Raw genomic sequence first — 72,089 nt, 5'->3', positions numbered from 1 at the left:
CTGCATTTATTATTATTATTATTATCAGGAGTTCATTGTAGAGAGTAGGAAACTCTCATGGTCATGAAAGTGTGAATGTCAGTTACAGCACTTAATGGTGGCACTTGGCATAGCTGCTCACTGTAATTATGATACATCGTGTTTAGTCATCATATCCCATGGATGATTATTTTTTCTACATTTAGCAGAAATGACCTCTAACCTTTAGATATCGAGTAGCTTCCTAATTTTCTTGTCTTGCTGTGACTGTTGCCTTGTGAAATGTATTAAGCATCATTGGGGATGAATGGAAGTTTAAGTTCAGAAAGCTCTTTCTCATGCTTTAAGAATTGTTTGTAACCTTAAATAAAATGATATGCTGACTGTGTGAATATATATACAAGTTTAAGGGCAATTTCATTCAAGATCGGTGCAGTTAAACTACGAAATAAGTTGTTCTTACTCCTCCATCTTCTCATTTATTGGTTTGAATTTTCTAAGCTGCTCTTACTACCTCCCTTTCCAGAAAATTGTGTAAGACTTATAATAATTTTTTACAAGGCACATGGTTGGAGGATAGTATTGGTTAAAATGTAGACAGTTGGTTAAAAGTAATACATATTTCGTAACTAAGATGGCAAAAAGGGTGAGAATATGACTCTAGTGCTGGAGGGAGAGACCAGGGGAAGAAGGGATAAAGCAGGTGCATTAACAGGAATGGGCTAGGGAGTCTCAGACCCTGAATGTAAGGCCCCATAGCCCTAGATCTTTTATCCACTCTCCACCCCAACCTGCCTCCTGGGCTGAGATCATCAGATAATCTCAGCCAACCCATTGCTTTCCCATGGGCACATCACCAGCACACACCCAATACATTCCTTATATACACTACATTTACTCCAAAAACACTGCATCACCAGCACAAAAACGCTATATCCCATACACACACTGGGTCCCCTATACACAGATAATGTATCCCCTACTATATTAACTACACACCTCATACATCCCTCACACTTACACCATATCTCTGATAAACACAGATACTCACACATTCTCTCTGGAGCACGTAGACACACATACTACACCTCAAAGCAAATCGATTTTCACATATATGTCGAGCTCTGTGAGAAATTACTATGTGCATTACTGCAAGATGTTCTGCTTGTCTGTGTGTGCCTGCCAGTGTTTGTCTATGCCTTTGAGTGTCCTTTTCTGTGGCAGTGTGTTTTTGTCTATGCCTGTGTGTACCTGTATGTGCTTGTGAGTACTTGTCTATGTGTGAGTGACTATGTCTGTGTGTGCACTCACCTATCTGTTCCTGTGTGTACCGGAAAGTGCCTGTGTCTACTTTTCTGTGTCTATGTGTACCTGTCTGTGACTGTTTGTGTCTGCCTGTCTGTGCTTATGTATGCCTGTGTGTGTATTTGTTGGTGCCTGTCTGCACCTTTGCTTGTGCATGTCTGTATCTGTCAGTCTTTGTCTATATGTGTGTGTGTATATATATATATATATATATATATATATATATATGTGTGTATATATGTGATCCAAGAGGCAAGTTAAGTGCTGGAATTGGGGAGTGGCAGGGGTCAGGTTTGGGAGGGGTCTGGATGGAGCTTTAAGAAGGGGTCATTAAATTATTTGTAGGCTCAAGCTCCAAATGACCGTAGAATGCCCCTGAGAAAAGGCAAGACAGATGATGTTGTATATTTCCATAGTATTACCAATGGGCGAATAGTATTCTACTCACTTAACAATGAAAAACAACCCATTTTAACATAATTATCTTTTATCCTGTAATTTATAGAGTTTAGATTTGGTTATTATTTTGTTTTGTTTTAAACTTTGCTTATACACCAATGTGGTCTTCATACAATCGTCATATTATTTGTGATTGGATACCATATGAATGCATTTTCAGCATTTATAATTACTGTACATTGCCATATTGAGGAACAGTGAAATCAGCATCATCGGTGTCTATCGAGCTATTTCTATTGAGCGAGTACCTATTTTAACTCTTTATTATTTATTACCTATTGCATTATATATTTTTGGGGGGCTAGAGGCATGGATTTTGTATCTGAATATACACGAGTGTTACAGTTCTGGAAACACAGGAAGATGTAGTGGAAGATTCAATGAGGTAGACACAGAACTAGGAACCATGGGACAGAGATGGATAAAGCTATCAAGAAAAGAGGTGAGTGAAGTTGGAATTATACAAATTGTAATCACAGTCACATTCCTAAGTTTTGCAGAATAGGAGAGTTATTTCACCATAGTTGACGCTAAATCTAAATCTGGTTCTGTGAGACTTCGTGTTATGACCTTTATTTAATTTTATTGTTGTAGAGTTATTGGATAGGTAACCTCTGAAGCCTACTCCCAATTATATACTTGGAGTGCATGTTCTCAGTAATTATTGTATCTTTGAAGAGAATTCAAAAGTCAGACAGGATGGTGAGACCAATGAGAAAGCAAATAATAAAGGCAGATTCCTGTGCAAATTTTAGGCTATTAGAAAGAGGGAACTGAAAGATCACTGAAGATAAATACAAAATAAATGGAAAAGGCATAAAAGTTACTTCAAAAGAGGTCAAGAGGCAAAGTGTTTCTCCCCAACCTTCACTTGGCAAAGTAAGATAATACAAAAATATTTAGAAATAGGACTTGTTATCCATTTGGTATAGATATGCATGTATGGGCCAGGAGACTGAGGACCCTTTGACTCACTTTTTTCATGGAGCCCCTATTTTGTGACTTAAGACATAGAGTGGGAGTTCCAATTGCAACACTTACAGATGTTATTGGACTATATAATCTTTTTCCAGCATACGGGGGATAGAGCCGTAGTATTGTAGCTCTGATTCACATTAGTTAAAGGGTCACTCCAACCACTATGACAACTTCTTCAGCGCTTTTGCTTGGAGTAATGGATATACAGAGAATATCACATTTTTATGCTGAGGACTAGTTGCACCACTGGGATACATGTCTTAGGCTGCCTTATGTCAATTCTGTGCAAAAATTAGAGGACACCTTTATGTTCCCTTCCCCCTTCCCTCCCTCTGTGCACTACCTCCCTACCTCCCCGCCTTGACAGGATTCTTTTTTTTTGTTAATTCCCTCTTGACCTCCTTCTTCTACTTGGCTTAGAGCCAGACATCCCAATATGTAAAAACTCATTTCAGGGAGGTGGCTTCACCAGCAATTACCCCCCCCCCCCCACACACACACACACACACACACATACATTAAACATGTATAAACTTGGACATTACATTTTATTATGGCAGCTATTCAGCTACATATTACAACTATTTACACACCAATAACACATGGATGCATGCACACACCTTGACACACAGATATACACACTGATACACACACACTGGCACATACAAACACAGATACCCACACTGGCACATACACTCGTAAATACCCAGAGACAAATACACACAGAGATACTCACACTGGCAAATACCCACAGACACATACACACACAGAACTAACAAGAGACTTGGGATGTCTGTTAGAGTGCACATATTTGCTCTGAGTCTTGGTAGAATGGTCCAAAGAAATTCTTCTCTTGAACTCCGTTTGAATGACATTATATTAATGAAGAATTGCCCACTGTTGTAAAATGGGACAATATAAATTTAAAATAGTAAGTCTGCATAGGTGACAGATAAATCAGTCTTTCTGTAGAACAGACTCTCTGAATCCATTTCCAAAATAAATGTCCTCTGTTTTTTTCATTTTAATGTATTCTACAGTTGCCATGAGCTCATATTTCGTTCCTTTAACAGAATGTTTCTATAGGTAAGCCGCATACATCTCAACATATCTGTAAACATTATGTTAGAATTTTCTTTTTCATTTAAACAACGAATACCCTTTCATTTTTTTTTATCACCATCACTACTTACTCAGTTTAATTACCTGTGAAGTTTTTTTTTTAAGTGTTTTATTAGTAATTAGTAATGTGCATTTTCTTTCGTAGAAGGGTCAGTCCCTAGAGCAACTCTTATCAACTGCTAATGCTTAGATATGTTTGACTAGCAGTGGAATCAAATTACTTTTTTTTATACAAAGATCAAGGCAAATAGTTCAATTTCCCCAGAGCACCAAAAACCGTCCAACAGTCGAAATGCATTGGGATTAAAGCAATAATAATTTTTTTTTTTTTTTTATCATCAGAATATTAGACTTCACGATGCAACCACACTCCTAATGTAATGTTTTCAGAGAGTTATTAGCTTTAAAAAATAAAATCTTGCAGCATGAAAAACAATTAAACTCAAATTTCAATTCATTTTATTGTTCACATATATAACTTTTCCATCAGATGTTCTAGAACTATCTCTTCTCAGCAGTAAGTATGTGACAGACATTAGTTGCTCTGCAGTCAACATGTGAATGAAGGACCTATTCAATCAGCTTGGTAACAACAACCTTTTATGTGCTATTGGTTAATATGATTACTGCAATGGAACAGCAAGGCATTCATTTCAATTCTCTCCATTATGGAAATGCAGGGAATTGTGGGATATTCAAAATGGCATCTCATACTACCCAGTTCATGTAATATATTTGAGGTAAATGTGTTTCATATATTCCCACAGTACATTTTACCCCAGTGGAACATTGAAACAATAAGCCAGATTTAGAAAAGTTTACGTTTTATGGAATATCTTGGAAGATCTTGTATGTGGTACCAAATGTTGAATATGCACTTTTTTTTCATGTAAAATTATATTTAGAGTCAGTTTGTCCATGCACCATGTTTAAGCTAGGCTGACTCCACTAACTTTTTTCAGTAGCGAAAAAACACAAAATCCGAGTTGTAGGGAAATTTGATTACCATGTGCAGAGAAACCATTAATTGCACCATGCCTCCCCACCATCTTGATTTCTACAAGACAGTTCTTATTTTCAGATCCTATCCCATCATCACAACTTTGTTCTCTGCTGTCCCACACTTGTGAACATGGAGGAACTATCTCCAAAAAGTGTAGTGTGAGCATATTGTTAGACACACTCAACACACTGAAACAGTGCTTCCTGCAAGTCCTGCCTTTACTGGGCTGAACTGTAGGATTGACAGGCAGCCTGATGTGCATTCACACTAGACTGACTTGACAGTAATTTGTCCCATTTTTGGCAGGACCACCCCTTGTCACTGGTTCCGCCTCCTTTGTATCCTTCACAGGATGCCAATGTTGCGGGTATGCTTATAGCATTGAATCTATTGTACCCAGAACATGTGCCACAGCATAAAACTTCAGATACACTTGCTCAATCTCACTGTGCTACATTGTGCATGGCAGTCATGTTACACAAAGCACAGAAAATCTGCTACTTTGTCATTGTTAGAAAAATCCATGCATTGTTGGTGCAAAAGTCATGGACAAATCGTTCAGCAGATTTCTCAGAACCTGCATAAAAATGAACTGTAAAACCCTAACCACAGTCCAAAGTCCCAAATCTCAATATAAAACTGATATATAGCCATTGCTGCCAACCAAAACTAGTGAAGGTTTGGGGGCAGTGATAATTTCTGTATACTGCTTAATTTAACCCCTTAAGGACACATGACATGTGTGACATGTCATGATTCCTTTTTATTCCAGAAGTTTGGTCCTTAAGGGGTTAAATGCACTGAGAATAGTACCACAAAATCCCATGTAACGTCCTTGAGGACATAACTACTTAACAACTGTTAATAGCATTGAAATTGTGCACTGTATCAGTGCAGAGCTTTAACACTAAAAATTTGTTTTACCCAAAAAGGGTGACCCAAGATTAATTGCTGTATACATGTATATAATTGTTTTCTTAAATGATGTTACAAAATAAAAAAAAATTGTCGAAGAAAAAAAAATAGTTGGTCACTTGGGACACTTTAATAATTTTATAGCTAATCAATGTTTAAAATATTACATAGTCATTTGGAATGCCCTTGGATCTTTACAATTCATTATAAACAGGTTACTGAAGAAAAGATGCTTCAGTTCAATGGTTCCTTCTATTCATAATCATGGCCTACGTGCATCCTTAAAAATAGCTTTGCTGTTGAATGCTGAAGGAGAAGTGAAAGTTGATGAGCACCTACAGGTGTACAAATGTCTGCATCATCCAAACTAAAAGGTCACACAGCAACAGTTGCTAGTATCAGATTCCAGACCATCGCTGCCATGTGATGTCTGATATTGTTTTGGATTAATACACTGCTGATTTCATATTTCATCTACCAATATCAGGACAGCAACAAGAATCTGGATGGGTGATGATGCACATGTTTAACCCCTTTGACACAAGTGATCTAGTGGGACTGTTGGTTTATAAAGTGCCTTGGCTGACCCGTGACATGACACTGGTTAAAGAGTAACATTGTCCACATCGAGTGTCTTTTTTTATAGTTTCTATTAAATACTTAAAGTTACATCTTACAAGAAATCTTTTTTTAAATCGTTATTTGGGAAGTTACTAAAGAACAGCAGTTGATAATAGCAGTTTTAATAAAAGGAACAAAACCTATTGATAACAGCAATCCTAAAGGTTAAGATTCTAGGACAGGATCCCACAAGGTAATAAAATATATGATCTCTCTGAAAATCAGAAGGAATGTATACCTGAAGCCCACCATGCATTAGTTTCATTGGTAATTTTGCAAATGGTTTATTACACAGCACACAGAACGCGTGACTTACTTTTATTTAAATTCATGACCAACCAAGAATCAAATGCCTAGCAGGTTAAAATTACAATGATTTAAGATTATTTGAGAAGAAATAAACAAAAAAAAAATCTTCAAAGCTTACTATTTCATGAATATCTCTAAAAGGCATTAATACAACCCCACTGACTCACACACCAAATTCCCTTCACAATTGTAGCCTAACAAACACCTATACCATCCCGCACATGCAGCTAACTCCAATCTGTTTTTTCTCTCTCTCGTATAACTATCCCAGAGTTCCCAGCTTGACATGCAAATTAATACAGAAAGCATTTTCTTTTCAGACTTCACCAAACTTGAGGTATGCAGGTAATGAACAATAGTATTTTTTCTATCTGAATTGTGGGGAGTTTTATTGTGTATGGTCACAGTTAGTGATGTCCCGAACGGTTCGCTGGCGAATAGTTCCTGGCGAACATAGCGTGTTCGCATTCGCCACGGATGGCGAACATATGCGATGTTCGGTCCGCCCCCCCCCCTTTTTTTTTTCAGCCAAATTTACTAATACTAAGTATCATGGTTGGGGGCTGGAGTGGAGGAAAATAGGTCCCCCCCTATTCGTATTTAGGGCCCCCACCTGCCGCTCAGGAGTGGGGGCCGGGGGGAGGACAATAGGTCCCCCCCTATTGGTATTTAGGACCCCCACCTGCCGCTCAGGGGTGGGGGCCGGGGGGAGGACAATAGGTCCCCCCATTGGTATTTAGGGCCCCCACCCGCCACTCAGGGGTGGAGGCCGGAGGGGAGGACAATAGGTCCCCCCCATTGGTATTTAGGGCCCCCACCCGCCGCTCATTGGTGGGGGCAGGGGGGAGGACATTAAGTCCCTCCTATTTGTATTTAGGGACCCCACCTGCCGCTCAGGGGTGGGGCCCCGGGGGGAGGACATTAGGTCCCCCCGTATTGGTATTTAGGGCCCCCACCCGCCGCTCAGGGGTGGGGGCCAGGGGGGAGGACAATAGGTCCCCCCATTGGTATTTAGGGCCCCCACCCGCTGCTCAGGGGTAGAGGCCGGGGGGAGGACAATAGGTCCCCCCTATTGGTATTTAGGGCCCCCACCTGCCGCTCATGGGTGGGGGCTGGGAAGAGGACAAATTGAGATGGATTAGTTGGGCATTAAGGCATTGATCAGAAATCATACAAGTTATAAAAACATCTCTTTGACACCTTTAATTCTCTTCTCCGCCCTGCTGTGGCCACCCCCCAAACTAACCTTACAGCTGACAGCTTTGCATGCTGCTTTACCAACAAGATTGGACAGCTAAGGAAAGAATTCTCCCCTCCTTGCCGTTCTCTTTCTCAACCACACGTAAATCATGCCTTTCCTACCCTTCAGACTTTCTCACCGACTACTGAACGAGAGGTGGCTGTGCTTCTCCATTCCTCTCGCCCCACCACTTGCCCGCTCGATCCTGTCCTATCTCACCTCATCATATCTCTCTCCCCTTGTTTTGTGCCTTCCCTAACACACATCTTAAACTTCTCTCTCTCTTCTGGCACTGTTAAACATGCCACTCTAGTACCTATGCTGAAAAAAACATCTCTTGACCCATCCTCCCCCTCGTCCCATATCCCTGCTCCTTTTTTCATCAGAGACTTGTCTTTACCCATGTGTCTCGCTTCCTCAATTCCAATTCTCTCCTAGACCCTCTTCAGTCTGGCTTCCGCCCTCTCCACTCTACTGAGACTGCTCTTATCAAAGTTACTAATGACCTAATCGCAGCTAAATCCAAAGGTTACTACACCATACTAATTCTCATTGACCTCTCTGCTGCCTTAGACACTGTTGATCATGCTCTCCTTAAAACTCTTCAATCACTCGGTCTCTGTGACTCTGTCCTCTCATGGTTTTCCTCTTATCTCTCCCAACACTCATTCATTGTCTCCTTTTCCCAGGATATCTCCTACCCTCGTCCTGTCTCGGTTGGAGTTCCCCAAGGCTCTGTCCTTGGTCCCCTTCTATTTTCTCTTCATACTGCCTCTCTTGGCAAACTTATTGCCTCTTTTGGATTCCACTACCACCTGTATGCTGATGATACTAAGATATACCTCTCCTCTCCGGACCTCTCCCCTGACGTCTTGCAACGTGTCACTGCTTGCCATTCTTCCATCTCTGACTGGATGTCTTTGCGCTTTCTGAAACTCAATCTCTCTAAAACTGAACTCCTTGTCTTTCCTCCTCCTAATACTGATCCTCCTCTCTCGCTCTCCCTTCAAGTCACACTGTCTTGGCATCATACTTGACTTTGGCCTCACCTTTGAGCCTCACATCCAGTTTGTTGCCAAATCCTGTAGATACCAACTTAAAAACATAGCCCGCATCCGCCCCTTTCTTGCACAAGGTGCTACCAAGGAGTTTGTCCATGCTCTAGTAATTTTCTGCATGGATTATTGTAACCCTCTCCTGATTGGTCTCCCCAAAAGCCGTATTGCCCCGCTACAGTCTGTAATGAATGCTGCCTTCAGACTTATTTTCCTCTCTGGTCGGTCCTCTCACACCTCACCCCTCTGCCAGTCTTTACATTGGCTCCCTGTTTCCTATAGGAGTCAATTCAAAGTGCTAACCCATACATTTAAAGCACTGAACAATTCTAGTCCCTCTTATATCTCTTCACAGATCCAAAGCAAAGGTATGCCCCCCCTCATTCCCTCCACTCTGCCGGTGACCACCTCTTGACCGCTTCTCGCACCCATACGGCCAACTCATGCTTGCAGAACTTCTCGCGAGTGGCTCCTTCAATCCTTTAAGAAGTGCCTTAAAACCCATCTCTTTAGGAAAGCTTATGGCCTCCCAGAGTAACCTCTACCTTACCTACCTGTCTCTTGCTCTCTCCTATAGGGCAGTGCTTTACTCTCTCCTGCAGCTCTGCTTCACTCCCAACTTTTTTGATTGATATTTCCTGTCCTAACGTATCTTATACCCCACCTCCTATAGACTGTAAGCTCGTTTGAGCAGGGTCCTCTTCAACCTATTGTTCCTGTAAGTTTTCTTGTAATTGTCCTATTTATAGTTACATCCCCCCTCTCATAATATTGTAAAGCGCTACGGAATCTGTTGGCGCTATATAAATGGCGATATAATAATATAATAATAATAATAACATAATGTCCCTAGACAGCTGAGAGACAGGACAAAAAGTCTTTATTGGGGTAGTGTGCAGAATTCCCACTTCCTTACCTTCCTTACCTTCCTCCTCCAAATATTTATGCTGTGGGTAGTGGTGGTCATTAGACACTTGAAAATTTAGATTCTTCTGAACCACTTTGGCAGAAATATTTTTTGGAGTTGACAGAATTTTGTTCATGTTGCTGGTTGGCTTTGGTTGAATGTTGGTACTGGAAAAATTTGGGAAGTCCATTCGGACAGCCAGAACACCTGAATAACGTGGACCATGACAGTGGTGACATGCAATATCGGCTTCAATATTGCCTGATCTCATGGCTAAACAATATCAGTCATTTCTGCAGTGCCAATTCTGAGTTGCCAAAATTTGCTGCTTCTTCTCTCAGTAATACAGACTTTTGGTATCTTTGTAGATGTTGCTTCATACCAGCTCTAGTGAGATGACCTGCACTTTGCAAGTCGGCCTTCTGGGAGGCACTCAAAGTAATCCCAAACTTTACTTCATCATGATACATTATCCCCCACCCTTTGCATTGCATCTACTAAAGATTCAGGTGCAGTGGATTGGGGAACAGGATCCCATCCTTAACCCTCTCTTATTTTAGTCTTGGGGTTATTACGGACATTATTAATGGTATGTTTTTTTTTTCTTTTTACAATGAATTAGGTAAGGAATATGAATGATTGTGCATTGTGTAAAGTATAACTATAGCAAAATATGTGTTTGTGTGGCAAAATGGATTTACTGCTGTAACGTTGTGTTTGTTGTTAAGATACACTAAGTGAAGCCGTTTTTGTGCATAGATCATTTCTCTGAAGTCTCACTGCTCAATATTCTGCCATTTAGGAGTTAAATCACTTTTGTTTATGTCTATACAGCCCTAGCCACACCTCCCCTGGCTGTGACTAACACAGACTGCATGGTTTAATTTTCAATCACTTGTTAACTTACTTTAAAAGTTATTATCTCCCGCTCTGTAAATTGAACTTTAATCTCATTCAGGAGGCACCCGCACTGTCTAGTGAGCTATAAACAGTACAGGAGATAAGAAATTCTACATTCACACACACACCATACTACATGTCACCCGCACACAATCCCACAAGCAGCACCCATTCACAACCCACATTCACACAAACACACAACATGATACACACATACATACATGTACCACAAACTGTCATGCACATACACAATAAACATATGAAAATACACACACACACACACACACACACACACACACTAATTTAAGGAACTTCAAAGTCTTGTTTTGGCACAGTGCTGTTAAAAGGGTGCCAACCCCTGTACTAAATAAATGCTGCTATGATCAACTGGAGTGAAGAAGGTAAGATTATATTCAGCTGGACATTTGGGATGAATTGAAAGGGGCACAATTTAGAGCAAAATAGCCAAGTAGATATTAAAGGGCAACTATCATATAAAATGAACTTTTCATTTGTTAAAATCATATATATGTAGAATACTCAAAAAAACAAAGCAGCTCACACTGAATGAAGAACAGCTAACATATCACCTGTCACAAACACACACACACACACACACACACACAAAACAAGTATTGTGAAGTAGTAAATTATGATGCAATATATACAATCGGATGTTTAAAAGTAAATTGTAGAATTTTTCAACTATTTCTAAGCTATTTTGGCCTAAACGTTCTAAATTTGGATTCCAGTTCTCCACAATTTACTGTTTGTAGGTAGCCTCAACTTTTACTGAATGTTACTATGCTTAATATAAAATCACATACAACCATGTTTCTATGAAATGCCATTATAAATTATTAACAAAGTAATACATAAAATATCATATCGAAATAAAAGCTGTTGAATGCATCTGAGCTATGTTTATTTTGTTGTTTTTATTCAAATGTAATATAGATGACGTTTTCAACAACACTTTGGAAAAACACAGTAACAATTGTATTGCTGTCAAAACTGTAGTAAATTACCAGCTCTAGTTGCATTGACTAAAAAAAAAAAACACTTAACCACTTCAATGTCAATGGAATGAACCATGCATAGCTCACAAACATGGCACTGAATTGGTTAAGACCCACTAGATAAATCCGTAATCCTCTCAACGTTGTACCTATAGTTGCACTTCTATATCTTGTCATGCAGATACATGTAAATTGGACAATCAGCCATTTTTAGTGCAATTCCTCTTATAAATCATTGTGAGTCTTTGCAACAATATTTCCCAAGCTCAATCCATCAGTCTGTCAATTGTTCATTGAAGTAGCAATGCTATTTTGACAGCACTTACACAAAGAACATGACATTATCTTTATAAAGCTGTGTTACCTAAGTGACAATGCAAAAAGAGGAAAGAAAACTTGATACCACACAATCAAAATAAAATGGAAGGAACTGAGAACATAGATCAAACATGCTGTCCCAACGGAAAAAAGAAAAGAAAAAGAAAACATTAAGTAATGCCGATCTCTTTACAAAACACACATTATAACAAAAACAATTAAATATTTACTAAACAGAGAGGAGCAAGGAAATTACTTCAAAAATATGGAAGCCTTTGCTTACGAATTAAAGTCCAAATAACTTGCCATGAGCTTTTATCTATGGTCCTTTGTCATAGAATGATTTCACGAAGAGCCAAACTTAGCATCTTGTTTTTGTAAGAGGAACACTGTCAACAAGACTGTCTGCTTTCTTGTAGTAAAATATTATAGCTAATCCATTACTGATGTACGCCTACTCTTTTCTGACTGGCTTTGGACTCCTGTCTCCTTCCCAGTATAACCAGTATAATGAGAAAAGATAAAGAGCAAAGCAAACCAGGAAATCATAATGGTACATCAGACCAGCAAATACAACAAACATTAAAAAACAAAGCACTTTGGAACTTACATGACTGAGAGACAACAGATCGGGGGATACATTATCAGAAGCATTTGCCTGTACAGGAAGGGGTTTATCATCAGATTCACATTTTGTGGTTTCACCTAAATCGTTCTGTTCTTCAGGCTCTAAGCCTTGAGATTCCAATTCATCGTCAGGCTCACTTATAAAAATAGATGGCCCAATAAATACATCCTCCCTTTTCGAGTCTAAGCTGACTGTTCCATCTGCAGTGAATGAGGGGTTATCTACAGAAGGCATTTCTGAAAACATGCATTCTACTTCCTTCTCATGAACTGGATCCTCATTAAAATTTTTAGACAGTTGTTCAGTTACTACACTAGTATCTGAAAAACTGCTTCTTGGTTGATCACTGGGGTTATCTAGACCTGTATACCGTACATCAAGTTCACCATGTTTTTTTAACCTATCTCGCACATTATCAGCATAAAATATACACTGGTCAACTTTAGCACCTTCATGAATTACATTTTCTTTACACAAACTACTTAATTCACACAAACTTGTCTCTTTATACATGTCTTCAATAACACCTTTTGGATTTTCATCAACACACAACTCAATGTCCTCTGTTCCTTCTTTTTTTGGTTCTTTGGTAAGTCCTGAATTGAAACAAATATTTACTTCTAAATCTTTATCTTTCCTGTGCAAAGCAGTACCTGTGCTTACATCCAGTTGTTTTGTTGCCCATACATCCTGTTGTTGATAGACATTTGTATCACATTCTTTACTGAAATCTTCTCTTAGAGTTTGCACTTTACAAAGGCTTTGTTCTTCTGTTAGCACAGCAATGATGACTTTCTCTCTTGGATTCTTTTGACTTACAGGACTCTCTGATGTTATTTTACTTGCACATGACTTGTATTCATCTGTATTAATAGCTGGATGCAACTCGACTGGTGGAACATTGGTCTGAGATAGTTCATGGTGAGTACCCTGAATACCCTCTTGTTCTGTGAATTCCTCTTTGCTATACATACATGTGTCATCTTCTTCATGGCTTGTAAGATCTTTTACATGTTCCTCTAATAATGGATTTTTAAAATGGTGTTCTTCTTTCCTGTAGTTCTCATCAGAATAGCTTGGATAAGCTTTGACATTTTGAGAATTATAGAGTGTGGATTCAGAAGTACTATCACTTAGTGAACCATAACATGATTTGGATATTGACACCTTTTCAGTTTGGAAATTGGAGAAGTCCTCTTCCTCTCTGTTGTCTTTTTTGTGGTTTTTATCCAATACTGATTCAAAGGGCTTTATTTCATGCATTATTTCTAATTCTTCCCTACAAATGTTAGTTGCACTTGCCATTTTTATATGTGCATCAGGCTTTTCCTTCCATATGTTTGTGTTTTCACCTAAAAGTGACATATTTCCAGGCCAACCTGTAGTACTTTTGACACCACCATCATTGTTCTCAAACTCTTGTTCACATTCCAGATCTTGGGAAAGTATGCTGTACTCTTCGTCTTTATGTGAATGCTCATTGTCTTTAATTAGCAGTTGGAAACCACTAGCCTCTTGTAGAATATTAGAAGTACTATCCTTATATTCCTTGCTCATTATATCAGAAATTTCTGTTTGCCCAAAAACTGTTTTCTCAGTACCATTTTTTGAAAAATATGAAACATGTACAGCGTTGTGACTAAAACTTGGGTTAGCATTGTCATCCAGTAATCCTTGTGATTGTAAGCACTCCATTTGTGCAACAGTGGATGTTTCTGTTTTCTTGTCACATACATTAATTGAGCTTTTGTCTATTTTGCTAATACTTAGGGTCTCTGTTTCTTCATTTTCTGGTGGTGGGCCTGTATCTTCCAGGTACGGTTTTATCAATTCAAAGCTTTGTTCATGTAAGTCATGAGAATGAATCTCTTCATTGTCTTCAGTTTTGTGCATGTAGTCTTGAGGTAAATCCTTAGAATCTCCTAAATTATGGTCATCAGCAGTCAAAGTACCTCCAAATTCCTTAATTTCCTTCAAGTGGAATGCATCTTTCACTGTAGGTATTATTTCAGTTTTATCTAAATGTTCAGATTCCTGTGTAAGCTGGTCTGATGCTGTTTGTTCACTTTGCGCAAAAGTTCTGGAACTATTGTCTTCAAAAAATTCAACTGGCTCAGTTATCTCTCCTCCATTTGAAAAACTAGCTTGTTCTGGCACCTCACTATCATTTTTATCTTCTGATGAAGTGATGCTTGTTTTTGTGTAATGTTGACTTAGCTGAAACGAGAAAATAAATGAAGATATTTTAAAATTAAAACTATGATGCTTAAATACTGTTAATTGTTATTTTTTTTGTGAAGAAAACAAGAAAACCGTGTCCACGGTAACATAATGCATTTCAAAACAAGTGCAGTGATGCTCCTGTGCTATCAGAATAGGAGGGAAATCAAGCGGTTAGATGGAAAGTTGTTTAGAATGTTTTTTTCTGTGCAATGCGATGCAATCTCCCATTTCACTACAGTGCAATTGTTACATAAATAAATTGCATCCACGAATCTTCATATCCATTCCTCATATAGATAACAAGCAAGTTAATAGATTTTCTGTAAACCTACGATCTAGGTAACAACCTAGCAAACATACCTGTCATTAAGGACGGGGTACCCTGAACATTCCCCGGGATAGGTGAGGGGCTGCAGCTCATGAGGGTTAAAGCTGCATGTACCTGAATACGATAGCTGGAGAAAGTCGAATGCACTTAATTCATTAAAGTTATATAAAGTCTTACAGTAGTTAAATATATACTTTTACATTTTTCTGTAATAGGATTTTGGTGTAAAAAAAAAAATAATTACATTTAATCAGACTGTGGAATTTAAAAACTTACGTTCTAAAATCTAGTAACGTGCTTCCAAAATATTGCGGAAAACGTTGTTTTTCAATTTTCTTCTATGAAATTATGGCAATAATTAACATTTTAACTACTGCCTTTCCAGCTGTTTTCTTCTAAACCAAGAGTGGAAAAAAAGTAATTTTCATCTTTTACTGAAACACAACTCTTATGATGCTCTGTCTGCCTGATGCCGATGATCACGATTTCTTTTTTTTTTTTTTTTTTTTAACTGTACTTCCTCTGATATTTGCTGCTGAAACAGAGGATTGGACAATTTACTATTTATTCTCTCCTTTAAATCGCCTCCATTTCTGCGCATCTAATTGGTTTAACGATCTACTATGTTCTTGACAACTTTCCTACATGTCTACTTGTTTTCCTGTGACATTTTCACAATCATTAACCCCTTCAGAACCAACATCCTGCCAGGACTGTCACAATAGCAAGGGATTTGCCTAACCCTGGTATTGAAGGGATTAAGAGCGATTGTGAAATTATTGTTAAGTATAATACCTGAGATAGCTCTAAACTTTTTTCACTTTTTGTATGCATTGTTTGCCTCCTCCTTTCAGTCCATGTTGCATACCATACCAAGTCTATTATACAACCAACTTTTTTCTAACAACTCTTAGCAGCAACATTATGCCAAGTAGACTCTCGAGAATAAACCTGCCATTCATGTATAGAATGCCCTGTGCTTTATTCTTTCCCTACCCCATACAAGGCATATTTCCTCCAACATCTCAACAGAAAATCCCATCGAGACTGTTCCTTGATGTATTGATACTGCCAGGCTTGTATGTGGTACAGTTGTTGTTGAATGTAGTAAAAATATATCCAATATCTGAAGAATAATTATTGCATTGATGTAGCATAAACAAAAGAGTGGAACCACTTCTACGCCCTATATCACATACACAAATATATATATACATATATATATAGTGTTATATATATACATATAGTGTTATATATATACATATATATATATATATATATATATATATATATTTATCTATCTATTTATTTATTTATTATTACTACTTAATAATGCATTAATAATATAAAACGCAACATTCTATCACAAGTCTCTGTCTTAATATATTGGAATGTTCGGTGAAGGAGAAAACAGCAACAACACAACAGATTGATAAAAATCTATATATTTTTAGGGTGTGTTTACTTATTTTTGAATTAATTATGGCAACATTAATCACTATTAATAAGCACACATTGTAACTATCCAAAACTGAAAATAATATCCTCTATCTGAAAAAATCCTCTATCTAGACCACAGAACATCAAGTCAGTATAAAGAAATTGTATATACAGGGCCCTGACTATCAAGTCCTTAGATGTTAGTCTCACAAAATCACTCCTACTATATATCAATAGGTCACGGAAAGAGTAGCAGCCCAAGGAGCGGCCCTCTTGTAATTTTGAATTCAAAAGTTATTCTCAGTGAAGTTAGAGGGTTAATATGCTATCAACTTTTTTCTTATTAACTTAGCTTATAATTTTTAAGTGTCCCTGTGTGTATCTCTACATAGATTAGAAACAAAAAGAAACTTACTTGCAATTTCTTTATTCTATTAGGGGTATTGTATCATATGAAGTTCTCATTGGTAGCCAACAGACACATTTCTACAATATCTACACTCTATTATTATATTCCATTTTTGATACAGCCACTCTTAATAATCAGCTGGTTTTAAACAGCACTGAACATCCTTATAAATAGTGAGGGACCCATGGTATACTCACCAGACCGGAATATATGTATATTCAGGCCATTCAACATTGGTGAGTGGGCTAGTGGAAATTTTGAGCCCATACTTGTAGACCAGATATATTCAAGCCTGGTAAGGACACCATGGGTCTCCATATTGAGCTCCAACACTGACCATGGTTATGGAAAGTTTAAGACATACTGTAATACATTAACTGTTTATACAAAGATTACTTTTAGACAAATGCCACCCTGCCCGAGACATAACAGCTCAGTAAACATGTTTTAACAACCCTCCTAATATGTGCCAACAAGCTCAGACAATATTTACTTTTTCAGATACCCAACCTATTTCTGTGTGCTCGTTTTGCAATGACCTGATCAGCTATGTGCAGTTATTTCCTTCTGGGACTCCTTGGCATAGTATTAGTTTTGGTTTAACATTAGAAATTAAGTATTATAAAAGTTGGGCTGAGAATAAAAAAATATTTAAACCTCCCAACCCATAGATCATATAATTCTGTGTAGAACACCCTATCCTCACTATTTAAAAATATCTGATGTATGCAGACCTCGTGCCCTTTTGTGGTCTGCTGACAGGTGTTATTTATCGTAGTGGTTACTGTGTTTGTGTCTGGATAGTCATGCTAAACTGAATTCGTCACCAAATATTGTTCTTTATTATCTGTCATTTAGTGTTCCTTTGCCTGGCTCACTGTGCCGACATTCTTTTGTAAGATTGATGTGTTTCTTGATGATCTTGTTGGATCATCTCATGGACACATGGGCTTAATGCCTCAATGTTGTTCAGGCTAGAGAGGAGGATTTCATAAGAGGAGTAAAGTGAGTTAATTACACATCCTTCTTTTGTAATGCTGGTTATGAAATGAACATATCTGGGCAATGTTTTTAGATGGCGGCAGCAAGAATATGTGATTGAATGTGACAAATCTGAAACATGTTATAATCAAGTTATGGGTTGTAGACTGAAGAGGGTAGAAGGTCATGGTTAAGAGTAAAAGTGAGGATAATAAATTGTCAGAAAAGGAAACAGAAATTTCTTGATCGGATAATTACCTAGTGAACCAAGCAAGGGCTTTTGCGCAAATTCGTTTGGAATAGAGAAGGTCAAGAAAAAGTTGGTGATCAACAGTAAATATAAAAAAAATAGGTCCAGAAGAGTAACCTAATTCACCCAATTGTTATAGCTTGATAACATTGAGAATACCACATAAAATTGATTATTTTATGGTTTTAAAATTATACATTGGCCCATTTAACTTAACAATGTAATCATGAAGTATCAGCATGTGATGATTTCTTCAGATAGACCCAAATTGTTATGAAACTGACAACATGATTTATAATTCCAGATCAGTAAAGTAGGTTAAATACATGTGGTACTAAATGTATTTTAGCTGTACTAGTCCTGAATATAGAACATAAATAAAGCCAGAAAACGTAAGAGGATGCTTTTTTTTACGTTCCTCTTACACCTAGTCCAATACTACAATAATATCCATCAAATCACACTGTTCCACACGGTATACCATTGCCATTTTTCCCATCAATGTATGATTTCAAGAGTAAAAAATACATTAATATCACTTATCATCACATGCTATCTCCAAGGATACAATCACTTCAACAAAACAATTTGTATGCAATAAACAATTAAGAGTATATTACATTATACTCTATCTTTTAGCATTACTAAAATGACATGTCATAATTGTTGATATGAGAGCAAAACAATTCTTATATTTTTGTAAATGTGTGAGGATCACAACAAATTAGAACACATAGTTGAAAAGAGTGTTCAATAATTAGTTTCTATTACTACATTTGAATATTTTACTTTTATCTAACAATACATAGATTTCCAATAATTTTGTAATGTAACAATCCACTTACTTGCAATTTATATACAATATTCCAAATTCCTACTTACTTTTGTCATTTGAAATATATTACTCTCACTTGGGTAATATATTAATATGGTGATGATTAGTGATTCTATGAGCTGAATGCCTATTCTTTATATTTTGTTTAATTATTTCCCCAAATGTTTGTAAAATAATTAAATACTGAATATTGTATTTACCCCCAAAAAATAAAAATAAATTATTCTATTTCATTTTCAAAATTTTGTGTTTATTTATGTTTTTGTACATAAAGTTTATTATGTATCTACTTGTCTTTTCCTCAATATATAACTGGTAGAATTTCAAATAGAACTGTTGTAAATATCAATAAACATTAGTAAATGAAATATAAAGACTCAGCTGAAGATTCAATATTTTAAAGTCTATTTACAATTAAAAGTAATAGATATGAGGAAGCTAAGGTAAAACACAATACATCTTTTATGGGTAAATAAAAAATCGTGATTAGTCTTATATCATTTCTGAAGAGGCACCATGCCTGTATAAAATGACAATCTATATCCTGTGGCAAAAAAACAGCAGAAACCCGTAACAGATGATATTTATGCTAATGCAATGGGAAGAAATCTCATAATTGTATCTTTAGACCGTTCCAGCTGTATTGGGTTGGTTTTGTGAAGTTTATCAAATTATGGAAAAAAAATATATTTTTTTTTTTAGTTACGGTTAATTTGCTGTATGGAAGAAGCTGACTGTCGCTCTTATGAAAATTGTACAACAGTCTCTGTCTTGCTCCTCACATGTCACAACCATCATTTCTATCTCGACTTTATGCATAGTTATTGATAGCTTCCTTCAAATCAATTAAAAAAGCCTCAGTGTCCCCATACTTCTGCATGCAATTTTTATGTGGTAGCCAACTACAAGTCATCTTGCTACAATGTTTTCTGGAAACTCTGTGCAAACTATAAATAGCAAACTATCACTCAAAGAGAAGTGAGAGTGTTAATGTATCTGCAAATTCTATTTTAATGACCCTCTGCCAACTAGCACTCAAATGCATTTGAGCTTTTCAGTGATGCCAACTGTCAGGATTTAACAGTGAAATGCCTGTGTTTTTTTTATATTCATAACTGACATTTGCATGATCTCGGTAATTATATGCAAATCTTACAATTTCTTCTGTTTCTAACATAAGGTTCATGCTACTTGTCAACTGCTCAGCTGTCTTGTGAGCTAATGCCTGTGGGTTTCAAACCTCCAGAATGGCTGTATTTCAAGGGTTTGTACGGTTTCGTTGTTTAAGTCATTAAAGTATACTAATAACAAATCTAAATTACAAATATCTTAAAAATATACATATTTAAAATAAAATCCAAGAAAACGGTAAAAAAAATGTTATATCCCCTTATCTGAACCATTTACTATGGATAATATGGACTAATGAATACCTTAAACTCATCGTAATAGTGTGTGTGATTGTCATTCCTGCTAAACCTAATTTAGGGATTCAAAGTTATCCTGAGTTAAATTTGATACTTCAGAAACCTAAAATACTGGAAAATTAAATAAAATATGAAGGCAACTTGGCAGGCACAACATGTGCCTCTTCATAGTTAAATTTAATTTAATTTATTCGATATTAAAATTTTAAAATATAAAAAATTAAAATGGAGCTTTGGGTTCTACCTACACATTATAGAAGAGAACGAAATAAAAGAGAGATTGGGTATATTTGATTAGTAGATAACATATGACACACACATACACTTGTCAGACAATCCCATGGTATATGATTGCAGTAGAAAGAGTTTGGTCAGGTAGTAGCAAAGAAATTGTGTATCACAATTATTTAGCATAGTTTTCCCAGGCTTTGATTAACAAAGTAGTATTTAATCGGAGTTCAGCACTTTTACTACTTGTAGCATACACACACTATTTAATTTAATTTAATTCGAATTGACACATTAAGAGGTGGAGAAAAAATATTTGATCATTGAAATTCTAATCTGTTTCTATCTTATATTAGGTAAGTTAGAGTTTCTGCATTCTCTTGAAAACTGGATTTGGAGGTAGAGGTTTACATTTTCACATGGAAATGGTATTTCCAACACAGTCAGTAAAGCAAGTAGGATGATGGCTACGTGGAGGAGTATATCTGTCAAAGTCTGGAAAAAGAGAATTGCCCAAATGATTTCATCATACATTAGTATCATAAAATCCTTTGGATTTAACCCTGCTATAGTTTATAACTGTTTCCACTATTATATTGACTGACACCGAATGAGTAATAAATAATCTATATATAATATTATATTTGGCCACTAAAATAAGAAAATTATAAATATATATACAAGTAGCATATGGGTAGGAGTGTGATTTGTATTTTCAAACATGCATAATAAAAAAAAATAAAAAAGTATATAATAATTCAAGACAAGGAGTGAGAAAGGAGACATGTTCATTCTCGATAAAAGAGAGTGATAATATACTCCAATATATCACATGTTGGCAGTATCAGAATGCCTGTAGGATAGAAGTATTCGTACTTTGCTCTTTCTAACTTCATCCTGTGCCCTTTTGATATATTTTGTTCTTTTTAGAAGAGTTAAACACAGTTTTAGTGTTGATATATACAAAATATTTTATTTTATAAGAAAATATTTTATTTTTTATTTATATAATAAATAATACTTAGAAATTGTTGCAGAACAAAAAAAATGAAGATGCTACATTTGTTACTTAATTCTTTTTACAACCACAAATAGCAAATCAGCTCAAACTGCTTAGAATGGGGTCAGAAAGAGAAAAAGTAAGAAGCTTTAAGTAAGAAACAAATATTATTATTTTTCTTCAGAGTCTGCTTCATGATTTATAGACTTCCATATTGGAACAATCTTTCCTTTCTAGTGGCAACTTTTTATATTGGCTCCTCCACTCTTAATTTTATATTAAATGACCATATATGATAGAGTATATTGCAAATTAATCTTAATAAGTCTTCCAATAAATTGTTCTGTTGTCAATATTTGATACATGCCAAAAATAGTGAAAACACCATATACATTTAACGGACTATACAAAAAAGTCAAATGCATGTGGAATGCAAAATAAATATTTTCTAGTACATACATTTCAAACTAACTTTCACAAATTTTAATAGTAAAATCTGAAGAAAAAAATCATTGCCAAAGAGAAAATATTACTCCTATATAAAATTTTAATAAATTCATATTTGGCAAGGTATTTGTTATCTTAATACTTATCCATTTTCATATATCAGTGTTTTGTTTTGTTTTATTGTTACTTCCTTTTAATTTTCTTTGTATCATATCTGTTCCCACAAAGAGTACTGTGGTCGTTGTAATGATATTTAACTAACGGAGGTATTATTACTGCGAAACATGTCTTTGGGTTTAGATATATAACATCCAATATGCAGGCATATAAAAAAGATTTTTTAGTGCAACCTATAGATTGTAAGTGACAAGGACTAGAATGCAACATATAACATTAGACATCTGACATTTAATTAATTGTCTAGTTCAAAAGATTTTTTGCTCACATAGGATCTAAAAGAAATGTGTGGCAGTTACAGCAATAAAAAGACCTTTATAACTTTCCAGATATGTATCTACTTTTTCAGTAACAGTCCCCTGTGTTATTTTCTTTTAGAAAATTCACTGGATTCTGTACAGAGTTAATGGCCTCTAGATGACTGTACATGTCATCGCAAATAGTAAATAATCTGTTTGTCAACAAAAGGATCACGAGTCCAGCAGCCAGCCATGTTGGCAATAATGATTAGTTCCATAGTACATTCCTATACTCCAGGGTATATCTTTTATAATTGTAAGAATGATATCAAAAAGCTTCTTCCCACCATATAAAAAGGTTGTGAATGGATCACTGAGTCTAGATAAATATACAAAGCCACTCACAAGACAAAAAGCCTATTGTTGGGCTACAATATTTCCAATATAGTATTACTACATATTATATTATTAGATACTAATATAGTATTATATTAGTATTATAAAATACTAATATCGTATTTTTGGTATAATGTAAAACAGTGGAAAGTTTAACTGTGTTAATTAAAAAATGTTAATATTTAGTTATAACTTATTCTTTCTTTACCAAAATTGTTGAAAATTCTTTCTAAAGTCAGGTGAGTATTACTTAACTGTGAGCCCTTGGTGTTATAGGATCTAATTACAGACATGTCAATTGAATTTTTTATTTTACTGTTGCAATTTTGATTAATTGATTGATCGATTTTGCAGAAAAACAGTAGCCCCAACAGTACTTTGCTTCCATCATGGTATAACATTCGGCTATCTTAGATATGGTATTTGGAGTCTTTTCATTGGCCAGTTCATTTTTAATGAAGAGAACATAAAATGAAGGTTGAATCGACTAATCACAGACACGGGACTCGATGTACATCCAAAACAAAAGATGAGCCAACCTTGGTGACTGCCCTGCAAACACATTAAAAATAGACCAAAGGACAGGGACACCATTTTTGCAATAAAGAGAGAACCTTTAGGTTTATTTTATTTTTTAATTACAGAAAAGGCTTTTGTCGGACCTGGATTATAAGGAAAGCTAAAATAAATATCTTCAAATTTAAGATGAAAAGAAGTGAGAAAAAAAGATGCGAATAACCATCGAAAGTGAGGGAGGAGAGCAAGAAACAGAGAAGGTTTGTTAAAAAAAAAACAAGAAAGTGGGATTAATAAAAAATAATAAACGTGCGGCTTGTGTGTTGGACCTAGGGGGCCTGAGCCAAGTAGGTACACCACGAAAGATCTTGTTGTGTAGCTCGCATAGAGCCACTACATTTTGTAGTGAGCTCTTCCATGGATAAGGTGTAATGTGTTTACCTGATAAACAACTAAAGCTACTCTTAAAGAGCTTATTCTGAGGGTGTTCCATTTAATAACTCAATTTTAGGGTCAATATTTACTCCCAGAACATCTCCTAGTAAACCAAAAGGAGTACACCAGATTTTGCTGTATTTTTTTTTCACATACATTGCTACATTGCTATCAGTTAAGGCACGTCATAACCGAGATCAAACAACCCAGAAGCCAGTCTGGAATTATTGGTGGACCAACAGCTTTACTTGTGGCATGTGATCAGGAGGAAACAAAGAGACCCTATGCTTGTGAGATCTTCGTTTATTTAGTGGAAAATCTCAGTGCTGAGAAGTCCAGTAATAGCATGGTACATGTTTACATGTTTCTTACTAGTAGAATGTACAAGCTTAACAAAGCTCTGTCACTCCCCTTGCCCCCCATTAAAAAAAAATGGAATTGCAATTAAATTTAAGCCCCTTTAAAATATATTGTATAGACAAAGTAGCGGCTATTTAATGTTATGTAATTGACAAAGATTGACAAAAAGCATAGTGTCACACCTGTGAGGAAATTGGATTGTTTATGAAGCCTCCAGCTGTCTCGTGGCATCTTACATAGACATCAGTACTCTAGCACATGCTTAACCCCTTAAGGACACATGACATGTGTGACATGTCATGATTCCCTTTTATTCCAGAAGTTTGGTCCTTAAGGGGTTAAGACTACAGTACTGACATGGGTTCCTGGCACATAAAGCACCAGGAGCTGAAGGTGACCCCCTAGATGGAGATGGTGGAGGCTACAAGGGACAGAGTCAGGTAACTAAAAACTACATTCACACAGGGTGACTTTAAACCAAGTGGCAATGTCACCATAAAGTGTCTTTGCAAAATATGAAAAGAATCCAGAAGGTGACAGATCTGCTTTAAATGGAGGTATGTGATCACTGGGGCTGACTGTTCTGGGGAATTTTACAAATGTCTAGAATTCTTCACCAATCATGGCAAACCCAGCAACATTGTAGCACTTTTATCACTGTCTGTTTGAAACATATAATATAACAAGTTTGTGGCACAAACTGACATTGTCTTTGTGCAAGAAATGCTTCATCATTTTCCTAGTAATATCCTGATTTCTTTCTAGCAATGTCATAATTATGTGAGGAGAAAACAATTTTTTTACAATGTTATCTTACATAAAGCCTTATAGACCTTTCCTGGAAGATCTCATCAAAGAGTAGGTCACAAATTACATTTATCTACTCTCTGTCCACACTCTATTCTTAGAAGACATAAAATGTTGAAAGACCAGGTGATCAGAATGCACTGCACAGTGCTCTGCCACTGATTCAAGTGTAGTTTATTTCTATTTGTTCTAACCACTTTGATGAAAGTACAGTTATACCCAACACATTCTTTTAGTTCTTGATTATTGAGTTTAAATGACGTGTTTTATGATCTCCTTTAATCCACACTCATAAAAGGCATTAAAGTTTCAGGTGCAAGTCTGCTTAACACAAGAAGAAGGGCTGGTGATACAGTAGGTCCAACATTTGCTGAATTATACATGATATGACAAGAGTCTCTCAAATTCAGAATTTGACACAAAGAAAAAAACAATCAAAACCCGTTAGCTGCTCTGTTGATTGTTTTACTTATTATTAATATTATTATTATGGTTGCAAGATTAAATCAAGATTCAAGACTACATGCAAAATGGTTAATGCAATATAGTGACATCATTAGTAGAAGCCCAAAGACTGGGATTTCTTTGAGAGTTCTAGGAGATCTACTGCAGAGAAAAGTATGGATAGAAAACAAAAGCTTTACTAAGAGTTCTATTCGTTGTCAGAACCAATATATTCAGTAGTAATGTTATTGGCAGTAATATACTGAATTGTAGTACTGGTAGGTCACTTTAGCTAAGAAGTGTAAAGTTGCAAAGACGGTGATGTACATGTTAACTGTGTGGTAAAGTTCAAATGGCAAGCCAGTATTGTAGAAACGGGGATGGACTTGGTCTGCCCCGAATGACAGGGGGCAGAGAGTACACAAAGTATAGTCTCCACTCTTGGCAGGAAAGGAAAGGCTCAAGTGTCTATATATTTGTTTGCAAATATATGTATATGAATTTTGTATATGAATGTATGTGTATATATATATATATATATATATATATATATATATATATATATATATATATATATATATATATATGTATATATATATATATATATATATATATATATATATATATAAATGTGTGTTTACACTCATAATAGGTTCATGCCATCTAAGGGGACCATAACTGGGCACGGGGTAAAAAGGGACTAGGATAGTAGATACATACAATAGGGTAATGGTGGGATGCTGAGCAACACACAAAACAATTTATAATTTTGTGTGGAGGATGCCAACATATAACCTGCTCTGGTGCCAGTAATCAAGCTACACCTCTATGGCAGGCTACAACAATAGAAATTGGAAAAAACACAGCCACAATATTCTGGAACAACACCTACCAGTGTGGTCTCATACCAGTGTATACTATTGACAGTAAAAAGTGCATCAGCAAGTCTCTTCCTTGCTGTTTAAGAAATGGTATAATGGGGTTAGGAAAGAGAGACGTTAGAGTGCATGGTAGGTTTGCAGAAGAGGCAATTATTAAGTACAGCATGCTGACTAGAACTGATATCATTAATATTGTGCTCTCCTTGCTGTTTCAGCAGGTTGCGTATAGGTTGGTACATATTTAATCCAGTATTTTTTTTTTTTTAAGTGTTTTGGAGCCTTTGCAAAATCAAATAAACCTTACAGATGCAATATCTGCATACATTAATCACTGCACTAACAAAGCTATGACAAACCAAAATCAACAACTATGAATTAGGTCCCAATGCACGATAGTTATTAATATTATTATTATTTTATTTATATTGCACCAGCAAATTCCATAGCGCTGTACATTGTAGATTCTTAACCCGGCACACATAATGCTATAACAGGTCTGGTAGAAGTCTGAAGCACTTTGCAGATATTTACAGCAGTGATGCACATTTAACTTCTTCATGATGAAGGGTTAGGCAAATCCCTTTTAGTATGACAGTCATCTGTCATGAAGGGGTTAAAAGGCCAACTGCATGGAGGGATGCAATGCATAATTCTGGTTTCAGATTTCTTGTGTTGTCGTATATGATGGTCACTTAAGCAGGGTAAGTATGTTCATATGCTAGCAATGCTATACTTTCCGATATTTACATTATTTCTTTGTTTCCTATTAAGCATATCTGGTAGATGGCAGGAGGCACAATTTTGTCTTTATTACATATGCGTGATACCCAAGCCAATCAGAATATTATGAGCTGATATATCAATCTAGTGTCAAACACTAATAGAGGTTATAAAATCATTCTGGGATTGTACACGTGCCATGTATGTCTTGTGTTTAAATGTTTAAATGTGATTATTAGTTTGTTATGAAACGCTTGGCATTGTTAGCCATTCCTGCATACTAATACTCTGTCTTTATATCTGTATGATTTTTATTTTGTATGTATCGATTGCATAGTATTTTGTGCAAGCATGTGTAAACAAACAGTAAATGAAATAAATGTTTTACTTACTTCACCTGTTATCAAATATTCATAAAATGCTCTGCAGTTTAGGTTATGGCTACCTACGTAAATATTCACTCACTGGAGATAACCAAGGTCAGATCTAAATAGCTTTTTATCTCACGGTAATATTTAATGGTGCTGATTGATCAGATACTGTAACTTAACCTCCATTATTGTTGTTGAATGTTAAAAAAAAAAAAAAAAAAACAACAAAACAACAACTTTGTGAGCTTTGAAGTTGATGTTTAGCGAAAGGGCTAGGTGTGATGGATTTTGTATACAGTAGTAAACATAGATCTGAATAGCCCCTTATTGTAAAAATGGACAGAGATCTAAATAATGGAAGCATTCTACTAGAGGTACCTTGAATGGGCGCTGAAGGATTTTGGAAGACAGAGGGCATGGCAGCATATTATTAACACTAAAGTACCTGTTATATATCACTGAATCATAAAGTAACAACTTCTATCTGTGTTTACATATCTGTTCTCATCTAGTATTGAAATTTAATTCATTGTTACTCAATGCCAGGGAAATAGAATGAAAAGAAATGGTAATTAGCACAAAACGGAACAAAATATGATCTAAAATAAAAAAAACACAATTCACAATGCACTAAAAACTATAAACTGAACAATAGAACCATTTTATATTAACCAAATAAATAGTAAGAATAAGTTGAATGTGCCTATTATACGCAACACAATAAAGCCAGCACTTTGTATAAATGCAAAATGAATCTTGGAGTATACAAAATCCTGTAACAATAAAAAAAAAAAACTTCCAACAATGACTGAAGTGCAATAGAAAAGAAAAAAAAATCTATCTTTATCTTTTCAAAAACACATTTAAATGAAAAGGAAGAAAATTGGTCCAATTTATAACAAATTGCATTAAAAATAGAAGCAATGGCATGTCCAATATCCCCCCCCAAAAACTTACAAACAGTTCCAGCTCATTTTCTGATCCATTGTTTTGTTCTCTGTTATTATCAGTCTTTTCATCCTTATCATCTTCAGTAACATCATCCTGCGAGCAAATTATCGTAGGGATGAATATCTCTGAAAAATAATTTGGAATGACGATAAATAAGAACGCATTGCTCGTTTACAGGGTTACAAGGAGGTAACATTTTTGTTCTGTACCTGTCGCTCTGAAGTTCTTTGTTTCAAATTCATCCAAGTCATCCGCTTCATCTTCTTTGCTGAAATAAAGATATAGGTGGGTGTTAAATAGATGATAATATATTTATAATACCATATTATTCATACACTGCCTCTATATATATTCAAATGTGAAGAACACATTAAGAACTTATTTTAACACATTTTAGACCTCTTTATGCACTCATGTGCATGCATAATATAAAGACTATGCAATGCAGAGGATTGACTTGTGTCTTTTCAAGAACTCTTCCACCTAACGAATGGTTAAGGAAGTCTCCAGTGTCATGACCTGCCACTCAAATTGTGTCCACTTTCCCTGTACTGCCCATTTCATATGAAAATCAAATACAAAGGGATATTCAATTCATTGTATGAGAATAAAAAATTCTAATCTTTCACTATCAACAAATCTCTTTGACCCCTTCCCGACTGCTGACGTACTGGCAAAAATCACCCCTGGACTTACCTGGGCCGGCGATCCGCGGCAATTCTGGTCGGGGGGGGACTGCCCGAGACCCCAGCAGTCCCCTTGCAGTAGCTACGTTCACTGTGGCTCTCCAGGGCCATGTAATCACCATGATCACATGGCCGCAATAGCAGTCTATGGAGCTGCCAGCAGGGGGACTGTCTGTGCTGTCAGGCAGTCTCCCTGACACCTAAAAGTCGATTTTTTTTAAATAAAATAATAAAATATAGTATGCATACACATATATATTATAAGTGTACTTTGAGATATATACACATATATCTCAAAATACACTTATAATGTAATCATATATATGCATTATATAGGTATAATATATTATAAAATACTTTAATTATTTTATAATATATTATACATATATAGGAAATAAAATATATTATACATATATAGGAAATAAAATATATTATACATATATAGGAAATAAAATATATTATACATATATAAAAAAATAAAATATATTATACATATATAGGAAATAAAATATATTATACATATATAGGAAATAAAAGTGTGTCTGTGTGTGTATATATACCCACACACACAACACATCAACACATCAACACTTTTATTTCTTTCTTTATATATTTATTTCCTGGCCTAATCCATGGCAGCACAAAGATTGCTGTGCTGCCATGGCCTATGACCAGGAAAAGGAAATAATTGGAAGTAGGAATACATTTTCCTTTTTCCTTTTTTTTTGTATTTAAACAAATATGAATGTTACTTTGGCAAGCAGACTGGACATAACCGATTTTGAATACTGTGGGTTGTCAACTTTTACAAATGTTATGCCATGATGGGGTTAATTTTTATTCCTGGGCTGCTTAACGATCTCAAAGGCAACATAGGCCCAGCAAACCAATCTGGCAAATTTAAATGTGCAAACATGAAAAAGGGGAAAGCCCTACATTTGACCCCTGTAAGTTTGCACAAACCCATAAAACCTGTACATTGGGCTACTGTTGTACTCATGAGATGTTGCTGAACACATATTGTGTTGTTCTTTGTCAGTAACACACAAGAGGAACTGAGAATCCATTCCTAAAGTACAATGTGTGTGAAAAATAACACAAAAAAATGATTACCCAAAAGTTTGACAAAGACTGGGCGTAGAATTAGTGCATGGGAAGTGTTAAAATACCACCATTTGAAATACCCTAGGGTATCTACCTTTCAAAAATATATGGTTTGATGAGGATAAATTACATTGGCCGGCTTCAAAAATGTCATGACATGGGTGCATGATGACCAGCTGTGAAATTCCAAGTTGGAAAACTGGAATGCGCACCCTCCAAATAAGGTCTTTTAGTCCCCAGAGAGCCTGACAAACCTATACATGGGTGGTATCACTGCACTCAGGAGATGTTGCTGAACACATTTTATTTGGCAGTAACCCTTAAAGTTCTCAGTACATGCATTATTAAATTGCTATGTGTGTAAAAAAAAAATCACCAATTATTATTTTTTCTTTTAAATTTGGCATAGATTGGTGGTAAAATGGTTGCATAAAAATAGTCAAAATATCCTAAGTTTAATACCTTAGATTGTCTTCTTTTAAAAATATATATACATGTGAAGGAATATTCAGGGATTCCTGGCAGATATCAGTGTAACAATAAATTTTTTGTAAAAAAAAGCTAAGAGCATGTTAACATTGGGTATATCTAAACTCAGGACAAAATTAGAAACTACTTAGCATGGGTGTATATGGCGGTTGTAGATGCGTAACAGATTTTGGGGGTCAAAGTTAGAAAAAGTGTTTTTTACATTTTTTCATCATATTTTACAATCTGTTTATGGTAAATTATATTGTATGATGAAAATAATGGTATCTTTAGAAAGACCATTTAATGTCGAGAAAAAACGGTATATAATATGTGTGGGTACAGTAAATGAGTAAGAGGAAAATTACAGCTAAACACAAACATGGCAGAAATTTAAAAACAGTCTTGGTCCTTAACGTTAAGAAAATTGAAAAACAGTCTGGTCACTAAGGGGTTAAAATAACATCTACTGATATAGAACAATGCCCCATATCCTCATTTACTCATTAACAAGCCCTGCTTGTATATGCAACATAACATCCATTGGACAGGACACAGCAGCTCTGGAAGATTATGTTTTAACAATTTTCACAGAATTTGATCAACATGTGATAAAAATTTCCCATTGATTTATATAAATTTGAAATGTAACTGACTCATGAATTCTTCCAACAAACATTGCAACACCCACCTGCCTTGCAGTTATCACTTTTCTCCTACACTGGACATCTATCTGGGTGTAGATATGCCTTATTTTATATCTTATTCCTTGATTCCTGCATCAAAACACAATCACCTTTCTTCACTTTTCCTCCATTCCAACCCACAGCTCTTATTTTTCTACATGCCCATGCTACCATGATGACTTGCACTATTTAATATGCTCTCCTTCCTTCATCTTAACTACCCACTTATCGTTCTTAATGGCTTTCATTTACTGCGTGACTATTACCTAAACACATCTAATTTTCTCCTATGTCATCTGTTGGTCTCTGTCTCAGTTTTCAATATCACACATTCATAGTGGTACTTTTGACCTCATCTTGACATCAAGTCGATATATAGTTGCCTAATGAAGCCACCATATTCTTTCTGATAAAATATTTCTTACACTATCTCATATTTCAATCAAACCCCTTTTCTTTTTTGCTCCCACCTAAAATGTCTACATTAAACACAGGAATTACTGGTCCCTTGATTTTTCCACAATGGTCCATTGACTTTTCCACCCTTTCCCAAGTTTCATCTTCTCTACCTTCATTCTCATCACACTCAAAGGGGCTGTTTCTTCTACAAATTATGCCTTTTCCTCCTCTCTCAACATTGTTTCACCTCAATGTCCCATTTTCCCTGAAACCCACCCTGCAAATCCTGTCTTTATAAGGAGCTTAAGACACTTTATTAATTAAATAAACATCTTTGGAAGACTGCCCGAATATTAAATCATCCTTCACAACCCAGTGTAAACTTCTATTAATTTTCTAGTATCTGTAATAATGGTCTTCACATCATAATTGGCTTTGATTACGAAACTGTATAATTGATTATAAACTGTAGAAGCTCCTGATCTCCTAGAAGTGTTATAGAGAGTATTCTGGCATTATTAGAAAAACAACATTGATTGTTTAAAAAGAAAAATATTTTTCAAAGGTACAAAAAAAAATTAACAAACTGCATTAAGGTTTACAGCAGAACAAATTAGCAAAGAGAACATAATGGTTTTATTTCCAACTGGATTTACATTTTACCTTTTGCCACAAAGCATATTAGCCTTCTAGAAATCTCATCGGCAGGGATTTCTACTCATGTATCCATGTGTCTAATTATATTCACCCATCTATTAACCCACATACTAAAAAAAAAAAACAAGATACATTAAAAATGAAAAATGAGAACTTTAGTGCAACCAAAGAAGCAATAAAAAAACTAAAATACCTTAAAATCAATGTATTTCAGTAAGCAATCTGTATTTGGTAGTTGCAGATTTTGTATTACAAGTAGCTCATTACTTTTAAATAATTTGGTCTATTGACAAATATATTTGCTTGGCATCTGTCTTTTTTTTGGTTAGATTAATATGACCTAAATTCTAAATAATCATATGATTAAGGACAGCAAGGCCCAAAATGTGAGTGCCAATAAAATGTATTGTATTGACTTGGGAAACACTTATCTCTGTTTGCTTCCTTATAAGCCCATAGTTTATTTGAAATAAGCAACATTTACCTGATAAGGATATCATTTATTTACTTTACTCTTTGGGGCTACATGGTTCTGACAGAGAGAGGGAGAGGGATAGTCTCTTTGCAGCTGTATCTATATAACAATATTTGCTATACATATGTATGTTTATTTCTTATATATATATATATATATATATATATATATATATATATAAAATCACCCTATCACCCTGATGGTGGCCTGGTGAGGTATAGTCCCTATTTTGTGCCCAAATCCCTCTGTCTTTTATTTACCCCAATGTCTTTTTCTGGGAGCTCCATATTGTCCAAGTGTATAACAGAGCTCTGCAGCAATAATACTCACAGTGATGTGTCTTTAAACTACAATAAATATATTTAGAAATCTGTGTAAATAAGATACATTGTTTTTTTCTGAATCACATTTTAGTGACATATATGATCATTTAGCCACCTAAAATTTCTCAGAACAGCCTACCTGTAAACACCCCCTACTCACAGCCCTAATTTAAAGTACCCCTCTTTGGCCATTTGAAATGTTGGGAGATATGCTGTCATCAGGCCCAGAATCAGTTTGCATCTTTAGGTACCCCCAGTCACTTACAGTTTGTAACAATGACTGATTAATGATTTCCTTCATAAACAAGACACATTTTTAAAAGGACAACTATACATCAACTATGAGAAATCATGTGAACCATTTGGAATAGTCTGATTTCTTGTGCAACAAAGCAATATTCATCTGAATCATAATCATAAAGAGAAATGAGGTTATTCATAAAATATATTGTATATTCTACTGCTATGGTTTTGTGCACATGCACCATTTTCTAATGAATAAAAAGGTTTCTCCACCCTTTAAAGAATGATGCTTTTTACACTTTTTCTGCAGTCAAGCAAAATAATACATTTTCCCTTTTACTTTTTCATTTCTCTGTGCGTTTTGTCTGATTTTAGTAATTCGCTGATTATGAGCAAAGGTTCTGCAAATACCTATTTAATAATAAAAAAAGAATCACAAACTTGAGGACAAAAGAGTAATAATTAGGAAAAAAAAAAGCATTAACTAAAACAAGGAAGGACCTAAAAGCTTAATATTGTATTGTAACAATGCAGTGTTTGTTGTCCCAGGACATATTTGGGAACGAGAAATCTCAATGTATCCTTCCTGGTAAAATATTTAATAAATAAATAAAGGAAGCTTCAAGATCATACCATTCCCATTCAGTTACGGAAGGTTGAGAAGTGAATGACATCTCTAATAAATGACAGCTCCTATTAGCAATAGAGAGATTGCTGTAGATTGTTATAACACTTTTAAAAAAAAACTTTTTTTTTTTTAGATCAACATTATTTAGGTGTATTACTGAATGTTGGTGTTATGCTCAAATGCAGACATTCTTTTTTGTATTCTATTGTACTTTCAGTAAGGTATACTGGTATTTATGCCCTCAGTATGCTTACAGATATCTTTATGAAAGATATTTGACCATTTTTATTTATCTAATTTTGTCATATAACTGTATGTGAGAAAAATGACTGCTTTAATACCAACATTTCAGACCCTGTGTGAAATATTGCAAAATAAGGTATACTGGATAATTTCTAAAGCTTTTCATTCCTCCAGTATTTCTATAAATGATTAACAAGCACATGACTTTTAAGAAACATTTATATTTACATAATTGATATAATAATGAGTTAACAAGAGGAGGATGGTTTATACAAGAAGTATAAGAGCCAAAAGTTGAATAAGCACACGTGTACTTGGCATGAGGTCTTTAACTGATTCCCCTTTTGTGCTGAGGTTTTATAACTTGATCATCTGTTCTCTGCCTGCCAATTGTAAGCACAGTCCTAGCTGTAATCCTTAAGGTCATGTTGAAACTTGAGTCAATGCAGATTCCAAATTGCTTCTTCAGATCATCAACATGCATGTCAGTCAGTGTCTGCGTAGGGCGTAATTTTTGATAGACTTCCGTGAAACACAAGGTAACCACCTCCTTTTCCATTTGTTCCTTTACTTTATATATTTTCTTGTTGTATATAATGATTTGCTAGCAATTCATTCATGGATCACCTATTGATAATCATCTCAAACTATTGGACTCTTTGCTACAGGTGAACAGTTTTAGTCAGTTGGTTATTATGCACTTGATTCCTTGTTATATTCTGCCAAAGTAATGCTGCTTGTTCAGGCCTGAATTTACCCTCCTTGCTGCCCCAAGGCCAGTTTTCTCAATAACAATAACCTGCAGTCTCTCCATTTATATATAGTACATATACATATTAATATAATACAAAATTACAAAAATACATGTCCACATATATACATATATACACATACGCAATGCTCTACCACAATTTAAAAGTAGTAGTGTCTTTCTTTAATGAAATCTTTGGCCTTCGTTAAGACTCATGTACACTTACTGACCCATGCAGATGCACATTGACCCATGCAGACACACACTTTCACACTGACCTATGCAGACACACACTGACCATGTAGACATACACAGCGACCCATGCAGACACACACACACACTGATCCATGCAGACACACTCACACTGACCCATGCAGACACACACAGTTACACTGAACCATGCAGACACACACTGATGCATGCAGACACTCACACTGACCCATGCAGACACACACTAGTCCATGCAGACACACACAAATCAATGCAGACAAACACAAACTGATCCATTCAGACACACACTGATCCATGCAGACAGACTAACCTTAATGGGCACAGGTGGCTGGCCCCTGGGCTAGGCAAGGCAAGCTGCTGCTGGCAGGGCAGGTACCAGACTGATTGCTGGCACTGACCTAGCTAGATTAAATGGTTAGAAGGGCAGATACATTTAGGGAAGGGCAATTGCCATTGCTTGCATTGCTTTCTTTTTCGTCCCCTCTCTCTCCCATACATGCATGGAGGAAGATGTGCTGGGGTTATGTCAGTGATGTCATAGCCCCACCCACTCTCCTCCAATTCATGAAGAAGCTACAGGAGCCCACCAGGAAGAAGAACAAGAAGGCATGTCTCCTTCTTGTGTGGGCTGGCCACAGCGACCAACTCCCTAGGCATGAAACTATTCTGGCTGGTGAGGGAGATCTTTGATCTCCCCACAGGCTGTGCCACCCTCTCCTACCTGTTTATTTCTCATCTTTTCCCAGACACAACAATCAATTTGTGCGTTTTGAATTGACAACACGTGTCTGTACACATGTTTTTTGGGTTGATGAAAGTGTTAAGCTTCTTTTCTCGAGCAATAATTATCTATGTGTGACAGAATGTATTTTATAAAAGTTTGTTCTGCATTTTCATATAGCACGTTTACTAATTTATTCCGTCCCGATTTGTTCCCAAAATAAACTCGATATATCACTTTTGTGAATTTTCACCCACTTGTGCATAAATATTAAATAATTAATAAATAATATATTTCCTTGCACAAATACCCACATCATAATCACAGGTGACATCACACCTTGTTTGCTTTTGTATAAATCAATATATTTCTGCTACTGATCAATCATTTGTTAGCTTTGCTCACCCCTCAGCTTCTTATTATGCATAATGCTCAGTCTGCAATATTGAATGATATGGTGAGCAATTTCATACATTCAGGGTTGGGTTTAGAGTTTCTATCGTCTGCGTGCAATTTTTTTGGGAGATGCCATTGTGTGACCTCTCCTTTTTCACAATTATGCCTTGTTTCTTTCATTATATGCACTTCTTTTCCCCATCCCTTTCCTACCAATGTCAAGCCTTGCTTCATTCCTTCCTACCCCAGAGGGAATGAAATGCACCAAAACACGTCATTGATACTTATACATACTATGAAATATACATTTATTAACATTTGGCTTTTTCTGGCATTACTTAAAAAACAAAATTCAGAGATACATGCACAGAGTCCCACAGACACTTGCAACTTCAGATTTATACATATTGATAAAGAAATAGAGACATGTATAAAAACTAAATTCAATGTGAAATGCATAGAGACACATTCATGCATACCAGAGACACAAACACACATAAAGTCAATCACAGATAAATACAAATATATTGACCTAATCCTTTATTGCCTATTGATAAATATACCCAGTCAAAATATGTGTTGTATTACTAGAGAACAATTTATCAACTGAAACACTGTACTTTTCATAGGTAGACACACATATAGATGCCCTCACACATAGACAGATGCACATATATGCACAGACATGCATACACACATACTAATCAAGAGAGGCACATATATAGATATACTCACACAACATCAGACATATGACACATGAAGACACACATACAGTCACACTAGAGCAAAGAAAGATACAGGGGTAAAGTCATACACAGACAGAAACACACATACACAGAGACATGTGTACAGATTCAGTTATGTACATAGACACATCATCCTCCTCTTTTCAGTTTCTTTCTTGCCAATCCCTCCCTCATATTGAATTTGGTTGTCTCTTTCCACACAGGGTCCTGTCTTTGTCTTTTTCTCTCTACATCTTCCCCCTTATTTTGGTCTCTCCCATTTTCTGTGTGTGATGTTCCACTCATGTCACACTCAGTTGAGGTCTAACATCTTTTGGCCATCTGACTGATTCTGACTTCTCTCACTCACACACAATTATTATCCATTTCACCCCTGCCATTAGCATTGGCATCAAAACTTTGCTCAGTGTAGCCATGGTGTAGGAGAGCAAGTAGAACTTTGGACTTGTACTTCTTCCTGTGTTTCCACTCCAGAGCTACAGTGCATTGTTTTTTAAATTTTGATGCAAGTGCTTGCAGTGCTAGTGATGGGAAGTGACAAATGGAGCTTAATTTGGTTAAAAGTGAGTTTTACCCTCACAGGTGTAGCACCAAATGTCTGGCTACATTCAGCTTAAGTTCTGAATGTGAAAATTTGCAGCCACTACATAATCATGGCTACCTATACAGGAAATGTGAGCTGGGGCGAACTGATGATCTCAGCCAATCCAATTCTTGTCTATATGAAAGCATTGGGAGGCTAATGTGCAGTGGTGTATTCTGGTTTTGTGCTGCCCTAGGCATGACAAAATTCAGGCATTCCCCCTCCCTTCCAAATTTCTCTTCCTGACAGACACACTCCCTCACTGATGCATGCACTGACATACACTCACAGATACACAGTCATTGTCACACACATTGTTTAACCAACACACACTTTCACTGAAACATACAGATTCACAGACATACACGCTCACTCATTCACAGTTATACTCACAGTTACACACAGACTCACATTCACTGACAGACACACATATACATTAACTGACAGATACGCATTCACAGACAGACACATACACACTCTCACTGACAAACACACATACACACTCACACACTCACTGACAAACACATATACACTCTCAGTGACAGACACACTCTTACAGACACACACTAACAGACACACACTAACACTCACTAACAGACACACTCACTAACAGACACACACTAACACGCACCAACAGACACACACTAACATACTAACATACTAGCACCTTTAGGAGTGCTGGAATGGATTTTTCCTTGTGGTGCACTGGGGCTGACTGCAGCTTGGCAGGCAGGCGGGTGGTCGGGAGGTCTGGCAGACAGGTGAGTGGTGGAGGTGGGCGGCGAGGGAGGTCTGATCCTCCTGCTCAGCTCCCTAGCACCTCTTAGTGATGCCGGGCCGGGCTGACATCATATTCTGTCTCTGCCATCATTGTGGTGTGCGCAAGGGAGCTGAGCAGGGAAGAGCTCAAGGGAGAGTTCTCCCTCCCCGCCCGCAACATCAGTGCATGCCAGCCCAGTGGGTCCCCGAGGTGGCCAGCCAGCCAGCTCCTGGGCCCCCCAGGACAAGAGGCTGGCAAGGCATTTGCCAGGGCGATTGGGGGGCGGCTTTTTTTGCCAGCCCCCTGAAAGTGCTGCCCAAGACAAATGCCTTGCCAGCCTCACGGTAAATACACCGCTGCTAATGTGCACACACAAAATGCCACGCTGCACCAATCAGCATCTCCTCATAGAGCTGCATTTCTCTGAAAAGGTAGTATTTACATAAAAATGCCTGCATTGGCATAATATAGACACTATAACAATTACATTAAGCTGTAGTTGTTCTGGTGACTATGCTGTCCCTTTAAAAAAAATATAATAATAATAATAATAATAATTCTTTTTTTTAATAAGTATAATTAAGAGTCACTTCAGATTTTATTGTATATATTGTTCATTATATTATATTAAATTAGTATGTTCTTATCAAGGATATGAACAATACTGAACAATACTACTTTGCATTCTTTAGATATAAACTGTACAAACAAGGACATTATAAGGTTGGATCTCAAAAACTATTGCATTGAAAACAAAGGTATTTTAGAACAAAAGAAATAGTGATTTGGAAATAAAAGGTCTGGTGACAAATGCGCGTCCTTATACTCTAAATGAGATTGTTGTATACGTCAAGAAGAACAGAGATACAAGTTTCAGCATAGCCTAAAATCCTTTGATTGCCAAGGAATCAGTTATTATAAGAAAGCAACTCGTGACAGTTCGGAATAGGAGCTGGGTGTAAAATATAGCCCTTTGCTGGCGAGGTTATACCAATGTCAGGGCTTTGACTTTCCATGTTATGGAAATGTAACAAAGGTAAATACAATGGTGCAATTATTACTAGTAATGAGGGAAAACATACATTAAAATGATTTCCTTTTTTAACCCCTTCAGGACGGAGTCAATAGTGCACGTTCTGATCAAAACAAAACGTAAACAAAAACTGGAATTTGCACTATATGTCTGTTCACCCGTAGTTCCCCTCTTTCATAGGATATGTACCCACACTTATTATATATCATTTTGTTCAGGAGAAACAGGGCTTTAATTTATCATTAACTATTCATATATGGAACATAATTTATTATGAATAAAATTTAAAAAAAAATGTGAGAAAATAAGATTTTTTTTCTAAATTTGCATTTCCGTCTGACATTTTAACTGTGAATGTCATAATACTGTTAGGTTTTACTGCACAAAAATGCACATATTTGTAATCAGCGATGTGTCACGAGTACAACAGTACCACCCATTAACAGGTTTTATGTTGTTTTGGAAAGTTACAGGGTCAAATATAGAACATTCCATTTTCAAATTGAAATTTTCCAGATTAGTAATGTTACCTTTGAGACGGTGTGGTAGCCAGGAATGAGAATTACCCTCATAATGGCATAGCATTTGAAAAAGTAGACAAGCCAAGGTATTGAAAGTGGGGTATGTTTAGTATTTTTTAGTAGCCACTTAGTCACAAACACTGGCCAAAGTTAGCATTCATATTTGTTTTTGTGTGAAAAAAGCAAAAAACGAATATTTGGCCAGTGCTTGTGACTAAGTGGCTACTAAGAAAGACTGGACATACCCCACTTGCAATACCTTGGGTTGTCTACTTTTGCAAATGGTATGCCATCATGGGGGTAATTCTCATTCCTGGGCTACCATACGCTCTCAAAGGCAACATAACCAATCTGGCAAATTTCAATGTGAAAAAAATGAAATGCAAGCCTTATATGTGACTCTCTAACTTTCCAAAACACCATAAAACCTGTACGTGGGGGGTACTGTTATTCTCGGGAGACTTCACTAAACACAAATATTAGTGTTTTAAAACAGTAAAACATATTACAACAATAATATAGACCATAAAAGTGCCGTTCGCTTGTAAAAAATCCGAAAAACGTCACTTTTACTTAAAATAGCATCGTTGTAATACAATTTACCAGTTTGAAACACTAATATTTGAGTTCATCGAAGTCTCCCGAGTAAAACAGTACCCCCTATGTACAGGTTTTATGGTGTCTTGGAGAGTTACAGGGTCAAATATAGTGCTTGCGAATTAAATTATCTGTACTTTCTCCCTGTGTTGTCAGGCATGTCAATCAAATTTGAATTAATCAAATCACATAATTACGTTAAAAGATTATTTAAATATACACGTTGAATTTTAATATATATGCATATATATATAATTAATAACAAAATACAGTTAGAATGAAATTACATATGCATATATAATTTATATTAAATTTTGTTTCAATATTTTATTTATTTATTTTATTATTTTATTTATTTATTATTTTAATTATACGTATTTATATATAATATATATATATGTACATCTATTATATATATAATATATATATATGTACATCTATTATATATATAATATATATATTTATATATATATATATATATATACATATTATATATATGTAACGTCATTCTAAGTGTATTTTAATATTAATATATATACTTATATTAATATTAAAATATACTTTGTATGACGTTACATATATATAATATGTATATATATATTATATATATATAATATATATACATATTATATATATATATATATATTTGTGTAAGGGGCAAATAGCCGTATATGGAGTAAGGATCCAGCATAAGCGTAGGATAGTATAAAGGGAGCAAGTCGGTTGTGGTGTGCCGAGACCGACGATACGGTAGGCCTGTAAATAAAGAGGGCCCACCAAGGAGTAAGAAAGTAAAGTAAATGGAAAGAAAAGAGAAAGTGTTGAAATGAGGAGTGGGTGGGAGGGTCATTCTGATGCTGACCTCAAGCAATATGAGTCACGTAAGGGGTGTCCCTTATATAGGGGAGTGAATTAATTTAAGCCCCTCCCACAAATACAGGCCAAAAGGCCTTAATACTTGTGTAAGGGGCAAATAGCCGTATATGGAGTAAGGATCCAGCATAAGCGTAGGATAGTATAAAGGGAGCAAGTCGGTTGTGGTGTGCCGAGACCGACGATACGGTAGGCCTGTAAATAAAGAGGGCAAAAATGAATAATCAAAGATTTAATACAGTCAACAAATATATACAAATTAACCAGACATTTCCTTAAATGCATTACAGTATTTAATTCCTGGAAGAATTTTGAAGGTAGGAATCTAGGACCGAAAGTGAACACCATTTGTTGTGGGTAGGATAGTATGTTATCTCTACTGTTGGTCCGTGTTGACTCGTTTCGGAATGTGGTAGAGCCAATAGGTAATGAAATATGTGTTTACGTACGTGGGATCGTTGAAGACAATGATCTGTCTGAGTGGTGGTGATGGTAGTGAATTCTCTGGCCTGAGAAAGGCATAAAAGGCAATGTGCATGGCTGGTAATGGCCGACTTGGTAGTATAATTGAATGGTTGTAGATCTAATAGGTCCGATAAGGATGAAAAGTTGGATGGCTATTGGTAATCTCTGAGAGGAACGTGGGGGAATGGATTCCTGAAAACTTCTGAGTATATTCTTGTCTGGTATGATAGCATGAAGTTATGGTAGTTTTGGCCATAGGTTATCCTGTGTTGTTGAATGCCTGTAAACTATATGATTAATGGTGTGTGAGATAGTTTAAGTTTAAGGTGGCAAAAAGAAGCAAAACCTAGGAGAAATGTTATGACACAGGTTGAGCTATGTCGTGTTCCAATGAGATTCTTTAAGCCAGGTGAAAAGCTGTGTTATGTGTTCTACAAGTATGGGACGAAAGTGCTAGGTGGGATAGTGCATGCTATGCTGCATGAGTATGTCTAATCCATAATTTTGTCTCTGGAACGAAAGCGTGGCCGTGACTGTATGGGCGGCTGTAGGAAGCGTATGATGAACATGCCTGGAATATAAATGAGACAATTATCGGCAGGGATGTATACCCCCGTCTGGTACATGAAAGTGAAATGTGATAAGTGGCCAACCAAGTGAGTTCCCCAGAAATATCATGACCTTATGGATGAGTAGTGGCGATTGTTGATGATATGACATGTGCCTAGTTGTCAGAGTAATAACGGATTGATGACCCTGACCATGATTTACCCCATGCCACAGCAGCTGCTACAATGGGGTAGATCTCCCAAAGGGGCTGAGGTGGTGGAAAAATTTCCAAACCTGGATGCCATGGCCAACAGCTCCAAAGCAATCGTTCCCGGTAGATCGCTGCCAAACCCGTGGTAGACGCCGCGTCTGACCATCTGGTTGGAGAAGTGTCAGACAATCCTGGAAGGAACATGCATTTACCATGCCAAGTGGTTAAGAAATTCCCCCCCATGTTCAGGTCTGCTGTTGCTGAGGTGTCTAGGAACATCCTCTGATCATCATGTTGGAAGTTTGGAAAAAAGGGGAAAGTATTCTGGATGTGAAAGCGTGGTCTTGTGGTATGATAGGCATGGCAAAATTAAGGAACCTGGTAGGGATTGTAGTTCCTTGCAGTTGTAAGTACTAAGCAGGAGGTAGTGATTGATGTAGATGAGAATGTTCCCTATTTGTCTTGTGGTAACTTGCGTGTATGGATGCCGACTCAAGTCATATGCCCAGTAATGTGATGATAGTGTCTGGGCCTTCTGTTTCTTATGGGGTACTGGGACGCCCAAGTGGTCAACCAGACTAAGCTGCTGTGAGGCTTCTAGTGAAAAATATGTTATCTTTGATCAACAAGAAGTCTTCTAGATAGTGTATGACTGTAAGACCTCTGGATATGTTATCATAACCAGCACAGAGTATCTGCGAATATCGATAGTAGGCTAATCTGTAGCTCGAAAGTTGATCGGGGAAAGGATTGCCCAATTTATGCCATGTAAGTGCCAGTGTGTAGGGTAGATGGTAGCCGTTTACTGCGTTGATGATATTGGTCTTACTTAACCAAGCTTCAAACCATGCTTGAGTGAAAGCTGTAAAGGTAGATCAATGATGTTGTATAGTAAGAAAACTCCTCGGAGGGTATGAGGGAGTTGAGACTTGGGGTAGCGGAGGTGTGTGGTGCCAATAAGTCTATGGTTAGTCTTTGTTTAAGGGAAGATTCCTTGTGACAATACCAATGTGTTTGTGTTTGGTGCCCTGCTGTAACTGGTGGAGATTGGAAAACCCCATCTGCAAATCTTGGCTATGAGTGTGTTTACAGCCAATGGTTTTGTTGTGCTGACTGTAAATGAGGGCATGCTATATTCCTTGAAGGTGTGTTTATGATACCTGTATGGGAGCCCTTTGAAGCTCCAGAGCTTTAGTAAATCTACTACAAGTCTGGAAGGGTGATGAGTCAGTAGTGTTGAAAATGCATTGGTGTGTACAGATGGTGAGTACGTTATTTGTAAGTTGCATTGGGACACATGGTTTTTCATGTGCCCTGAACCATTTGAACATATATGCAACAGTCTATATGCAATGCAACTACTCATATCAATGGTCTCTGGTAGTTCAGAGGTGCTGGTACCTGGAGCCCGAGAGCGCTCGTCCATTTGTTTGGGACAAAATCCCTTCTGTATGGGTACCTGCAAAAATAAACATCTCTACATATTCCAATTGCCAACCCAACCAAGGGATGGTCAGTTCCCGATCTACCTGGAATCCCTGGATCTGACCACCACAGATAAATCATCATACATATATATGCCTTGCTTCCCCCAATGTGCTGACATCATACGTGCAGGGTTAACGTCTTGTGTGTCATAAGAATTGATTGTACCAGGTAACCGAGTTTTGGTTGGTGCTGGTTGTACAGTAGCGTGAGGCCCAGCCTTGTGAGGGCTGTGGTGACCAACTCGAGATTGCCAGTCTGTCATAAATTTTTTGGCTCATGAGTTTATGAGTGAGGCTAGTATAGCCTGGGTGTCACCTGAGTTGATGTAGCTGGGCCTTCCCCTGCCTCCGTGTTGTCCGTTGATGTATGGAGGAGTTTGAATAACTCTGCTTTCCTTGCTGTAGCAGGGTAGGGGATTTGTCACCTCCTTAGGTCGGTGGTAATGTGTGGGATCGTCCAGGATCTGATTGCTGCTGGACTAGCAACATCTCCTCTGCTTGAAGGTGTATCAATTCTAGCCGGGGTGCTAGGAAGAGGTGATTCTTCACCATCTTTTTGAGAAATACTTAAATAACAATAAAGACTAATAATGCAATTATTATTTGTACCCAGGGTTCTTGTACTGGCTTGCTAGCTAAGCCGTAAGGCGAAACGATTAGGCTTGGTGTTTTTTGGTGACTGGTGAGGTCCTGCTAGTTGCCAAGTGGCTTGAGAGGCTCTATGCTTGGCGCGAGGGGATTTTGAGTGGCCACCGAACGTTGTGGCAGGATGTTGGCCTCTCGGTGACAGTAACCAGAAAATAGGAAGGGGAGTGACAGGTGAGGCCCTCTCTATGATACAATGCGAGGCGGCTAGCTCACGAGTGGCCCGAGGGGTGTATGCCTCCGAGTGTGAGGCGGGGTGTTGGCCTCGCGGGACCACTAACCGAAGCATAATGCAGAGAAAAAAGGGGGTAATACCTATTGGGCCCTAGAACCCTAATTGCCAGTATACTATTACTATTCCAGGGAAGGTAAGAGATGAATAACTACGTGAGCAGGTGTATGTACTTGGTAGTATGGTATTGAACCTGACAATACCTATAGGTTTTTTAGTAGTAACTGTAACCTGAATGGATAAAACTGTATGGCATAAGGAAATATGGCATAGACCAAGCTTATCTTAATACGTACAGTATATGTGAAAAGTAAAGTGCCGTGATGTGTAAATATTAAACATCGTAGCCATACTGGTTAAATATGTATCAATCTTAACCCATTAAGTGCCGTATGTACAAGTGAAAATGTGGTCTGTCCCCACCTTGTATGTTGTATGTCCCCTTGCTAGGGGAAAGTCTGTTGCGTGAGCAGCGTGCTGTGAAAAATGTATGTGAACTATATTACCAGTTACGTATATACAGATGCGTCTGCTATTGTGTAATAATATATGTATTTATACCAGATGTTGATATAGTGCTTGCTATGTGAATTGTTGGATGTCTTATTGAATGGTAGGGGTCAGTGAACATGGTGTTGCAAAATGCAAGTGCACTGGAGATCTGCCGAGTGCCCTATAGGTGGCAGTGTAGTTGGATACTGATTGGTATGTGAAATGTTGTTTGTCTGTTGACCTATAGGTGTCAGTGTTTTGGTGTTTGTAAAACCCCATGAAAATTGTCAATATACTTGACAGACCTGTAGGTGGCAGTGTTGATAGAACCACTGTTGGTCTTGATGTGAAATGTAAATTATTGTGAATTAAACCTGAAGTTGAGCCCGTGCTGGAGTTTAATTTATGGTTTATGGTTATGTTTAAAACAATCTTATGTGTAATTTATATTGGCTGGTAAATTGTATATGCCATGTGACCAGTAGGGGTCAGAAATGCTGATTGTATGTTAAAATACCCTTTAACCCCTTAAGGACCAAACTTCTGGAATAAAAGGGGATCATTACATGTCACACATATCATGTGTCCTTAAGGGGTTAATCCTACCGTTTGACAGATAGGAGTCAGTATAAAAGCGAAAATGCTGTAGTTAGTTTGTTTGCTTATGAAGTGAAATAAAGTCTGAGAAGCCTATAGTATACCGATTGACCGGTAGGGGTCAGCATGTAGGCGAAAATGCTGTGGTTAGTTGGTTTGTACATGAAGTGCAATAATGTCTGAGAAGCCTGTAGTACACTGAATGACCGGTAGGGGTCAGTGTGTAGGCGCAAATGCAGTGGTTCGTTGGTTTGTACATGAAATGCAATAATGTCTGAGAAGCCTGTAGTACACTTAATGACTGGTAGGGGTCAGTGTGTAGGTGAAAATGCAGTGGTTTATTGTTTTGTACATGAAAAGCAAAAACGTCTAAGAAGCCTGTAGTACACCGAATGACTGATAGGGGTCAGTGTGTAGGTGAAAAATGCAGTGTTTTGTTGGTTTGTACATGAAATGCAATAATGTCTGAGAAGCCTGTAGTACACCAAAAGACCAGTAGGGGTCAGTGTGTAGGCGAAAAAAAAGAGTTGTTCGTTGATTTGTACATGAAATGCGATAATATCTAAGAAGCCTGTAGTACACCAAAAACCGGTAGGGGTCAGTGTGTAGGTGAAAATGCAGTGGTTTATTGGTTTGTATATGAAAATGCAAAAAACATCTAAGACGCCTGTAGTACATCGAATGACCGATAGGGGTCAGTGTGTAGGTGAAAAATGCGGTGGTTGGTTGTTTTTTTCATGAAATGCAATAATGTCTGAGAAGCCTGTAGTACACTGAATGACCGGTAGGGGTCAGTGTGCAGACGAAAATGCAGTGGTTCATTGGTTTGTACATGAAATGTGATTATGTCTAAGAAGCCTGTAGTACACCCAAAGACTGGTAGGGGGTTTAAACAAATGATATGCATGAACATGCAATAGTTTTAGAACAGACTTAGACAAAATGCAGCCGTAAAGTGAGGACCTGACCCGTGAATGGTGCCGTGGGACTGATGCCTGGCGTAACGGGTAGGTCGACTTACGGTTTGTGAGTCACTTGGGCACCATCCACGGCGATGGATTGAAGAAAGAAGGTGGTAGGCCGGAAAAGCCTGTGGCTGGATTCCTGACACAGCTCTGCTTAGAAAACCTCATGGAGTAATCAGGTAAAATGGCGTCTGGATGACCCGGAAGTGGAAATCATTCTGATGCTGACCTCAAGCAATATGAGTCACGTAAGGGGTGTCCCTTATATAGGGGAGTGAATTAATTTAAGCCCCTCCCACAAATACAGGCCAAAAGGCCTTAATACATATATATATATATATATATATATTTAATTTAATTTTACACATGTCTAATATATATTTTTTTACTTTCCCACCAGCAGGGGGACTGTCTGATATTTCAGACAGTCCCCTGCTGGCAGATCCATAGCCAGCTATAGGGGGCCATGTGATCGCTCTTTGAGAGCCCAGGCAGCCCCCCAGAAGAGGATCGTGGCGGAGGTGAGCAGGGCCGGACTGGCCCACTGGGATACCGGGAAATTTCCCGGTGGGCCGGCACACTATGGGGCCGGTGCGCGGCCACCTAGTGTGCACCGGCCCTGGCCGCAATTACAGAGTGACCGGCAGGAGGGGATGCTCTCCCCTCCTGCCGGTCACAGAATGTAGCGTGGCCGAGCAGACAGACCGGGTAGGGGAGCTTCTGTTCCCCTACCTGGTGTAGCAGGAAGCAGGAAGCGAGCCGAGAATGCTCCTCCCGCGAGCAGGCAGGTTGGAGCGTTGCTGTGCGTTACCATGGCAACGCTCCAACCTGCCTGCTGTTCTCGCGAGAGGAGAGCAAAGTCAGCCTGCAGCCAGAGGAGCTGCAGGCTGAACAGCAGATGCCCCCACTGGACCACCAGGGCTTGAACATTGAAGAATAGTCGTTCCCCCTCTCCCCTGATCAAAGGTAAGGGGGTAGGGGGGTAATATAAAGCTTTTTTTATTTTTTTTAATTTTTTTATTTAAAATAAATATATCAATGCTATAACCCCCCCCTATACACACACTACCCCCCTCCTCCCCCACCAACAGCACCCCTCCACACACACAGAACCCCCCACACACACAGAACCCCCCCATACACACACTAAACTCCTCCTCCCCCCACCAACAGCACCCCCCCACACACACAGAACCCCCCCATACACACACTACACCCCACCAACAGCACCCCTCCAAACATAAACTGCACCCCTTCACACACACAGAACCCCACACACAGAACTCCTTCACGCACACAGAACTCCTTCACGCACATAGAACCCCTCTGCGCATACAGCTCCCCTCCGCGCACACATTTCCCTTTCGCGCCCACAGCACCCCTTCATGCACACAGAACCCCTTCATGCACACAGCACCCCTTCACACACAAACGCACTCTCTCCACACACACACACACTGTAGCCCCCCACACACACTAAACCGCTACACACACTGCACCCTCTCCAAATACAAACCGCACCCCCCACACACAGAACCCCTACACACACTGCACTCCCCACACAATGAACCCGTTAACACACACAACACACACACTGCACTCCTCACTGCAGTCTGTGTGTGTGCGTGTATTCACCAGTCTCTGCGCATTCACCAGTCTGTGCATCAGTCTGCGCGCGTTCACCTGTCTGTGTGCGTGTAATCACCAGTCTGTGTGTATATTCCGCAGTCTCTATATGTGTGTATTCAGCAACCTTTGTATATATTCAGCAGTCTGTGTGTGTTTTGTGCGGTTTATGTGTATTCAGCAGTGTGTGTGTGTTTTCAGCAGTCTGTCTGTGTGTGTAAGTATTGTATTTGTTGGAGGTACCAAAAAATATAAGCCTCATTTTATTGATAATTTATATTTTTATTCCTTTGAGTGGTTGCGTAGTCAGGGCCCCAGTGCATTGGTTTGCCCAGTGGGCTATTATGCTGTTACAATGGCCCTGGTCTAGGGTATGTGTGTGCTCTGATGATCATGCTCCTTCAAAATGTAAATGAAAAGACACTAATTTGAGTACCAGGAAGGGGATGAGCTGTCTTCTGGCCAAGAAGAGGTTAAAGACTTATGTATTTCTCTTTTTTTTTTTTTTTTTTAGTGATTTTTGTATCGCTAATGGGTGTCCCATTTTTATATTTTATAAAATCTGGTCACCCTAGACACATGGAAGGTTGGGAGGGGGCATAGGGACACATGGAGGGCTGGGAGAGCCATAGGGACACATGGATGACTGGGAGAGAGGGCTAATAGGACACATGAATGGCTGGGGGGCTAGTGGGACACATGTGGGGGCTACTGAGACACATGGAGGGCTGTGAGGTAAGGAGACACATGGAGGGGCTGGCGAGTAAAAAAGGCACACGGAGGTGTGTGGGAAAGAGACAGACGGATTGGGAAAGGGGAACAGGAAACACACAGAGGAGTTGAGGAAGACGAACAAGAGACACACAGAGGGAGTGGGGAAGGAGAGAATGAGACACACAGAGGAGCTGTGGGGAAAGATACAAATAGAGGTGCTGGGGCTGAGAGACACGTGAAAGGGGATTGGGGAGAAAGACAAACAAACTTCACTTTGGTCTCCTGCTCTCCCTGTAACTCAAAGTCGGCTGGTGAGAGAAAGACGTGATATTAAAGGGACACTATAGTCACCAGAACTACTACAGTTTAATGTATTGGTTATGGTGTCTGTAGCCTGTCCTTGTAGGCTGACCACTGTAAATGCTACCTTTTTATAGAAAAGGCAGTGTTTACATTGCTGCCTAGGCATATCTCCTACAGTCACTCAGACGACCACTAGAGATGCTTTCTAGTCCAGTGCTGTACAGTGTGCAGCACCTATGTTCAGAATCTACACTCTATGCATGGAGGTCCTGAACGCTCCCTGTAGAGATGCAATGATGCAATGTATCTCTATGAGGAGATGCTGATTGGTGCGGTGAAGCACAGCGTTTTGCCACACATACGCAATAGCCTCCCAATGCTTTCCTATGGGAGATCATCCAGTTGTCGGCCAAAGTGAAGAGCACACTCGTTACTTCAAAATGAGCAAGATAACATAATTTATTTACTGCTGTGCAATACATTCACAATTTCAATCCAAATTACCAAACATTTCTTACTATATCAAGGTAGTTGGACTGAAACATGGATTATATGCAAATGCACGTCTGCTTACAATAAATCTGCTCTGCTTTATTTTGAAGCCCTATAAGTGCTTTCTGTCATGTTTGAGTGATAGTTTTCATTTTTTTTCCCGCTTCCATATCTGCGCACTATGCTGACGCGATGCATTGCGGGGCTGGTATGGAATTTTTTTCAAGGGCTGCTTTTCATTCCCAGTCCGGCCCTGGAGGTGAGTACACCTCTCCTCCTGGGGGCTTAAGCCGTTACGACGTACCATGCCGCCGCAACGGCTTTAAAGTCCTTTTAATGTGGGACGGCATGGTACGTCGTAACGGCGTTAAGGGGTTAAATTAAGCTAGCAAACAAAATGAAATAAATCAATGCAGAAATGGAACAAACAGGCTGCAAACAGGGTCAAAGGAATGAATTAAATATTTTCACATATAGATACCTTTCAGAATCAGGTTTGCCTAATGAGTAGAATTATCTTTATTTCATTTAAATATTTTGTTACAAATTTAGAAAAATGTTTTTCATGTCAGCACAACTAATTTTGTTTTGATTTTATCCCAATCCCAGTTGATACAGTCTTAGTTATGAATCAAATTCTTTGGATTTTGTCCCTCTGGTGTGTATCAAAATATTTTTGAGAAGTTTGAAAAAATCTGGGGAACTCCTGGTACATAATTCCCAGACCCACTACTGTTGGGAACGTTTACATTAGCCTGTCCAACTTCAGCAATGAAACTTGGGCAAGGCTTTATTTCTTAATTAGTTTTCGACAACTTAGATGAACATTAATTTGGCACAAACACCTGGCTCGTGAGGTTTTTATTTTTTAAAGTATATTAAATATTTGTTTATTTGACTCTTTTTCTTAACTTATGCTACATAATATATTCCATTAACCTACTTTTTATAAATAGGGACATAAACTAGTTACTATTTACAGTTGCTACCAAAGCTAGATAAGTTTTAACTTACCGATGCTAAGCTTGTACAAAGGTATTTTATTGTCAGAACCTGGTACCCTGCATCACTGCTATGACATTTCAAAGTAGATTTAATCAAAAAACACAAGAGAAGGACATATATGTAATCCTGTTTCCAATATTTATCCCAAACACTCCGGTCTGTTAAATTAAGTTGTATCATTAACATTATGATTACCAAAAATTATATTATTAACATAGATTATTAATAATAGGAATAGTCTCCAGAAATTCCAAATTAATACCAGGGAACATTTTTAACCCAGCAGACATTGGTGAAGAATATGACTCAGACACTTCTGTCATCATCATAGTTTCATAGTGTGTGGTTCATATTAACAGGGTGGAAAGGTTAATGTAGTCTCAAATTTCTTTGGTTAGGAAACTCTATATGACCCTAACATCGATGACTTGTTGCTTCTAATGAGGAAGTAGATGATAGAGAGCTTTTTGTCCTTGCCCAGGCTAACAAAACATATGCGTATTATAGGATAAATGCTTTAATGGTTGTTGGCATTAAGGTATACTAGCCATGCAAGATTACTTGTGTCCACAAAATTTAAAACCAAAAGTACTTTTACATCTAGAGAAACATTAAGAAATGAAACATAAGAAGAATACATTAAGCTCTAAATTAATAAAAATCTATGTCGGGCATTTACTAAGGGCAATTTTAGCACACATTTGACTTTTGTTGCTTAATTTGTTTAAATGCTACATTTCCTTTGCTTATTCCCTAAACAATATATGGTGCTGGAGGACACCCCCCAAAAAATAAAATTGGAATTTAAATTAGCTAGAAAAGTCCAAAGAAATGAAACAATCCCATGTACCTTCACATCATTTAATAAAGTCGCATTGGTGAACCTTGAGTGAGTGTAATCTCCTCCTTTACCCACTGCAATTTGTTGAGAAGAGGCAAGTGCTCAACTGTTTTTTGCGGGGTCAAAGTGCTTTTCTTTTGTTGTAGTTAACATTGTTTTTTGGTAAATAGATCATTTCTGTAAATTGTTTTCAAAGACATTGTAACTGAAAAAGTATGATGTAAAATTTTTTAGATTTTTTTTATAATTCTTTATTTTTGTAGTGCCTGACTGCATAAATACTAGACAATATGTAAACATTTAGCAGAGAAGAGTAAAAATAAGTTTCGTACAAGGTGGTGACATGCACTATTTTTCTTTTTCCAAATAACAAAACTGTTTCAAACTAAGTCCAGCTCCAACAGAGAGGTCTGTATCATAAAGAAAATGTATAAGCCATGGTATGCTCTCAGGTGAATCCAGACATGGGGTAGATATATGCTTGCGGGTATGACATGGGAATGTAGATGCCTAGTAGCATAGAGGCGATTATGGGTGTATGGAAACTTAACCCCGGTTTGCGGGATACAGCTTGGCTATATGAGACAAGAGCATTATAACCAAATTATATTGGGTTGCAGGATAAGTTAGGGTTATGACACCCATTAGATTCACGATTGATGACACCTGCTAGGTTCATGAGCATTAAAGGTTATGTCTTATTATAAGATCAGCCCTAACCAAGGGGGCAGGGGAGGGGGGAGGGTGGGGGTGGAGGGATCAAGCTATTGGGCTGATATTGACGGTCCGGATGTATACATATCTCTGGACCGCATTCCAAGATTGTTAGGGAAAGTAAATGGGTTCAAAGTAAGGAGTAAAGGGAAAGAAGAAGAGGGAAAAAAAATACAAAGAATACATAGAATACATCCAGCTCTGTAGCCGATTATCTAAATACTAGAAACGCATATATGCTCAAAACATTAGGTAATATAGGAACATCTGCATTGAACCCATGCCACTCCGGGCAATATGTTTGCATTGGTCAATTATGTAACTGTATTGGAATAGCACTGTCTCCCAGTGCAGTCAGGTCCCTGGGGTTTGCAATTCTCAGTCTTTGCAGATGTTCCTATATTACCTAATGTTTTGAGCATATATGCGTTTTTAGTATTTAGATAGCCAGCCCCAGAGAGGTGAGGAAGGTGAGTGCCTCTGCCGACGAGGCACGCATGTGGGTAGCATCATTGTGCATTACCATCAAGGTTCCGGATGATCCCCATCTGTAGGCCACCCCTGCAGATCTCAATTGGGAGGTGATCGACTCTAGGGACTCGCCAAAGGAGAGTGGCCTGCATGAGGTCTTGGAAGAAGGACAGAAAGGATCCTTTAAAGGTCAGCAGGGTTTTGCCCAGTAAGGCTAGCAAGATTTGGCTCTTGTCTTGCGAAGCCATGCAACGGAGGATAATGTCCTGGATTTGAGCAGGTGATGATTTGGCTGTGCTTGCAATGTGGTAGACACCATCAACTGTTATTTTTTTGGTGGCCGTGTGAGGTAATATTGTTGCCAGTAACCTCTTGATATAGTGAGGTAACTCTTCAGCTGAAATTACAGTTGGGATCCCGCAGATTTTAATGTTGTTGTGGTGTTGTCAGTCTTCCATGGTAGTCATTTGGAAAGATAAGACCATCTGGTGGGTCTGGAGTTGTTTCATCATGTCTTTTACCTCTATAAGAGCGGTCTGGATATTTATAACATTCTCCTCAGAGGTTCTCACCCAGTCTGTGACAGCCTGGATGTCGTTTTTAATAAGTGCCAGATCAGCTTCCCATACTTTATGTATGTCTGTCAGTAGGACTTTCAAGTTGTATTTAGTGGTGAGAGCAGAGCCATCAAACTGCTGCTGTGACTTCGAGCATGGCTGCAGGAGCAGTATTGCGCAGGTTTTTGCAGCAGACTGGCGATGTCCCTACCATCCCTGGCTGTGGCCGGTTTCTGTGATCTGTGTCTCATGGCCGGCATGTGTTCCAGCAGGATAGGCGATGTGGGTGGCGTACCCGGCAGGCCTCCCGCAGCTGGTCCACCAAGGAGTGTCTCCAGGCAGGGTATGGTCAGAGTGAAGTAGGCCCCAGTCTTTTGCCTGAACTTGTGCTGTTTCGGTGAGTGAAAGAAAGGCATCTATCGATGCAGCTCGTTCTCATGAGGCAATATCGCAGGTTTGTAGAGCTAGCTGGGCCCTGGAGAAGGATATATTGGGTAGATTGTAGGTAGACTTGAGGAGCTGTGACAAATGGCGTCTGCACAGTATGCTTGCAAGCTCCACCCCCATGTTTGATATTTTTTAAAACCTTAGTATATCAAAACTGATGTAGCAGCTACATAGACTAGGAATACTCTCTGATAGAGTTATGGAATGGTCAAAAGTTGACCAGGGACTTCTCATTAAGCAATTAATCACTGATTTGGGAATTGGTTGAGTTGGGGAATTTTCCAATTTGGCCTAAACTTTGGAAATTATAATCTTCAATCTTCATATTTCTTGGCTTATAATTTGTGTTTAAGTCTAAAAATCTAAAAATCTTAAAACTAATTCCAATGGAATTAACTTTATTGCTCCTGGCTGCGGTGTTAGCGTTGATATTCTTCTTTCTGCACTTTACTGGAGATACAAACTGAAGAACCTTTGCTGTGATGCCCTACTCTTCAATACTCCATGAGTGCCTGAAGGTTTTCTGCTCCCAAACTGCTCACTATCCTGGACTGCCACTTTAAGTTTTGAGGCTCATTTCTTCTCAACTTTTCCCCTTTTAAGACCCCCCCCCCCCCCCCCCCCATATTTTTATGTTAATGATTTTGAAGGTCTAGGAATTCAAAGTGAACGCAAAGTGAATTTCAACATTTAGACCAACATAAAAAAAATCTTCAATTCAATTCTGTTTTTAGTTTGGCTATCGAGTCATTAAAATGTAGGTTCACTTTGCATTCCCAGCAATACTCACTTCAGTGAAAAACCCTAAAATATGTCTTTAAGAAAGTAACATCAAACCACATATCATTTATAGGGTGAGAAAATTGGGAAACTGTGCCAACAGGAAAACATTATGAAACCCTATTAAATAGCATAGTTACAGAACACATAATGATGAACAATCTATTTCCCCGTCTGCTGCTGACTACACTCATCATGCTCAGACATGCCTGGTATAATTTGTGGTACATAGTAGATTGAATACATTTTATCCATACCCATCAACTTGTTCATTTATATCATTTAGTAATTTCCAACCTGAGTTGAGGTCTTGCTGATTTTAAAAGGAACCATAATTTGTAGCTGCAGTTGGGGCAGTTGCTTTATAGTAACTGAAATTATTTAACATCCACTAATACCGAAGTACACAGAGAAGAGTTCGTTTTTGCAGGAGGAATCCTGAGGCATCTATCCTAAAAGGAAACAATTGGTACAGATATTTAATTCTTCAATTGATAGTCCATCTTCTACAGCTCTGTAGTAGTGATGTTGCGAACATAAAATTTTCGGTTTGCGAACGGAGAACGTGAACTTCCTCAAACGTTCGCGAACCGGCGAACCGGGCGAACCGCCATTGACTTCAATGGGCAGGCGCATTTTAAAACCCACAGGGACTCTTTCTGGCCACAATAGTGATGGAAAAGTTGTTTCAACGGGACTAACACCTGGACTGTGGCATGCTGGAGGGGGATCCATGACAAAACTCCCATGGAAAATTACACAGTTGAGTCTGGTTTTAATCCATAAAGGGCATAAATCACCTAACATTCCTAAATCACAATGGATATGGATTGACACCTGACATATGACATATTGACACCTTGACATATGGATTGACACCTGTCCTCAGAGACCCTGATACACACTGATACAGAGCAGAATAGGGACTGTTCCCCCTACATAGGGTCACTTGGCAGATATGGATTGACACCTGTCCTCAGGGACCCTGATACACACTGACACAGAGCAGAATAGGGACTTTTCCTCCTACATAGGGTCACTTGGCAGATATGGATTGACACCTGTCCTCAGAGACCCTGATACACACTGACACAGAACAGAATAGGGACTGTTCCCCTACATAGGGTCACTTGGCAGATATGGATTGACACCTGTCCTCAGGGACCCTGATACACACAGACACAGAGCAGAATAGGGACTGTTCCTCCTACATAGGGTCAAAATTTTTAGCCCAAGGCAGCTCATCTCATCAGGCCTTTTTTAGTTGAATGTATCACCCACTGTCAGTCCCTTTGGGATCCATCCCTCATTCATCTTAATAAAGGTGAGGTAATCTAGACTTTTTTGACCTAGGCGACTTCTCTTCTCAGTGACAATACCTCCTGCTGCACTGAAGGTCCTTTCTGACAGGACACTTGAAGGGATAGCTCAGGCCACAGGTCAAGCCAGCACACCCAGTAGTCAAGGGGTTCATCGCTCCTCAGAGTGTCGATATCTGCAGTTAAGGCAAGGTAGTCTGCTACCTGTCGGTCGAGTCGTTCTCTGAGGGTGGATCCCGAAGGGCTGTGGCGATGCGTAGAACTTAAAAAGCTCTGCATGTCCTCCATCAACAAAGCGTCCTGTCCTTGCCGGCGTGGTCGTGGGAGGAGGAGGATTACTTTCACCTCTTCCCCTGTTAGATTCCCGTTGTGCTGTGACATCACCCTTATACGCTGTGTAAAGCATACTTTTTAATTTATTTTGCAAATGCTGCATCCTTTCCGACTTGCTGTAATTTGGTAACATTTCAGCCACTTTCTGCTTATACCGGGGGTCTAGTAGAGTGGACACCCAGTACAGGTCGTTCTCCTTCAGCCTTTTTATACGAGGGTCCCTCAACAGGCACAACAGCATGAAAGACCCCATTTGCACAAGGTTGGATGCCGAGCTACTCATTTCCCGTTCCTCCTCCTCAGTGATCTCAATTAAGGTATGTTCTTCCCCCCAGCCACGTACAACACCATGGGTACCAGATAGGTGACAACGAGCACCCTGGGATGCCTGTTGTGGTGTGTCTGTCTCCTCCTCCTCAAAGCCACATTCCTCCTCTGACTCTGCTTCCTCACAATCCTCTTCCAGCGTTGCCGCAGGTCCAGCAAGCGATGCTAATAAGGCTGTTTCTGGTGGTGATGGTGACCACAACTCTTCCTCTTCCTATTCACGCTCATCTACGGCCTGATCCAGCACTCTTGCAGGGCACGGTCCAGGAAGAAAACAAATGGTATGATGTCGCTGATGGTGCCTTCGGTGCGACTGACTAGGTTTGTCACCTCCTCAAAAGGACGCATGAGCCTTCAGGCATTGCGCATGAGCGTCCAGTAACGTGGCAAAAAAATTCCCAGCTCCTCAGTGGCTGTCCTAGCACCCCGGTCATACAAATATTCATTAATGGCTTTTTCTTGTTGGAGCAGGAGTTTGAACATTAGGAGTGTTGAATTCCAACGTGTCGGGCTGTCGCAAATCAAGCGCCTCACTGGCATGTTGTTACGCCACTGGATATCTGCAAAGTGCGCCATGGCCGTGTAGGAACACCTGAAATGGCCACACACCTTCCTGGCCTGCTTCAGGACGTCCTGTAAGCCTGTGTACTTATGCACAAAGTGTTGTATGATCAGATTACACACATGTGCCATGCACGGCACATGTGTCAACTTGCCCAACTTCAATGCCACAACAAATTTGTTCCGTTGTCACAAACCACTTTCCCGATATCCAGTTGCTGCGGAGTCAGCCACTTTTCCACCTGTGCGTTCAGGGCGGACAGGAGTGCTTGTCCGGTGTGACTCTCTGCTTTCAAGCAAGTCAAACCCAAGACGGCGTGACACTGCCGTATCCGGGATGTGAAATAGTACCTGGGGAGCTGGGAGGGTGCCGTTGATGTGGAGCAAGACGCAGCAGCAGAAGAGGACTCAGCCGAGGAGGTTATGGAAGAGAATGGAGTAGGAGGAGTAGAGGAGGTGGCAGCAGGCCTGCCTGCAAGTCGTGGCGGTGTCACCAACTCCTCTGCAGAGCCACGCATTCCATGCTTGGCAGCCGTCAGCAGGTTTACCCAATGCGCAGTGTAGGTGATATACCTGCCCTGACCATGCTTTGCAGACCAGATATCAGTGGTCAGATGGACCCTTGCCCCAACACTGTGTGCCAGACATGCCATTACTTCCTTTTGCACAATCGAGTACAGGTTGGGGATTGCCTTTTGTGCAAAGAAATTTCGTCCGGGTACCTTCCACTGTGGTATCCCAATAGCCACAAATGTTTTGAATGCCTCAGACTCCACCAGCTTGTATGGTAAAAGCTGGTGGGCTAATAGTTCAGACAAGCCAGCTGTCAGACGCTGGGCAAGGGGGTGACTTTCTGACATTGGCTTCTTACGCTCAAACATGTCCTTGACAGACACTTGACTGTGGGCAGATGAGCGGGAACTGCTCAAGGCGAGAGACGGAGTGGCGGATGGTTGAGAGGGGGCAAGGAGGACAGCAGTGGTTGACGTGGCTGAAGATGCTGGACCAGGAGGAGGATGGCGGCTTTGAGTTTGTGTGCTGCTTGTACTCATGTGTTGATCCCATAGGCGTTTGTGATGTGCGATCATGTGCCTACTAAAAGCAGTTGTACCTAGGTGGGTGTTGGACCTCCCATGACTCAGTTTATTTTGGCACAGGTTGCAAATGGCATCGCTGTTGTCAGAGGCAGACACAGAAAACAAATGCCACACTGCTGAGGTCTGCAATGACGGCATTCTGGTGGTGGACACAGCATGCGTTGATTGGCGTGCTGTCGGGCTGACCCCGGGTGCCGATGCATGCTGTCTGACTGTGCCACTAGCTCCTTGCGACGACCTCCCCCTGCTTCCAACTCGTCTCCTCCTCCTGCTCTCTGTCTCCCCATCTGAACTTTCGCCCTGTTCTTCTTCTTGCCGAGTGGGCACCCACGTGACATCCATGGACGCATCGTCATCATCAACCGCTTCACTTGTATCTGACAACTCAGCAAAGGAAGCAGCAGCGGGTACAACATCATCATCATCACACCGTACGTCCATGTGTGTAATGCTGCCTGCCTGAGACATATCCCTGTTATCTACATCCTCTGGCAATAATGGTTGCGCATCACTAATTTCTTCAAATGGATGTGTAAATAACTCCTCTGACATACCAAGTGAATCGGCTGTGGTGCTAGTGTTGGTGGTGGCGGCAGGCGGGTGAGTGGTATCTTGAGGGGTGCTCGAAGCTAAGCTGGAGGAGGATGGTGCGTCAAGGTTCCGAGCGGAAGCTGTAGAAGATTGGGTGTCCTGTGTTAGCCAGTCAACTATGTCCTCAGAACTTTTCAAGTTCAGGGTACGTGGCCTCTAAAAACTGGGCATTATTCTAGGGCAAAAGGGAATCACAGCACCATGACCACGATGGCCCCTGCGGGGTGGCCTGCCTCTGCCTGTCATTTTTTGGGGGATTAGTGGTACTATGCGTGCAAGCTACTGTGAGACCAGATATGAGTGGCACTGGGCAGTGGCAGAGGTTGGCAGAGTACACGCTGTAGGCCTGACATACCCTCTTGAAGACAAATAACTGCTATTCAATCTATAACAGTGAAAAAAGGTTTTTTGCTTTTAAATGCACGCTATTGTGACACCAGATATGAGTGGTGGCACTGGGCAAGACGGCACAGTATCCACTTTGAGCCTGACACACAGACGCTTGTAGACAACTAACTGCTATTCAATCTATTACAGTGAAAAAAAAGTTTTTGGGTTTTTAAATGCGCGCTATTGTGCCACCAGATATGAGTGGCACTGTGCACACTGGCAGAGTACACGCTGTTGGCCTGACACACAGACGCTTGCAGGCAACTAACTGCTAATTAATCTATTACAGTGAAAAAATGTTTTTGTTTTTAAATGCAAGCTATTGTGACACCAGATATGAGTGGGGGCACTGGGCAAGTGGGCACAGTATCCACTGTGAGCCTGACACAGAAGCTGGCAGGCAGGCAACTGCAATTAGATTCCCCCCACCACCCCAAAAAAAAAAAAAAGCAGACTGATGTTCTAGCCCTAAAGAGGGCTTTTTGGGGTGCTGTCCTTACAGCAGAGATCAGATGAGTCATTCAGGACTGTAGTGGACACTGAATACCCTAGCCTAGCTATCAATTTCCCTATCAAATGAGCAGCAGCTACACTTTCCCTCCTCTATCTAAGAATGCAGCTTCAGAATGAATCTAAAATGGGTGCTGTACAGGAGGTGGGAGGGTCTGAAGGGAGGGTCTGCTGCTGATTGGCTGGAATGTGTCTGCTGACTGTGAGGCACAGGGTCAAAGTTTGCTCAATGATGACGAATAGGGGGCGGATCGAACCGCGCATGTGTTCGCCCGCCATGGCGAACCCGAACACGCTATGTTCGCCAGGAACTGTTCGCCAGCGAACAGTTCGGTGCATCACTACTCTGTAGCAATGTAAACCTGGATCGGCCCCTGAGTCTCACAAGTTGAGACTTCACCATGAGCTCTCTCTTGCCATAGACCACTAATATACCATAGTTTCATTATTTAGCTCATCACCAGAAATATTCAGAATTCACTGCTCTTTCTCCCAAGGGTAACAAAGTGATTCTTTCACTTTCTGTTTGAAGTTTTATATATGACAAAGTAAGCTTCCAATGCATCTATATGGGCCGCAAGATTTTTACGCTGCTCCACTGTGACTTTATGATTGTTTGTAAATTTCAATAAAATCACTGCCCATTACTCTCAGTTGCTGCTTGGTCTAGTGCACATTTTTAACCTGTAACTAAAGAATAATTTACAAAATCTTCTCTGAATCCTTCCTCACTTCATCACCTCTGATTGCTATTGACATTGGTCAAAATACAGTTGTCACTGTCCCCACCAAACTCTCGGCAGTGTTGAAAAGTCAAGAAAGAGTTCCTGGCAATGTTACGCCGTCACTGCATCCTGAACCTGCTGTGCGCCAAACAAGTTTCATGCTTTGTTTCCCACTGCTGACAATGTGTCATCTATAGCAGTAAATACACGTCATGTCATTAGTGAAAGGAACTAAGCTAAGATCTTAGTACAGCTTCCTGGTAAGATATAAAGCAGAAGAAGTGGAATCAGGGAGTGAACAATGTGGCAATTTTTGCATAGCAACTCTACAAAACTACTACTTTGATGTTCTAACATTCTGAATCAGTGAAGACACCAGGTATGACATCAAATGCCAGGGCATCAATGAGACGCAAAAAAAGAAATCTGTGACACCAGAAATATGAGTCATCCTGTACCTCACTAGGATTACACGAGGATCGTAAGGGTCAGACACCTCTATATACGCCTCTGTCACCACAAGCGATTTAATGACATGTTTAGCTGCTTGGGTGAGACCTTTCAAGGTGTCTTTTGATGTAATCTGACAGTCATAAATTGAAAAAGACACTGCCAGTTTCACTTGTATAGAGTTAAGGAACAGTAGTTGTTTAAGATAAGATTGATACACAACAAATAGTTTTTTAATTACTGTTTGCAATGTATTAGCAGAGTCTCTGTTCTGCACAGCTCACTTCAGTATTAGTAGGATTGCAGGTGCAATGGTGAGTACCATGCATGTGCCCTGCCCCCCCATGTTTCTTTATGTGAAGCATCGGATTGGCTGACAGATCATCGGTACTGATGGTCTCCCAGAGGCAGAGAGGAGAAGCGCAGAGTGTTCTTTTAATTTTGTGGAGTTTTCCTATAATGAATTAATGCCATAAGTTATGTAAGAAATGTGTTATCTGTGCTGAATAGCCAGCTTGATGCAGACAGATATAGTAAGTTAAATTTTACACAACCAAAATCAAATCTACAGGAAAATATCCTAAAAACAAACAAACATATTTTGCTAGTGTGTCAGTGCAGGATCAATATGAGAACTTCCAACTCATGAATCATTTAGATGGCATGTTCACCTTCAAGACAATTGCGCAATCTATAGATTAAAATATATTCTAACCTGAAGAGCACCTATGTCTTCTCCAGTATGTCCTCTTACAATGGGTGAAGTAACAGAGGCAGCACCCCATTTACATTCACATTCACATACAGAGAACTCCCTAAATCTCAGAAAACGGGTTTAACTAAGAGTTGTGTCATGCCACCTTTCAACTCCATGGCTTTACCATTATGCCAGTCAATATGAATCGAATATATATTTTTTTATATATACAGAGCCTTCGATTCTTACGCCATCATAATGGAAATAATGGAAATGTAAGAAATATAACTTTTTTTAAAAGAAACCTGACACAGACTGCTTTGTTCACATTTGTATGGACTGCAAACCTGTTATATACTTGCGATTTGGTGTATCTCGAGATTTTTGTAATCACGCAACATACAGGTGTATTACCGTATATACTCGAGTATAAGCCGACCCGAATATAAGCCGAGGCCCCTAATTTTACCCCAAAAAACTGGGAAAACTTATTGACTCGAGTATAAGACTAGGGTGGGAAATGCAGCAGCTACTGGTAAATTTCTAAATAAAATTAGATCCTAAAAAAATTATATTAATTGAATAATTATTTACAGTGTGTATATATATTAAACGCAGTGTGTGTATGAGTGCAGTGTGTGTGTATAAATGCAGTGTGTATATTATGAGTGAAGTGTGTGTATGAGTGCAGTGTGTGTATGAGTGCAGTGTGTGTGTATACAGTGTGTGTATGAATGCAGTGTGTGTATGAATGCAGTGTGTGTATATGCAGTTTGTGTGTATGCAGTGTGTGTGCATGCAGTGTGTGTATGAGTGCAGTGTGTGTGTATGCAGTGTGTGTGTATGCAGTGTGTGTATGAGTGCAGTGTGTATGAGTGCAGTGTGTGTATGAATGCAGTGTGTATGAGTGCAGTGTGTGTATGAGTGCAGTGTGTATGAATGCAGTGTGTATGAGTGCAGTGTGTGTATGAATGCAGTGTGTGTATGAGTGCAGTGTGTATGAGTGCAGTGTGTGTATGAGTGCAGTGTGTGTATGAGTGCAGTGTGTATGAGTGCAGTGTGTGTATGAATGCAGTGTGTGTATGCGTGCAGTGTGTATGAGTGCAGTGTGTGTGAGTGCAGTGTGTGTATGAGTGCAGTGTGTGTATGAATGCAGTGTGTGTATGAGTGCAGTGTGTATGAGTGCAGTGTGTGTATGAGTGCAGTGTGTGTATGAATGCAGTGTGTGTATGAATGCAGTGTGTGTATGAATGCAGTGTGTGTATATGAGTGCAGTGTGTGTGTGTATGAGTGCAGTGTGTGTATATGAGTGCAGTGTGTGTGTGTATGAGTGCAGTGTGTTTGTGTATGAGTGCAGTGTGTATGAATGCAGTGTGTGTATGAGTGCAGTGTGTATGAGTGCAGTGTGTGGGTGTGTGTGTGTGATGGAGAGCATTGGTGGGGGGTGGGCATTTTTTTATTATTATTTAATTATTATTCTTTTAATATTATTTTTTTCTGATATTATTTTTTTTTTATTTTATTATAATTTTTTGATTTTTTTTTCGTCCCCCCCTCCCCGCTTGTTAGCTGGCCAGGGAGGGGGGCTCTCATTCCCTGGTGGTCCAGTGGATGGGCTGTAGGAGGGGGGCTGGCAGAGAGCTGTTACTTACCTTCACAGCAGCTCCTGTCAGCTCCCTTCTCTCTCCTCCGGCCGTGCAGCTCCCAGGTCAGCTCTCTCTGCAAGTCTCGCGGCCGCGCGGAGCATTGCCACAGTAACCCGTGGCAACGCTCTGACCCCGCGGCTCTCGCGAGACTTGCAGAGGGAGCTGACCTGGGAGCTGCACGGACCGGAGGAGAGAGAAGGGAGCTGACAGGAGCTGCTGTGAAGGTAAGTAACAGCTCTCTGCCAGCCCCCGGTCCTTGTCTGTATTATGGCAATGTAAATTGCCATAATACAGACAATTGAATCGAGTATAAGACGAGTGGGGGGTTTTCAGCACAAAAAATGTGCTGAAAAACTCGTCTTATACTCGAGTATATACGGTATTCTAACTATATTGGAAAAGTCACTGTTGGTGAACAGGCCTGGAATGGCCATCGGGCAAACCGGGCAAATACCTGAAAGTTGGCACTATTTAAGCTGACCCTGCTGTGTGCCATGACTGGCCGGTGGGGAGATCAAAGATCTCCCTCACAGGCCTGCTGACACTTCAATGTGGGGGAGGGGAGACCCAGGAGCTCTGGCCAGCATATCTGCCGGGTTCTTCCTTTCACGAGGTGGGAACATTGCCGCGGTTACCATGGCAATGCTCCAATCTTGTGAGAGTGAACTCTGGCCCTAGGACCACCAGTGCTTCACACTGGGCCAGCAGGATTTTTAAGCTATACCCCCATCCCTGAGGAAAGGTAAATTGTTAATTTCAAAAAATATATATATTTGCTTTCATTTAACACATTCACACACTGCAACCTTCACACAAACACTGGATCCTTCACACATACTGCACCACTCAAACACATACTGCAGCCCCCACACATAGCAGCTGTCGCACACACACACTGCACCCCCTTATATACACACACTAAATTCCACACAATTGTGGATCCTCTACACACACACACACACTAGATCCCCTATAGGCACAGACTGCACCACCTACACACACTACATTCCTGATATATACACACTCTAGATCCCCTATTACAGCACAAACACAATACAACTGAAACTGACCTATTAAACAAAACACCACACCACAATCAGCTCACTTTACACACACACAAAGCAGGCTCCAAACACATACACAATACACTTTCCCTTTTGTCCTATGGTATCCCACTTATAGAGAAACCAGAGGCAAGTCACAAGTAAACATAGCTCAAGCATGTTAATACATTTGCTTGCACTGTGCAGACCAAATACAGGGCCTTTTCTCATTCAAGAGCTCTTTAGCAGGGCTCTGCACATGGCTCTACACATGGCTCTGCCCTGGAAGAGCATTGAACCAACATGCTTACTTTCAGAGGAGGTGAGCTTGTAATTGGTGATGACAAAACAACCCTCTCTGTCCCCACCCCCTGCTCAGTGGACCACTGGGATTCAAAAATGCTCGTGTTGAATTTTTCTCCCAGTCCGATCCTGGTGGTAAGGGCTCAAGAGATGAACACAATACACTTTGTGCTATTTTACCATAACCATACAGATAAATAATTAACACAACATATATCATGGCTAACTTTTACCCAATTTACAAATTGTACCTAACAGGGGTGCATGCTTGGAATCTCCCTTTAAATTAAGTTATTTAGTTGTAAGTCAAATCAAATAATCTGATTTTAGTGCCCTCTCCTCTTGAACACATATTTTAGTTGTGTAGAAATTGAAATACCAACAAAACGAGTCAGTTATATTATTTTCAACATCAGTTCTCTAGGGAAGAACATAACAAAATAAACCACGATAATAATAGAATTATGGGAAATCTTCAATTCCTTTCATGTCTGGGTGCATTTTTGGTTTTCCAAGGCAGGACTGAAAAGTAGTACAAGGCAAATATACTCAGGAATATTTCAGACTTCTGTCTGATGGGCTGTAAACAATACTCACAATTGGTTTATTGTAGAAAACCACAAGCAATCTCATAACAGAAACCCTCTAGAACTAGTAAGATTTCCAGAAACAAAGAGAAGCTCAGCTATATTTGTACAAGAGAGGGACAAAGGAATGTTTACTTTTTTTAAAAGGTTAAAAAAATAAAAATATTATTTGCTCCAGATAATAAATAATATTTTACATTGTCATTATACATTTGAAGCAACTCAAGATTCCTGGTTAATAAGTATTCTTTGAAACAGTAAAAAAAAAAAAAAAAAAAAAATCCAAATTATTATTCTTAAATATTGTAAATTAACTGGCTTCCTAAATTTACTTCAAACAGAATTGCTAAGAATATATTACAGATACAGAACTGAGTGGCTCTTGAAGTTAATTGGAACACTAAGGATATAATAACAGACCTAATTTACATGTACAATTGTCAAAGTACTCGGTGTTAAAATATGTTTTTATTAAATGACAATCCTTAATTACCACTTTATTAATAGAGAGATTCAACTTATTATGGGAAAGAATTCTTTTGATATGAATTAGCTTAAAAAATGAGTTATGATCATGAGGCTCTCTTGCACTTCAGGGGTTACAGCACATCACATCACAAGGTCTTAACCAATAGTTGTATCTAAATGTATCTAAAGGGCAAAATAGTTCAGAAGCTCTTCCTTAAAATGGCTTGACCTCTAAGGCTGTAAACTCAAGGGGAATGTTTGCGTATTGTTCAGGACACACTAACTGCCTTAAGGATAGTGTTATTTAAACAAGACAGTGAAAATGATTGCATCACATTATTCAGTCTAAGGATGAATTGATATTGCAACTGTGTGTAAAAAGCTTCTGGGTTTTAAACAGGCAGATGTAAAATACCATATTGCCCTTTAGTGGTACTGTGAAATATTATGCATATTACTAGATCATTTTCAAATAAAATACAATTGTTTCTTGTTTGTAAGGTTCCTTTAGACTTACCTTGCCACTGGTTTTAAACAACTTTTCTTTAATCTGTCTGCGAGATCTTCAGACAAGCTATCCGATTGTGACATTGTTTGTACTTTCTTTTTGCATGTCAAGATGTAATTTTGTCCATCATTGTTATCCCAAAATTTACCAATTGCTGTGTGATAACATATACAGAACTCAACTTTTGCTCCATCCTTTTGATAAGGTGCCACCACTGAGATATTGAAGAAAAACTGATCAGTGTCCCCAGTACAAGAGTCTGGAATATACTCTGCTAAAAGATCATAATAGCTCTGCCATCCATCAAGTGACATACGCACATATATTTGTTTCTCATAAGACACATTTAGAACTCTAATAATTCCCTTCATACAGGTTGTCCCCGATATGAAGTCCACAGATTCTAGAAGTACTTTTTTTGCTTGTAGTTTCTCTATCATTCCATCTGCTGAAGGTAGTACAAAGCTTGGTATAAACATAAATTCCTCTACTTGAACAGTTTCTGCTTCGATGATTTGAGACACAATTGGCACATCCCAAGTATCAAACTCTTTAACAGATACTAGATCAAAACCAAATGCATCTGCAAAGGACACTTTTCTTGCTATCGATGTTGGTGGTTCAATATCTCCATCATCTGAAGACACAGAACTACGTCTTCTTGGAAGAGGAGAAAATCGAGGTTTAAGTGTAGCTTTTTCATCTTCATCATCTACACAAGAATCACCACCGGTTGGGGCTTCTAACAATTTAAGTTTATTTAGATTTTCTTCCAAATTCTCCATTGGGCTCTCGGATGTACTCAGGAGAGGAGCAGGACAGCTACTGGCTGCTGACATTTGAGAAACTGTGACTTGGGATAAGGGTTAAGGTTTCAGTTGACATTGCAAAGAGGAGTCAGGTCTATTAATAAGTCTGGTGGCTTGTAAACTATGCTGGCCTTCTCTCTAAAGGTTTTAAATCTGATAGACTTTCTGTCACTGGCTTATCAAACAGTCCCAGAGCATTTTACTCATATACATTTCCACATCTTCCAACCTGTGCTGCTCTAGTTTATAATAAGAGGTTTATTCATTAAACAATGGGACTTTTTTAAATTTATTTATATTTTTCAAATAGCATGCACTGCAATATGTTTTTCAGACAGATTCCAACATGATGTTATGGAAGAAGTAGACATATGAGAGAGTTAGGCTAAACAATACTTTTAAATAAATCTCTTTCACTAAGATAACTCCGTCTCTTTAGTATAGATATTGTAGTTGCTGTGATGAAGTGCTCACAATACAGAACTAACGTTAGTATATTTCTGTAGTTTCATCTTTTGTGTTTTAATATCAAATAGCCCACATGCTTCCTTAATACCTTACCTGTTAACCAGGTCATTGAAACTATTACCTCCAAACAATTGCAATATAAATTTTATACTACATACAAATGCACTGACATATTATAGTAGCCTTTTTGGTGAATCTTTATGGTTTTTCTATCCTCATTCCCATTTTATCTTATTGATAACATGCTCCCTATTTCCGCTTGCCTATATTTATATGTATCATCTTTTCTTCCTTGCTCAAGATCTCAATACCTGGTCACCTCCATTTTGTCCTCCTCTCTCCATGATGTCCTTCTGCACAATTCTTCTGAGTAATGTATTAACTTAGCAACTGAAGTGGAACATTGTTTAAGCTCAATTCATTGCAAAAAAAAATGCTAAATACCACATTTTAATACAAATAGAAGCAAGGAGAAATAGAGGGACAAAAAACAAGCAAACAATTAATTTAAATGCAATACTTGCAAAGTGACCGGGATGCTCTTAGAAATTACATGAAAGACAAATCACGAGTTCATTTGTGTAGAATGTGTAACATTGCAACATGTTTAACATATTGACGTATTACCTTACTATGTCATGAGATCTGCCGTTAGGCCCAGATTACAGAATGGGAACTGGAAACAAATGTCAGTGGTCTCACACTCTCATACTTCATGCATAGCCCTCCTGGTTCTCACCTGTCAGGTGATACCACTTGGGGAATAAAAAAGAGTGGGAATTGAGGCAGTTTTTATCCAGAAGGCTCTGCTTTGGCAACTAAAGGGACACCACCTGTTTTTGCCAATCTATTTAGGGCCCAAATGCATTTCCAAAAACGGAATATGATCATTTTAGATTGTGGCTCTTGAGGGAACTAAATGGTTAAAACCAACACCAATGTCTTATCTTGTAAATCGCTCCCTGCAATTGTATTATCTAATTGTACTATTATTTTATTTTATAATTCCTTAAGTACATCATAAGATACACTGCATACAAATAAATAAAGTGTCAACATTAGAGAATGTAAAAAGGTACAGTTTTTCCAATTAATAACTATTACTAACTACAATTACTAAAAAAACAAAACAAACAAACAACAAAATGTCTGTAATAGTAACAGATGATGATTATTTTAGTAAATCAATCACTGAATCGATCCATCAATTACCCTAGATAGGCAGACTGTCAGACAGGTGGGTGGGCAGATAGATAGTCAGCATTTAGACACATTCTTCAGCGCACAAGATTTTCATGATTCCAACTGTATGATGTAGGTGTGTGTCCATAGCATATGAAGGCTATATTTGTGCTGAGGAAGTAACATTTTATTTTACAAAGAAAAATATAAACATCAAGCACCATGCTGTGTTAGAATTGTTACATATGTAACACAAATCTAATTGTATTTCTTTTCCAACCAAAACCAGAAAATATAGTAATGGCTCAAATATGTGCATTTTTTTGGAGATTAAAAATATCTTAAAGGGACACTCCAGGTACCCAGACCACTTCTGCCCATTGGAGTGGTCTGGGTGCCAACTCCCACTACTCCTAACCCTGCAACTGTAATTATTGCAGTTTTTTATAAACTGCAATAATTACCTTGCAGGAATAACTCCACTTCTAGTGGCTGTCTACTAGACAGCCACTAGAGGGAACTTCCTGACTCATAGCACAGATTGTCTGTGCTAGAGCGATGCTGGACGTCTTCACGCTGTGTGAGGACCTCCAGCGTCGCTCAATTTCCCATAGGAAAGCATTGAAAATCTTTTTCAATGCTTTCCTATGGGGAGACCTAATTGGCATGCGCGGCATTGCCGTGCCTGCGCATTAGGTCTCCTCGGCCGGTGGGCGAGATCAGTCTCGCCCACCGGTCGACGGAGTCAGAAGGAGGAGCAGCGCGGAGGAGGAGACAGCGACGAGGGACATCGTCGCTGCCTCAGGTAAGTCACTGAAGGGGTTTTCACCCCTTCAGCAACTGGGGATTGGGGGTGGGAGGGAGAGGGAACCTGCAGTGCCAGGAAAACAGATTGTTTTCCTGGCACTGTAGTTTTCCTTTAAGTCTAGGACCAATTTATGTTATGCCTATCCCACGCATGCTTAACTCCTTCACTGTGTTAACCTGTATCACTTTAGCTGGAAGGCTATTCCATGCATCCACTACCCTCTCTATAAAGTAATACTTCCTGATATTATTTTTAAACCTTTGCCCCTCTAATTTAAGACCAGGTCCTCTTGTTGTGATAGTTTTCATCCTTTTAAATATAGTCTCCTTCTTTAATGTGTTGATTTCCTTTATGTATTTAAATGTTTCTATCATATCCCCCCTTTCTCATCTTTCCTCCAAGCTATACGTGTTAAGATCCTTTACTCTATCCTGGCACATTTTACCATGCAATCCATGAACCAGTTAGCGTTTAGTGTCAAATCCTATATTCATATGGGATTTAGAACATCTGTCTCCCATTTTTTTTTTCTAACTGTAAAACTATATTGTTCCTAGTAGGATGTATGCATTCCGTGTAAATCAGAGTACTTACTCCAAATCACTTTTAGTAAATATCCAATTTACTTACTGGGTTTTCATTAGATTTTGGAGGGCATTTGGCCTTTAGTGAATATCCTTAAAGGGGCACTGTCATGGCCGAATCCAGTTTTTTTAACCCCCCTCCAGACGCTACTACATCTAATTGTCCCCCTAGTCACCCCTAAATGCCCCTAAGCCCCCCATCTTACCTATTTTTTAATCTTAATTTTCTGCCCGGACCTAAGTCCTGGGCGCCGCCATCTTTGTGTGGGTAGATGAAGTCCCTGTGGGACACGTCATCTGCCCACACTAAATAGCGCTGTGAAATTCCCGCGCATGCCCAGCTAAACACTTGGGCATTTGCTATTGTCCAAAAATCGGACGGGAATTGTTTTCAATATGACCCCCATATTAGCATAAAGGATTTTGAAATCTCCCGAATGCCCCTACTTGCTATGCCGCAAGAGTAGGGGCATGTCTACTAAACAGTGAGTAAAATAAAAAAGTCCCCCCCCCTAGAACAAATGGCCACATTGGTCCCCCCTCCCTTTGCCCCAACCCATGCCCTGCTAGTTCCTCCATTACATGTTATACCATTTTCCAGCAAATTAATATTGAATTAGAGTCTCTGGCTGCCTTTTCTCCAGTGGATGCTTGGTTAAGGCAGAGATTACACACTTCTTTAGTCATAGAAATAAAAAAAAAATAGGCGGCTGTGATAGATTGAATGCAGTCAACTTACACTCTCAGCCAGTCACTGTCACAGTGGGATGGGCTGTTGTGAACATTCACTGAGCACTCAGTGGAGAAATATCACTTGGGGACACAATAACAATATGAACATTTGAGTAACAGTTACAGTGTCTTTAATGTATGGTATTTATTTAGTAGATTGATCAGAGTCATAAGTATATCTCTACAACTGTATGTTGTGGAGATATACACACAATACAATTGATCTAAGCTGCAGGGCTCCATCTATCATCAAAGGTGGAAAATAAGAGCATCGAAATACTCCTCCACCTGCTATTGTAATACAAGTCTGATAAATTCCACTTAGCCTGTGTCAGTTTCAGTGTGGCCACTCCTTTAGATTATGGTCTGACACCCCTGGTCTAAACTTTATTGCAGATTCCAAAAATTAACATGGAAAACAAAATGGTGATCAGGTTTACCAATAACAATTAAAGTAAAACATAGTGCAAACTTTCTTCGTGGGAGGACATGTCTTCTTGACCTATTTGCCTGATTACACTCTGAAGGCTATTGTGTTTGCTGGTCAGGTGTAATTTTTATTTCCAAGAAAAAATATGTAATCCTATTTAAATATCCGGTATCTCCTTGAG

General features: G+C 38.8%; 1 protein-coding gene across 1 annotated transcript; it reads right to left on the bottom strand.

Moving 5' to 3' along the window:
• Positions 1-11,701: 11,701 nt before the first annotated feature.
• On the bottom strand, positions 11,702-67,741 carry PPP1R3A (protein phosphatase 1 regulatory subunit 3A). The gene is made up of 4 exons (XM_063446873.1): positions 66,905-67,741; positions 28,833-28,891; positions 28,630-28,748; positions 11,702-14,975 (listed from the first exon to the last, which is right to left on the bottom strand). The coding sequence occupies exons 1-4, from the start codon at positions 67,732-67,734 to the stop codon at positions 12,585-12,587; spliced, it is 3,399 nt and encodes a 1,132-aa protein (XP_063302943.1). The 5' UTR covers positions 67,735-67,741; the 3' UTR covers positions 11,702-12,584.
• Positions 67,742-72,089: the final 4,348 nt, after the last annotated feature.

The sequence above is a fragment of the Pelobates fuscus genome, chromosome 3 (genome assembly GCF_036172605.1).
Source record: "Pelobates fuscus isolate aPelFus1 chromosome 3, aPelFus1.pri, whole genome shotgun sequence".
Lineage (NCBI taxonomy): Eukaryota > Metazoa > Chordata > Amphibia > Anura > Pelobatidae > Pelobates > Pelobates fuscus.
This window is presented reverse-complemented; position numbering and strand designations above follow the sequence as displayed.

Excerpts from the sequence above, each read along its gene's own strand:
- PPP1R3A (XM_063446873.1), bottom strand. The coding sequence starts at position 67,734 with ATGTCAGCAGCCAGTAGCTGTCCTGCTCCTCTCCTGAGTACATCCGAG. Across the intron at positions 28,892-66,904 it reads TGTTTAAAACCAGTGGCAAG|CAAAGAAGATGAAGCGGATG; the intron begins GTAAGTCTAAAG and ends TCTTTATTTCAG. Across the intron at positions 28,749-28,832 it reads AAAGAACTTCAGAGCGACAG|AGATATTCATCCCTACGATA; the intron begins GTACAGAACAAA and ends ATTATTTTTCAG.